Source organism: Mus musculus, chromosome 4 (assembly GCF_000001635.26).
Source record: "Mus musculus strain C57BL/6J chromosome 4, GRCm38.p6 C57BL/6J".
Classification (NCBI taxonomy): domain Eukaryota; kingdom Metazoa; phylum Chordata; class Mammalia; order Rodentia; family Muridae; genus Mus; species Mus musculus.
In genome coordinates, this window is record NC_000070.6 from 51,202,434 (window position 1) to 51,274,522 (window position 72,089).

Below are 72,089 nucleotides of genomic sequence, written 5' to 3' on the forward strand. Positions count from 1 at the left end.
ACAAATCTGAACATCTATGCTGCAAGTGCAAGGGAATCCATATTCATAAAAGAAACTTTAATAAAGCCCAAAGCACATATTGCATCACATGCAATAATAGTGGGAGATTTAACACCCCACTCTCATCAATGGCCAGATCATGGAAAGAGAAAATAAACAGAGACACAGTGAAACTAACAAAAGTTATGAAACAAATGGGTTTAACAGATATCTACAGAATAGTTTATCCTAAAACAAAAGAATATACCTTCTTCTTAGTACCTCATGATACCTTCTCCAAAATTGACAATATAATCAGTTTCAATACAGGCCAAAACGGATACAAAATTATTGAAATAATCCTATGCATCCTATCAGGTCACCACAGACTAAGCCTGCTCTTTAATAACAACATAAATAATAGAAAATCCACACACATGTGGAAGCTGAACAACACTGTACTCAATGATAACTTGGTCAAAGAGGAAATAAAGAAAGAGATTAAGGACTTTTTAGAGTTTAATGAAAATGAAGCCACAACATACCCAATGTTATGGGACACAATGAAAGCATTCCTAAGAGGAAATCTCATAGCTCTGAGAAAAAAGAAACTACAGAGAGCATACACTATCAGCTTGACAGCACACCTAAAAGCTCTAGAACAAAAGGAAGCAAATTCACCCAACAGGAGTATGCAGCAGGAAATAATCAAACTCAGAGCTGAAGTCAACCAAGTAGAAACAAAAAGAACTATACAAAGAATCAACCAAACTGGAAGCTGGTTCTTTGAGAAAAATCAACAAAATAGATAAACCCTAGGACAGACTATCTAGAGAGCACAGGGACAGTGTCCTAATTAACAAAATCAGAAATGAAAAGGGAGACATAACAACAGAATCAGAGGAGATCCAAAAATTCATCAGTTTCTGCTATTAAAGTCTATGCTCAACAAAACTGGAAAACCTGGATGAAATGGACAATTTTCTAGATAGATACCAGGTGCCAAAGTTAAATCAGGATCAGGTTAATGATCTAAACAGTCCCATATTCCATAAAGAAATAGAAACAATAAACTATAGTCTCCAAACCAAAATAAACTGAGGACCAGATAGGTTTATTCTATCAGACCTTCAAAGAAGACCTAATTCCAATACTCTTCAAACTATTCCACAACATAGAAACAGAAGGTACTCTACCCAATTCATTTTAAGAAGCAACAATTACTCTGATATGTAAACTACACAAAGACCCAACAGAGAAACAGAACTTCTGACCATTTCACTTATAAATATCAATGCAAAAAATCAATAAAATTATCGCAAACCTAATTCATGAACACATCAAAATGATCATCCATCATAATAAAGTTGGCTTCATCCCAGGGATGGTTTAATATACAGAAATCCATCAACAAAATCCACTATATAAACAAACTCAAAGACAAAAACCATATGATCATCTCAATAGATGCTGAGAAAACATTTGACAAAATCCAACACCAGTTAATGATAAAAGTTTTGGAAAGATCAGGAATTCAAGGTCCATACCTAATTATAGTAAAAGCAATATACATCAAACCAGTAGCCAACATCAACCTAAATGGAGAGAAACTTGAAACACTCACTAAAATAAGGGAACAAACAAGGCACCCGCTTTCTCCCTACCTATTCAATATAGTACTTGAAGTCATAGCCAAAGCAATTTGACAACAAATGGAGATCAAAGGGATACAAATTGGAAAGGAAGAAGTCAAAATATCACTATTTGCAGATGATATGACAGTATATATAGTGACCCCAAAATTCCATCAGAGAACTCTTAAACATGATAAACAACTTCATTGAAGTAGCTGGATATAAAATTAACTCAAACAAATCAGTGGCCGTTCTCTACTCAAAGGAATAACAGGCTGAGAAAGAAATAAGGGAAACAACACCCTTCGCAATTGTCACAAGTAATATAAAATCCCCTGTTGTAACTCTAACTCAGCAAGTGAAAGATCTTGTATGATAAGATCTTCAAGTCTCTGAAGAAAGAAATAAAAAATCTCAGAAGATGGAAAGACCTCTCATGCTCATGGATTGGCAGAATAAATACTGTAAAAATGGCCATCTTATGGAAAGCAATCTACTGATTCAATGCAATCCCCATCAAAATTCCAAACCAATTCTTCAGATTTAGAAAGAACAATTTGCAAATTTATCTGGAATAACAAAAAACTTAGGAGAGCAAAATCTATTCTCAACAATAAAAGAACCTCTTGTGGAATCATTACCCCTGACCTCAAGCTTTATTACAGAGCAATTGTGATGGAAATTGCATGGTACTGGTATAGTAACATTCAGGTAGATCAATGGAGTAGAATTGAAGACCCAGAAATGAACCCACACATCTATGGTCACTTGATCTTTGACAAAGGAGCTAAAACCAACCAGTGGAAAAAAGAAAGCATTTTCCATAAATGGTCCTGGTTCAACTGGCAGTTATCATGTAGAATGGGAATTGATCCAAACTTATCTCCTTGTACAAAGCTCAAGACTAAGGGGATCAAGGACCTCCACATTATAAACAGAGACACTGAAATTTAAAGAGGAAAATGTGGGTAGAGCCTCAAACACATGGGCACATGGGAAAAATTCCTGGACAGAACACCAATAGCTTGTGCTGTAAGATTAAGAACTAACAAATGGGGCCTCATAAAATTGCAAAGCTTCTGTAAGGCAAAGGACACTGTCAATAAGATAAAAAGGCAGCCAACAGATTGGGAAAAGATCCTTACCAATCCTAAATCTGATAGGGGGCTAATATCCAATATATTCAAAGAAGTCAAGAAGTTAGAATCCAGAAAACCAAATAACCCTATTAAAAATGGGGTACAGTGGTAAACAAAGAATACACTACTGAGGTATACCGAATGGCTGAGAAGCACATAAAATAATCTTCAACATCCTTAGTCATCAGGGAAATGCAAATCAAAATAACCCTGAGATTCCACCTCACTCCAGTCAGAATGGCTAAGATAAAAAACCTCAGGTGACAGTATATGCGGGCAAGGATGTCGAGAAAGAGGAACACTCCTCCATTGCTGTTGAGATTGCAAGCTGTTACAACCACTCTATAAATCAGTTTGGCAGTTCCTTATAAAATTGGACATAGTAATGCTGGAAGATTCAGCAATATCACCCCTGGGCATATACCCAGAAGATCTTCCAACATGTAATAAGGACACATGTTCCACTATGTTCATAGCAGCCTTATTTATAATAGCCAGAATCTGGAAAGAACCAAGACGTCCCTCAACGGAGGAATGAATACAGAAAATGTAGTACATTTAAACAATTGAGTACTACTCAGCTATTAAAAACAATAACTTTATGATATTCTTAGGCAAATGGATGGAACTAGAAAATATCATCCTGAGTGAGGTAACCCAATTACAAAAGAGCACACATGATATGCACTCACTGATAAGTGGATATTACAGAATCCCCAAGATACAATTTGCAAAACATATGAAACTTAAGAAATAGGAAGACCAAAGTGTGGATACTTAGATCCTTATTAGAAGGCGGAATAAAATACCAATGGGAGGAGTCACAGAGATAATGTTCGGTGCAGAAACTGAAGGAATGGCCATCCAGAGAGTGGCCCATCTGGGGATCTATTCCATAAACAACAACCAAAACCAGACACTATTGTGGATGCCAACAATAGTTTGATAATTAAGAACCTGATATAGCTGTCTCCTGAGAGGCTCTGCCAGTGCCTGACAAATACAGAAGTACATGCTCACAGGCATCCATTGGACAGAGCACAGGGTCCCCAGTGAAGGAGCTCGAGAAAGTACCCAGGGAGCTGAAGGGGTTTGCAGCCCCATAGGAGAAACAACATTATGAACTAGCCAGTATCCCAGAGTTCCTAGGGACTGAACCACCAATCAAAGAAAACACATGGTGGGACTCATGGCTCTAGCTGCATATATAGCAGAGAATGGCCTAGTTGGTCATCAATGGGAGGAGAGGCCCTTGGACCTGTGAATGTTCTATGCCCCAGTATAGGGGAATGCCAGGGCCAGGAAGCAGGAGTGGGAGGGTTGGTGAGCAGGAGGAGGTGGGAGGGGATAGGGGATTTTCAGAGGGAAAACTAGGAAAGGGGATAACATTTGAAATGTAAATAAAGAAAATATCTAATAAAAAAAGTAAAACATCTTGAACATCTAAAAAGTATGATACAATTTAGTGGTTCTTAATACACAGAGCTTTGTAGAATAAGAACAACATCTAATCTTTAAAAATCACTATTTAGTACAAATTATCAAACAGCAAGTGCCCTGGTCCTCTGAGTACAGGGATATGCCCCCTTCAGACTACCCAATACTAACTATTCATTCCTAAACACACATACATATGAACACTGAACGGATTTGGCAAATTTTGTGTTTGTGTGGTGTGTAAAACAAAAGACAATAAGAGTAAAAGAATTTGGGAGAACATAAAAGAGTCTAGATGGAGCAGGTACATGGAAATGATGCATATAAAGTAGTCATGCAATAATTCTCAAAAAATAGTTATAATCTTTCATCCTCTTTTCTTCCAATTGCTGAGTTTGCATTCTATCACTTCAATTTTTTTCTACTCTACACACTGCCTATGTTTAGAATCGTCCATCTTTGTGAATTTTTTTCTATTTATCATGCTAATTTCAAGACTGATTGACATGACTTGCACTGTGTTTCAAATTAAATTTGAATAATTTGATAAACTATCATCCCTGTTATCAAAACATGCATTTTGAAAATAACATATCTTTCCATCTATTTCTATACCTGGGGTTAAGAGAAGAAGGAACAAGTGAGGGAAGAAAATTAATTTTCTATCATAGTGTTGAAAGGATGACCTGATCTAGAGCTGCATATTATAAAATATTGCACAAACATTATGCCAGATTGTTATATGGTGTGCCGAATGAAGAAAATATCACTCAATCAGAGAAGGCTAACTGTTTTCCTGAATATTTGTCACATACTTTTCCAACTGAAGAGTATCATGAATAACACAATTAGTTAAACCATTCACATGAGAAACTTATAACTTCCTCTAAACAAATAATAGAAAGCTGGAAAAGTGCAAGGAAACCATATGTGGGCACAACCATTGCTCATGGCTGGCAGGTCATAATTCCTCACCCATCTAAGATCTCTAAAACTGCTTTGCTTTTGTCCTGGTAGGTAGCTTACCTGAGATCACAGAACCTCACTGATCAGGACCAGTGCCTAATAAATCTGCATTTGCTTACGTTTAATCGGGTATAGCTTTATCACCAAGAGAGAAAATACTTAATATCAACCACCTTGGGCTTTTTGTTACTTTTTTAAGGATACACTTATACTTAAAACAATATAAGCATATGAAAAGAAACAGAAATATACACTTATCTTATACTTGGAACTAACGGTGTCTTTGTAGTACATTTTTTTAAAAGTAAGATTCCTTTGCAAAATAAAATATAGTCAAAATTCTTCCCTTCAGAAATAAAACTTTACTATTTTATATAGCTGTCACTATCCTACTGTAAAAAAAAGTTTATTTTAATACTTTTTACTTCAGATGAATATACATATATACAATAATCACAGGCAAATACATGTAAATGTTATGTTTACCCCATGATGTTGTTACATGGCACTTAGCTTCCTAACAACAAGACAATTTAGATTGTCTTATCTCTTCAGTGTTGAAATCAATTGCACAAATTATTTTTTAATATTTGTCTTAAAGTTATATTTTCAAAATCTGACCACACTGAACTATGTCAAAAATTAAATAAGTATTCAAAGTAGAAATTATTGGCAGGCATCAATATTTAACAGTGTAACCTTTAACTATGGATGGTAAATAGCAACAGCATATTTTATAATTTACAATGGATAAACAGGTAGGGACCTGTTCTGAATCAGGAGTAACATTATGATCCTCTTTCTCTGAAATTAGAGTGGAGTCAAGGAGAATGTGAAGTGTTTATTTGTTGTTGTTTTGTTTTCTGTTTTTTGGTTTTTTTGTTTGTTTGTTTTTTGTTTGTTTTTTTGTTTTTTGTTTTTTGGTTTTTTTGCTTCTTTTCCTTGTTGCTATGAAACGTTTATGTTCAAGAAGATGTTGTCTAACTCATTGGTATGATACAATACTACAACCTATGGTGTCAATGCAATCCACGCTAACCTCACTTATAACAGAGAGATATACCCTGTGTCTGGAAGTGTGAAAGGCAGCCATGGACTGGGTGAGCTAATGAGCACATAATGTTAGACAAGACCTGTGGACAGGTACCTAATGGTCCATTTGATTCTGGGGAAACTGACAGTGATTTTGTCACTGGGAAACACTGTGGATTTCTCCAGCTTTATTTATTGTGCCATTTAAGTTCAGGGCTCTAAGGCCTATCATTGTTTCTATACATTGAGTTTGAAGTTTCATTAAATTTTGCACGGTGCTATTCTATTAATCACGCCTATCTGAAGCATAAAAGCAGCATATGTATATTTTTTCATATTTTAGCACTTATTTTGTGATTTTGACCTTTGCAGATGTGACCAGTGTAGATTGTTACTTCATTTTATATATAATATCTTTACATAATTGTAGCGATACTTGATTCTTCCCCAACCCTCCTATAGTTTGTCTACCGAGTGTTTTATAACACTGATAATATGTAATCTTAACTATTATCCCATGGACTCTTATTGAATTTGAAGAAGTCTTTAAATATTCTGTAGTTGTTTTATCAAAACAAACCAAGCACAAATTTGGAGTGCAAAACCACATGTATAAAAATATATAAAAACTTTTTTTTATAATTTTTTATATTTTATACAATAGAATTAAACTTACAAGCTTCCCTTACACACACACAATTGTACAAAGTATTTATAATATAAACAAATCACTCAGATTTTCAGCATCTTCTCATTACACCTCATTCAGCACCTTTCTAATCAAAGCGATGATCACTTCCCTGCCTTCTTCCTGTCAAATAGAAAGAGAAGAGGAAGAAGGGAGTCAGCAGTCAATACAGGAAGCCTTCTAAGATACCAGTTCTTCTCATCCAACCCTGAGACTCTTTCTTGAGTCAGCCAACAGAACTGGATGATATGAAGTAACATGGACTTTCTCTTTCCATAGTTCTTATTGCTAAGGCAGTACTGCAGATAAATACTCTGGCATGTGGAAGTGCTTAAGTTTACTGCCTATAAGCCTTCACTCTTACCTTTGTTCATGCATTCTAGTGTCCCTCTTTCCAAGAGGATTTCCTATAACTGCCTAATTACATGCCATGGGTTGGTATTTTGCATTATTCTTTTTCTCATAGTGAATAATGGAGAATGTTTCTGACCATTACAATCCAGTGTAACCAGATGATACTGAGACAAAATACTGATAGATTTATATTTTTAACTTGAGTAAAATTATTAGATCTGTTTAAATCTACACAGGCAAGTTACCATTCAATGATCATTTGGCACTGTGGTTAAGGAATAGGACTGATCAATAACATTAGTCAGAGTAGAATTTTTTTCTTTTAATAACTGCTAAGGAAAAATGAAAAATAAAGGATTTCTAGACATATAAAATCATTTTTTCTATGTTCTTGTTTTTCTAGCATATTAAAGTGTGTATCATATCTTCTACATTTTTTATATTTGGAATTTAGTATAATAGCTCATTTCATTTTAAGTTCTTCAATAGTTTTGTGTCTCATATAATCTAAACAATGATTCTCTGTCCTCCCAGGGAATAGAAATCACTGCACATTTTATATTTAGGTAATAAATTGGTTTTGCCAGTGTATATCTAAATCAGCAAAATTTTCTCTACCTTGTCTGCAGGAAGCATGTTATAGTGGCTTCACAAAGCTGGTTCACAGCAAGACTAAACAACTTCCATTGTTTTGAGGAAGACCCACAGTGACTCTGATAATATTATTCATTCATTGAACAACCTCTCACACAATCAGACATCTTCTATTGATTACAGCTATTTACATTGAACTTTTCATTGCTGTGCATCTTTACATGAGAGATAATATATCAAAATAACTGGCTTGGGGTATCTGCAATGTCTACAGGCAAAAGAGATGGATCCTCACCTTGTATTCTGACAAATATAGATTATCATATAAACCCGAGATATCCCAAAGCCTGGGAAAGGACATTTGTAATAGGTTTTTGTTGTTGTTTGTTGTTGTTGTTAAGTTAACACTTAGTGGTAAAATCCCATATGTAAATAAGGAAACAAAATATTTTTGCATGCACAAATCATTCATAAGGTGTAAGATCTGTATATCTCTGTTCCTTCTCTATTCTCTTTGGAATTAATGAGAACAGCACTGGGCCTTAGTCTGCAAAGTATATTGCAATACCATATTCTCTCCTGAATGTTCAGATATTGATTTGTTACATCAACCTATGTCCAGAATGCTGTCTTTTTCCCCCTTATATATTGTTACAAAATGTTATGTGAAACTTCATAATTTGATTCTTGGGTAATTTTTATCATTTTATTCTATGTGTAAATTGATTCCAGGTTCTTCTTACTTTTTTTCATCTTTCCACTAATTTTGTCTGTTCTGGAAATCATGGAAGTGTAATTTTATCTTTACAGACTAATATTTTACTTCAAAGTGCTAGAAAAGTACAATGAAATAAATAAATAGTTCTGGAACATTTGTTGCAAACCAAGTATTACTAACTAGGTATCTTTTTATATAAATTTTATTGATTCACAACGTCCATATGTAATGGAGATAACTATAGTTTTTCAAGTGTTCTGCTATTTATCAGTCATATGCAAAAGAAAGATTTATGATTGTCATAAATAGCATGTAGGTAAATTCTCAGTTATGAGCCAATTTCAAACACAATTTTTGCTTAAAATACTTTCACACATCTATAAACAGAGATAAAGGTTCTACTGTAGGCATAAGTATTTAGGTTTTAATTATGAATTTTATTCCCCCAGGAATTAACTACTACTCAAAATACCAGCTATGGGGATTTTCTTTGGTATGTACACGACCATAAATCTGGATTTAATTAATAAATGAAGTTAATTATTTCACATTTTAAAAACTCTACACAAAAAGAAAAAAATCATTTTCTTAGCCAAGTGGTAGGTAAATTTATTTAAAAAAAAGTGATTATGACTGTTAATGTGGAAGAAATAATTCAACACTAGCGAATTATGTATTTTGTATATTTGGGAAACGTTAAATAGCTTATTTCTGTCTTTCAGAAACTGTGTGGGTGTTATTAAAAGTGCTAGGCTCTGCTATGAGTTTTGCATATTTCCAAAGTTTATTTGACTTATAGTTTTACTAACTGCAAGGTCCAAACAGTATGGCATCAATGTCCTGTGGAGGGAATTTATTGTTGTGTTACAATATGGCAAAGAAACATGCATAAAAACAGCCACCTACAGAAAGGACCAAACAGTATTTCTCTCAAGAGAACTAATTTTTTTATCATAAAACACAACACACACTATGATTCAAGCTTTAATTGATTTACAATGTTGGAGCCCCAGGTCCTAATTACTTTCCACAGGGCATATCTCTTTAAGGCTTCATCAAAACAAACCCACTGGGATCAACATGTCTGTATGTGAAACTTTGAGAGATAAATTACACCCAAACCACAGAAAATGCTAAAAATCTATTCTGCATATACTTCGGGCTTTCTGACTTTCATGGGAAAAAATAGTTTTATATAATTACAAGTCCCTTTACACACATCTTTGCAAATGGAAAAATATAAGCCACTTACATCGTGGGTAAGAGAGGCAATTTTGGATTCAAAGTGTCTGGGTAAAACTACTTGATCTGAATTTAGTCAATGATCTTCCTTCACAACTTAGGTTGAAAACAGAGAATAAAGGAGTAACTATATCATGTTGTGAATTATATAAATTATCTTATTTTTTATCATTTGACTGAATTTGACTCTGTATTCCTGTAGATTAATATATTCAATAACAATTTAATTAAAATTTTGCATATAACGCATCATAAAACAAAAATGAAAATTTCTTGTATAGGTGAAAATATTAACTGAACATCTGAATTCTAAAAACTAATGATCTAGTTTAAAGGGGGCTCCTGCAAAATCCTAGATTCAAAAATGCAATATTTTGTTATTCTCATTACAACTTTATTTTTAATTTGACACTTATATGCACTCCTAGAATATTCTTCAAACATATAAAGCACGTGCATATTAATGTCAGATTTAAAAAGATTAGTTGGAAATTATTTCTGGGCACTTGTTAAATAAATTCCCCTAAAAGCAAAGTATTTTATTCTTGCATTGTCATTTCTAGCATAGCTTCCCTCTACATGGCACAGTGGGTACTGTGCATGTGCCATCCTCTCATATTCACTCTTGCAGTTACTTCAAGGGAAAAATTTATGTAATTTAAGAAAAAAAATGTTGTAAGAGAAAGGGAACATTGGAATGAAATAAATCTGCTGCTAAGTGCAATGCATAGCAAACAACAGTTCATGTACATGATTGAGATTATCAACTTAACTAAATCATGCAATATAGTATGTAATATATAAACATGTGCAATTAATAATTAATCATCTACTTAATAACATTTACAACTTGTAGTCTGTAATAGAAGTGTAACAAAATTTTTAAGTGAATTAAGAAAGATTTTTTAAAACTTTATGCTTTATTCTACTAGACTGTCTTAGAATATGTAACTTTTATTGTGGTACAGAATAAGAAAGATTTATTCATGGTTTTCTAATATTAAAGTCTGTATTTAATATATTTTTTTTCTTCTATGGTTTGTGTAAATGTTTCTTGAAAACTAAATTTGGTTTACTAAGCCCCAGAGTGGTGTTATTGGTAGATGCTGTATTTTAGGAAGCTGTTATTCAATTAAGATTTGTGACTGAAGTAACTTTATGACTTCCTTCTCTTCTCTTCTCTTCTCTTCTCTTCTCTTCTCTTCTCTTCTCTTCTCTTCTCTTCTCTTCTCTTCTCTTCTCTTTTCTCTTCTCTTTTCTCTCTTCCCCTTTCTTTCCCTTCCTTCCCCTCCCCTTACCTCCACCATTACCAAAAGTAACTTATGAAACTGTATTTGGCTTATGGTTCCAGAGATAGAATATGAATACATCTTCAATTGCACTGGTCACATTTCAGTGAACACAAGAAGCAGAGGGTGTGAGCTGCAAGTGGGAAAGGGCCACAGTCTCTCAACTATCCCCTCCCTGGGGACATATATCCTCCAACAAGGCTCAAACTCCTGAAGGTTTTATACACTTCCCAAACGGCACCATCAACTGGGACATAATGTTCAAATACCTGAGCTATCTGGGGCCAGTCATCACATGCCACTCCTTAGCCTCGAGAGTTATAGCCATATCATAATGCGAAATTCGTTCATCTCAATTTCAAAGGTACTCAGAACCTTTAACAGAATTAACACTGTTTGAAAGTCTGAAGACAGTTTTAAGAATCAGGGCGATCTTTTAGTTTTAAATCCCATTAAAGTGTAAAAGCAAACTCCATGCATGATACACACAATAAGACATAGCATATATTCAATTGCTCTGCTGTTGGTCCCCTATCTGGGTGAGTACATGTTTGTTTGTGCATCAATTGTTATACTGTTACATAACAAATGCATTTCTGTGCACATAAAGGAAGCAGATCAAATGAACTAGAAGAGGCATAAGACTAAACACTGTTACCCCCACCCCCACCCACCTGAGACACACACACAGGAGTCATATATTGTCTCCAGCTAGGTTCCATTTCCTAAACTTTATGTAACTTCTTCAAACAATCTAGGGACCAAGTAGTCAAATACCCAAGTCCTTGGCAAAGACTTCTTACTCAAAATACTAACACTACCATGAGAATGATTATGGTTAGATGAGATGGCATGCAATAGAAAGACAGATAAAGGTTTAAATCTTAAAACAAATCAAGATTGGGTCACAGGATGATTGACATCAAGAAAGCAAGAGGTGGTAAATGCTGTAAAGGTTGTGAGTACTGCAGAATGCTTATTCCATGCTGGTAGAAAGGTAAACTGTTTCACCAACTACTGAAACCAAGGCAGAAGCTTCACACAAAGCTCTGCAGAATGTATATCAAAGGGATTAGAAGTTCTTCTCCATGAATGTTTATTAATGCTTAGATATGAAACCAACCTATGTGCTTCTTCAAATGATTAACAGATAAAGAAAATGGGGTACACATAAAGAATTAGGATTTATTCAGTCATGAAGGAAAATCTAATTATGACTTGAAGAAAAGAGTTAAGATTAAAAAGCCAGTCTCAGAAATACAAAGATCACATGATTTCTATCATTTCCCATGCCCATAGATGTTTTATTATGTTTCTTATTTTTCTTCTATTGTGTTATTTTAATATTTGTTTTTAGAATATGGGTAAATGTGGGTATGCACACTCATTTTTTTTGATGTTCTGGGAAGCAAGCAGAAGGTGTAATATTTCCCAAAGCTGGAGTTCCAGGACTTTATGACAAAGGCAACTTGAGTGTTAGGAACAGAACAAATTTCTGTGCCAGAAAAGCAAGCACTCTTAAGTATGGAATCACATCTTTAGCTCCTCTCTGTCTGAAGCATTTGGACATGTCTTACCTGTAGCATTTATATCATATTAAGAGGGCAAAAAGAAATGTAAAGCTAGGCAAAATATTTAACAAAAGGTATATGAATATAAAAGATTTGGGGTTATGATAGATTGTCAGAGCTATATATTGAACTGTCTCTTCTCTTAAAACTTCTAATAAGGCCCAGTGTGGTAGCAAATGCCTTTAATGCCAGCACTTGTAAGGCAGAAGTGGGAGGACCTCTGTGAGTTTGAGGCAAACTTGGTCTGCATAGGAAGTTCATAAACTACCAGGACTACACTGAGAACCAAACCAAACCGAGCAGAACAGAGCAGAGCAGAGCAGAGCAGAGCAAAACAAAGCAAAAAAAGCAAAGCAAAGCAAAAAAAAAGAAAAGAAAAGGAGAGAAAAGAAAAGAAAAGAAAAGAAAAGAAATGGAAAGGAAAGGAAAGGAAAGGAAAGGAAAGGAAAGGAAAGGAAAGGAAAGAAAGGAAAGGAAAAGAAAAGAAAAGAAAAAAAAGCACATAAACAAACAATTAACCCCAAACTAATTTAGCCAGGCAAGTCTTTCAGTTGAAGGAATGGGCCACTAACCCATTCAAACATCAAACCCTCTATCTACAATTTATCCTAATTGCAAGATATGCTGGTGTTAAAAGTGGCACAGAACTTAGGAGAGTGGCCAACCAATGACTGGTCCAACTTGAGACTCAAGTCATAACAGAGAACACATGCCTGATACTTCCTAGAGGGCCAGAGGCCTTAGAGATAATATAACTTAGAGACCTAGGATAGAGCCAAGCATGTCTGGAAAAAAAAATCAATGAACTGATCCCTAAAGATATTCTGCTGTATTTGTAGAGCAGAGCCTGAAGATTGGTCATCAGAGATATTTAATCCAGCAACTAATGGGAAAAGATACAGAGACCTAAGTAGAGATCAGGGAATCCATCTAAAGAAAGGAATGATTATAGGAGCCCAAGGGCTCAAGGACATTAGAAGAAATGACCTGGAGAATCAATTACGCTGACCTGATAGTGTCTCATAGAGACTGAACCTACTACAGTCAGGGACATTGTACGGGTCTGACCTAGGTCCTCTGCATATATGCTATAGTTGTATCGTGTCTGTCTCTGACCTTTTTTTTTTTTTTTGCCTGCTTTCTGAACCCATTTCTTTCCTTAAAGTTACTTTGTTCAGCCTTAATATGAGGAGATATGCCTAGTCGTATTGCAGTTTGATATCAGCTATGTTTGGTTGATATCCTTGGGAGCCAAGCCTTTTTATAAATGGAAATGAAGAAGTGTGGATTTGAGGGGTGAGGGAGGTGAGGGGGTAGAAGAAGATGGAGGGGAATAGTGGTTAGGATGTAATATGAAAGAATGAAAAAACAAAAAACAAACAAAAAACCCAAACATGTTTCTATCTAAAACTCTTAGAAAACAAGTATTTATTAAAATATAACTAATTTTTAGGCTTACTCAGTAATCATGACTGATACTAAAGTTTATTCTTAGAATTTTAGATGACAGAAAATCCAAGCATAAGTGGCTATCAGAATTCCCCTTATGTCACAGGGTTCTTGTTCTCTTTATGACATCATTTTTCCACATCACCAAACTTAGGCCCTGGCACGTCACAGGTGGGAGAAATGTCTATACCAAGATTGTAAGTCTTTTTGTTTAGTTTTCTTTTTTAAAATAATGGAAATCCTCAGTTAATTGAGAAGTTACTGTCTTTACTATGAAGTGATGTTCATTATGTTGTTTTTAGGCCAACCATAAGCATGGAAGAGAGCTTCATTCTTAGGAAATAACATTAGCTACATTGATATAAGATTTATTTGCTCTACTTTAGCAAAATATGGAGATTTGGGTGTTTTTCTAAAAGTCTTGATTTCATATTATAACAAATTTAGAAATGACCATATAGCATAGTGAATTATTGTTAACTAAGGGATAATCATCCCTCGCTGGGCCACGTACAAATTTATGAGAACAAGTTTTATGTTTGTCACAAAAATAATGAGCGAACCTTAAAGGCCATGAGTCAAGTTTTTAAGGCTGAAGTCCAATGGTGAAATTCCTACACAAAGAAAACTAGTAGATTGTGAACTGTACTCTTCCTTGATGAATTCTGAGTTGTAAAGTGTCCTGACATATGAAGCAGGTTATCTACACAGAAAAAGTAATTTGAAAATAGTGGTTTTCTTACACTTAAGTTATTTCTGTCCAAATAAGTTATGAAAATCAGTGAGATGAATTAATTAATAATAAATAAATAAAACACCTTTCAATCGTGTAAAACTTTGCATAGAAAGCCTGAAGGCAAGATGAAAGAATGGAATTCAGAAATATAAAGAGAAAGCTGCCTCTTTTAAACCTTTAACAATTTCTTATTAATTGTAGATGATCTAATCTGTACAAATTTGAACATCAATGAAACTTTCCTGTGGCACCCAGAGTCCACTTCTCTAGATCATATCATCACTTAAAAAAATAGTCTTAAAGATTCTCTGAATGCATTTCCCATGAATATGTTTAGGACTTGAGGAACCTGTCTGTTCAAAACCAAACAGTGTTCTGAAATATATGTTGTCCTGGAACTCACTATGTACACAGGGCTGACCTCAAATTCGGAGACTTACCTGCCTCTCTCTCCCTAGTCTGAATATTTTATCACACCAATAGCAAAAGTATTTAAGACACACTCTACAGTATATAACGACCATCATTCTAATCCTAATCCTATGTCTATGATACCAACCTTTTCTATGACATACTCTGAAGATAATCTATCACCTGTATCTCTATGCTACCTTATTTCACAGACACAATACTCTTGAGCTTTCTTTCTTTTTTTTTTTTTTTTTTTTTTTTTTTTTTTTTTGTTCAGTTAAAGTAGAATAAATGTATTTGTTGGAGATATTTCCAAATATTTGTTGTAGGAATTAATTTTGTAAATAATCCATTTAGTATAGCATTTTTGGTATTCTGCACTTCCATAGTCATTCATTTAAAGAAATTTAAGCTTTGCTTCTCTACTTCTCTTAACGCGCTGCTGTTTAAACAGATATTTGCTCATTCATTGATAATGGCAAGGATATGGAATTAGTCTAGACATGTTTCAAACGATTAATGGATTATGAAATTATAGTATTCACAGTGGAACTTTTACTTAGCTGTAAAGAAACGTGAAATTATAATGTTTGCAGAAATATAGATGAAATTGAAATTTTATTAAATGAGTTAATTTGGTTTTCCTGGAGGAGGGAGCTACAGGGAGAAAGAATATATGTGTGTGTGTCTATGTGTCTATGTGTCTATGTCTCTCTCTCTCTCTCTGTGTGTGTGTGTGTGTGTGTGTGTGTGTGTGTGTGTGTTTGAATTGTGGGATAGTATCTATTAAACCTAAATGTGTATGAAAACAGCACAAGGAAATTTGCTATTTGGTATGCTAATTTAATAAGTAAAAATAAGTCATAAATTGTAGAAAACCATTTAATAATATCCAAGATACAATTTGCAAAACACATGAAAATCAAGAAGAAGGAAGACCAAAGTGTGGATACTTTGTTCCTTCTTAGAATGGGGAACAAAATACCCGTGGAAGGAATTACAGAGACAAAGTTTGGAGCTAAGACAGAAGATAAGACCATCCAGAGACTGCACCAACCGGGGATCCATCCCATATACAACCACCAAACCCAGACACTATTGTATATTCCAGAAAGATTTTGCTGACAGGACCCTGACATAGCTCTCTTTTTGTGAGTCTATGCCAATGACTGGAAATACAGAAGTGGGTGCTCACAGTCATCTATTGGATGGAACACAGGGCCCCTAACAAAGGAGCTAGAGAAAGAACCCAAGGAGCTAAAGGGGTCTGCAACCCTATAGAAGAAACAACAATATGAAATAACCAATACCTTCCATAGCTGTGTCTATAGTTGCATATGTAGCAGAGGATGGTCTAGTTAGCCATCAATCAATGGGAGGAGAGGCCCTTGGTCTTTTTTTTTTTTAATGGTTTTAGAGCTTTATTGTAGAAAGGCAGGGGAAGGAGAGAAGGTGAAGAGAGGCCAGCCATAGCCACCTGGAGAGGGAGTGGGAGGGAGAGAGAGAAGGAGGGCTAGAGAATACAAAAGGTGAGAGCTTAAAGAGCAAGGCCCTTGGTCTTGAAAAGATCATATGCCCTAGTACAGGGGAATGCCAGGGCCAGGAAATGAGAGTGGGTGGGTTGGGGAGCAGGGCTGGGGAAGGGTATAGGGGGTTTTGGGGATAGCATTTGAAATGTAAATGAAGAAAATATCTAATAAAAAAACTAAAAAAAATCTTTAATAGCCTTGGATTTGAATTGTCTTAATGTTGCAAAATATTTTCTCATTGGCTTCAGGTTTTATTTCATTATAATAAGAAAAATGAACTCTATAAGATTCCTAGGCTGTCTTAATATGTTTAAAACTTTTATTTTTCTATTCTATTTTATCCTAGAGAATACTTCCCTGAGATGAATGGATAATATCTTTGTTATGTGGAGTGCTCTGTAGACATCTAAGACCAATTGCTCTATATGCTACTTATATTAATTAACTTTAACTCTTAACTTTTTCTTTCTTTGTTCATGTAATGTCATGAAATTAAATCTTACAAAAAGATTTACTACCAGGATAAGAACTACTTGACAAAAGCAATTCAAGAAAGAAAGTGTTTATTCATCTTCTAGTTCCTGGTTACAATCTACCATGTCAGAAAATTACAGTGACAAGAGCTTGAGGGAGCTCACTGTATCTCCCCCATGGTTTACAGCAGAGTACAGTGAACTCATGCATGCACGCTATTGGTTAGCTCATTTTCTCTTGCCAAAGAAGGTTCTGTCACTGTGGGTGGATCTTCCCACATCAATCAATATAATGAAGATGATCTCTTCACAGACATCCTCCACCTGATCCCACATGGTTTCTCTATATAGTCCTGGCTCTCCTATAGCTTGCTCTGTAGACCAGGCTGGCTTTGAACTCAGAAATACATCTTTCTCTGCCTCTCCAGGACTGAGATTAAAGGTATGATTCACCACCATCTAACCCTTACAGACATTCTTAAAGACACTTTTTCCCCAGTGATCCTATATTGAATCAAATCAATAATTAGAACTTAGCATCACACAGTTAAACAGTTATGATCTATAATCTTAGCATACTCACTCAACAAATAATTTTTTATGAATTTTATTATGTACTTTATTTACCCATTCAACTCCTCTGTGAATATACATAGATTGACCCTGTTAAATCCAGTGTCCATGCTTCTATTGCCATAAGACATTGAATGAATAGTAGACACAATGATCATAGAAGATGATTTTGCTTTAAAAATAGGAGAAAGACAATCTTAAATTATTGATTCTGATGTTAACAGTTCATAGTTTCTAGATATATCTCATGAAAAATTGAAAGAGATTTTCTATTCTCTTTTTCAATAAATGAAATATGAATGAATATTATTTTTATAATATGCCCTACATATAATGAGTTACTCATATTGTTTATTTATTATGATATATGTGCTATTGATTACATTTTTATTGAATTTTATGGTGGGGTATATATTTCAGTTATTATTTATCCATCATTTCATATCTTTGGAAGAATATGTTGAAATTCAAAGTATTATGGGTGTGGTAATGAGAGTTTTTCTGTAATACCAATTTTTAATAATAATCTTGACAGTTTGTAATATAATAGTATTGACCTAAAAGATGATTTGAAATTCCTTTTCTCCCCTCCCTTTAGCTTTATACAGTTTTATCATTTTTACACAGCAATTCAAAACATTGAATTTAAGCAATTATTTGGCATAATGAGATATGAAATCTACAGATTCTGTTTTATGACCCCTTATAGTATTGAGTCATATTGATACTTTTCATTGTATATTTAATTCTTAATTTAAAAAAATGTTGTTGCTAATAAAAGATGAGAACCATCAAAATGGCTCAGCTATGTATACTGAACCACTAGAAAGTTGTTCTACAATTGAGACTAGGAGGGAGGACTCACTTTTAACTTTATATATTATTAAATAAGTAAAATATGGAGGTAAACAGATGGCTCATTGCATTCATTACTTGTTGTATAAGCCTAAGAACAGGAGTTCAGATCCCCAGAATTCATGTAAGGGTTATTAATGTATAGATGCCTGTCTATACTTCCAGTGCATGGAGACAGGATTGTCATAGCAAACTAGTTAGACTAGCTGAATCAGTGTGCTCAGCCATCAAGTTAAATCCCATGCTTCAGCACATACTAAAGGGAATCATTGAGTTTAGCATTCTTATGCACATATATACACATGCACATACACTAACATACATATGCACCAGCACATAAGATAGTTATGCACACAAATACAAACACCAAATACCCATACATATACAGAAATAAATGGAAAAATGAGAAATTAATTTTACTTGAGTTTTATTTGAGTATATAGAGTTCATGCTCTGCATCAGTTAGCATCAGAAATTGTTACCCCTTTGTGACATAGTAGAACTATATAGGACAATAGCACCAGTGCATATTGCTATTGGTCATTGTTCAAAACAAATAAAAATCAGTTAAAAATATTCATTCTTAATAACAAATGTTTTTCCTAAGGAAAGAAACAAAGCAAGTAAGAAGGTATTAATGAAAAACTTTTTACAACATAATTGGATAATTTGATAGATTTTCTTAAAATATCTACACAATGAAACTCTATGTCAATACTTAGCTAGCTCACTAACACTCCAGACAAGTACACATGCATGCTCATACATATCTCATTTAATGACCCAGATTTATCTAAATTTTGAGAAGATATATGTGCTTCAGTTAAACATAAATTAGAAATTGATATGTCAGCTAAAAGTTCAGAAAATCTGTGATAAGGCATTGAAAATATACCTTGATCAGTGTTTATAATTTAAATCTGAAAATCTGTAAAATTCAAATTTGACAAGAAAATAGTCTTTAAATCTCTCTCTCCCTCTCTCTCCCTCCTCTCCCATTCTCCCTCTCTCACATACACACACAGATAGATGATAGATAGATAGATGATAGATAGATAGATAGATAGATAGATAGATAGATAGATAGATAGATAGATATAGATAAAACAATCAATATACGGACAGATAGAGTGTAGTTTCTCTATCACAGCTTAACTTTGGTGAAGTTGGAATAATGTTCACTCATTCCTACTGCCCTGTAGATGAGATTGGCTTAAAATTACTGAGAAATCAATAATTACTTAGTTGGTGGTGATTGCTTATATATAATAATGATCTTTGTACAAATTTATTAACATTTTTCTCTTTTATTTCAATAGCCTAAAAGTAACATATGGAGCATACGATAATTACATTCCAGGTAAGGTAAAGTTTAATATTTATTTATTTATTTATTTATTTATTTATTTATTTATTTATAAATTGGGTATTTATTTCATTTACATTTCCAATGCTATCCCAAAAGTCCCCCACATGCTTCCCCACCCACTCCCCCACCCACCCACTCCCACTTCTTGGCCCTGGCATTCACCTGTACTGAGGCATATAAAGTTTGCATGACCAATGGGCCTCTCTTTCCACTGATGGCCGACTAGGCCATCTTCTGATTCATATGCAGCTAGAGACATGAGCTCTAGGGGAGTACTTGTTAGTTCATATTGTTGTTCCACCTATAGGATTGCAGATCTCTTTAGCTCCTTAGGTACTTTCTCTAGCTCCTCCATTCGGGGCCCTGTGATCCATCCAATAGCTGACTGTGAGCATCCACTTCTGTGTTTGCTAGGCCCTGGCATAGTCTCACAAGAGAATATTTATTTTTAAAAAATTTTTTCTAATTTTTCCCAATGTTGAAAATACTCTTTTATCTTATGATATATCCTGACTACAATTTCCTCTCCCTCTCCTCCTTCCAATTGCTTCCCACATCTTCTCCCACCCAATTGCATTCCTGTTCTGTCTCACTAGAATAGAACAGGCTACATAGAGATAAATACAAAACATAATAAAATATGATAACAAAATAAAAGACATCACATCAAAGTTGGATAAGGCAAACCAACACAAGAAAAAGCTCAAGAAAAGGCACAAGAATCAGAGATCCACTAATACATTCAGAAGTCCCATAAAAACTCGAAACTGAAAGTCTTCATATGTAGCAGAGGCCCTGGTGCAGACCCAGTCATACCCTTTCCTTGCTGCTTCGGTCTCTGTGAGCACCTATGAATTTAGTGAAGCTGATTTAGAGGGGCTTGTTCTCCTGGTATCCATCTCTTCTGACTCTTGCATATTTTCCACCTCCTTTTCCATGGCGTTTCCTGAGTTCTGAGGATAGAGATTTGCTAGAGAAATCTCATTTAGAGATCAGCGTTCCAAGATGGCCCCTGTCTGACTCTCTCTCATTCTCTCTCTCTCTCTCTCTCTCTCTCTCTCTCTCTCTCTCTGCCTGTCCCTATCATCTGTCTCCTCTCTTGTTGTATCTCTGTCTCTGTCTGTTTCTCTCTGTCTGTCTCTCTGTCTCTTTCTCTCTCTCTCTCTCTCTCTCTCTCTCTCTCTCTCTCTCTCTGTGTGTGTGTGTGTGTGTGTGTGTGTGTGTGTGTGTGTGTGTGTGTGTAATGCCTGGCTGTGGCAATTTGTATTTATTCCAGTCTGCTGCAGGAGAAAGCTTATCTGATGATGGCCAAAGAAGAAACTGATCTTTGAGTATAACAGAATATAATAAGGAGTCAATATAATAAGGAATCATTTATCAGCATTCTTTTAAAGACCAGTAGTTTTACCCTAGGCTTCTGGGCTATCTAGACTTCCGTTCTTGGTAACTAAGCAGTGTTGAGTCTAGGTCACATCTCATGCAGAAGGTCTTATGTCGAATCAGGCTCAATTGGTTGGTTGTTCCCAAAAGCCTTACAACATTTATTTTAGACATGAGTTATCTTCAATTGAGTCAGAAAGATGCAATGGGATATAATTAATATGCCATGGTTATTTGCCAGAGAACCTGTCTTGTGTGCAAAGTGAATACATAGGTGCGAATATAGGTATATATTATATAAACATGGTTTTAAGTTTACTGAAATAATTTTATAAATAATATAATACAGGGGTCTTGTATTTGAAAAGCAGTGAAGAAACTAAATACCTTCAACCTAGAACCTCTTACTATATTCCTAATGGTTTATGTTTAGGGTATATAATTACTAGAAAAGACAAATAAGTTTAATATTGAAAAGCTTTAAGTATCAGCTTGTTTTCTCTCTTCAATGAAACTTCAATATTACTTTCTTTATGCACATTTAATTGCTAATGCTGATTCTGTCCTTTGGAGGATATTAGGAAATCATTTCTCTAAAATTTGCTATATTTCATATATTCAAAGAGAGTGATGGTATCCCCTTGGCTTCAGTTGTAATTGAAATGTCCGTATTCATTTTTACTGTTATTTCTGTGAACTTCATCATCTTAGTCCCATTTTCTATTTGTTTACCGTTTGTACTTAGCAAGTTTTCAGTAACAACAGCATGTTTCTAAATATATTACATGTCATCTTATTGTTGAGAAACTGGATATTAACTGATAGGATTTTAAGTCTTCATACTTAAATTCACACACACACTTTCTGCATGCTTTATGTCAGGCAGTGTGCTAAGAGTTCTTTGGTAACTACAGAAGTGCTTGCTATACTATCTTTGTCATCTCAGCAAGATTATATTCAAGTCAAAGAACACATGCAATCTAAGCTGGAAGAGAGCAATATCTAAATGGAAGTAGTAATACTCTTTTTTCTTCTTTTATATTATAGATCACATTGGTCTCATTATGACAATTGATTAACTGGTTATCTATTTCTGTTTAGTGTAGAAATCAAATTTTCATTTGGTTACAGAAAATTTCAAACTAATAAATAAATTAAGCTGTTATTTGCCTTATTTATTCATTCATTGTGTTGAATATAACACATACATGTCCATTTCAGTTCCGACAAAATTTTACTCATAGCAAGGCATATGTTTTCTTTCTTATTTTAGTCAGTGAGTTAAGCAAAAAATCATGGAATCAGCAATACTTTTCCCTGGCATTTCCCAAACCACCAAGGCCAGGAAAAAAACGGAGATCACTACCTTCCCAGTTACAGAACAATACAGCTCCTGTAAGTATATTAAAATACCATGTATGTTCTAACAATAAGTAACTACTTAATAACAATAGTCTTGTAAAGTCATAAAATGTAAATTGTGCTTTGTGGGCAAGGGCTAACATGAGTCCTGTCATGATAGGCATATTTTATTCAAATGCCACCCAGTTTTTACTAATGATTACTAGGATATGCTACCATTTCATTCAGTATTATTTCCTGAAATATATTTAGTGTTTATAGAGCAAGAAGTCAAGATATTTCAATTCACATTTAATATGAATATCAAGAAAAAATTTACTGAATGTAAATTGTCAGAGTAGGGACATAGAATGACATTACACCCTTATTGCTTCCTTAGTTCAAAATAAAATTCAGAATTCAAAAATAAATGAGAGCTGGAACATAAGTATTTTCAAAATCATTGGAGTAGTTCTTGGTTAAAGAAATTTTGCCTAAAAAATGAATAATCATCTTTTTATTTTAGAGTGAATCCCTTCAATTATGATCAACGTTTATTTTTCTTTTTTATTTTGCTCTATCATTTATTGTTCATCTTTCCTTTAAAAATAGCAATTTGTCATTTAATTATTACAAATACTTGGATAGAAGTTGAAAATATTTATAATATATGTAACTATAGTAGGCTATGCTTTAACTGATGATAGTCTATATCAAGTCTAGGACTTACAGGGTTGTGCCTATAACTGTAGTTAGCATTATAAAGTGCAGAAAATAACATTATAGGTTGAGATATGCTGAAATAAAACATTTTATCTCAGAGAATAACTAGTTGTTAAATTTCATCAAGAAACAGCATGTACCCACTTCTCAAAAAAACAAAACAAAACAAAACAAAAACACAACACACACACACACACACACACACACACACACACACACACACACACACACACAAAGCTACTAAAAATTTAAAAATTAGCCTCTCCTAATAATGTGAAGAGGTTTCAATGTGTCATAGGCCTGTGGACAATTCTACTAAATTTTAACATAAAATCTTAAAGAAAGATTTTGGCCCTTTTAAATTTAAAATAAATCACAAGCAAGGGATGCAATTGTCCTTTACTCTAAATTATAACGAAATTCAAAGTTGAAATAAACCTTAAAATTCACAATTTATCCACTTTTTACAATATATATATTGGATTTCTTTTTTTTTAATTAGGTATTTTCCTCATTTACATTTTCAATGCTATCCCAAAGGTCCCCCATATCCAGCCCCCCAATCCCCTACCCACCCACTCCCCCTTTTTGGCCCTGGCGTTCCCCTGTACTGGGGCATCTAAAGTTGGCAAGTCCAATGGGCCTCTCTTTGCAGTGATGGCCGACTAGGCCATCTTTTGATGCATATGCAGCTAGAGACAAGAGCTCCGGGGTACTGGTTAGTTCATATTGTTGTTCCACTTATAGGGTTGCAGTTCCCTTTAGCTCCTTGGGTAATATCTCTAGCTCCTGCATTGGGGGCCGTGTGACCCATCCAATAGCTGACTGTGATCATCCACTTCTGTATTTGCTAGGCCCCGGCATAGTCTCACAAGAGAGAGCTATATCTGGGTACTTTCAGCAAAATTTTGCTAGTGTTTGCAATGGTGTCAGTGTTTAGAAGCTGACTATGGGATGGATCCCTGCATATGGCAATCACTAGATGGTCCATCTTTTTGTCACAGCTCCAAATTTTGTCTCTGTAACTCCTTCCATGGGTGTTTTGTTCCCATTTCCAGGAAGGGGTAAAGTGTCCACACTTTGGTCTTCCTTCTTCTTGAATTTCATGCGTTTAGGAAGTTGTATCTTATATCTTGTGTATAGTAAGTTTCTCGGCTAATATCCACTTATCAGTGAGTGCATATTGTGTGAGTTCCTTTGTGTTTGGGTTACCTCACTCAGGATGATGCCCTCCAGGTCTATCCATTTGCCTAGGAATTTCATAAATTCATTTTTTTAATAGCTGAGTAGTATTCCATTGTGTAAATGTACCACATTTTCTGTATCCATTCCTCTGTTGAGGGGCATCTGGGTTCTTTCCAGCTTCTGGCTATTATAAATAAGGCTACTATGAACATAGTGGAGCATGTGTCCTTCTTACCGGTTGGGGCATCTTCTGGATATATGCCCAGGAGAGGTACTATGTCCAATTTTCTGAGGAACTGCCAGACTGATTTCCAGAGTGGTTGTACAAGCTTGCAATCCCACCAACAATGGAGGAGTGTTTCCCTTTTTCCACATCCTCGCCAGCATCTGTTGTCACCTGAGTTTTTGATCTTAGCCATTCTGACTGGAGTGAAGTGGAATCTCAGGGTTGTTTTGATTTGCATTTCCCTGATGATTAAGGACGTTGAACATTTTTTCAGATGCTTCTCAGCCATTCGGTATTCCTCAGGTGAGAATTCTTTGTTCAGCTCTGAGCCCCATTTTTTTAATGGGGTTATTTGATTTTCCGGAGTCCACCTTCTTGAGTTCTTTATATATATTGGATATTAGTCCCCTATCTGATTTGGGATAGGTAAAGATCCTTTCCCAATCTGTTGGTGGTCTTTTTGTCTTATTGATGGTATCTTTTGCTTTGCAGAAGCTTTGCAATTTTATGAGATCCCATTTATCGATTCTCAATCTTACAGCACAAGCCATTGCTGTTCTATTCAGGAATTTTTCCCCTGTACCCATGACTTCAAGGCTTTTCCCTACTTTCTCCTCTATAAGTTTCAGTGTCTCTGGTTTTATGTGGAGTTCCTTATTTAAGATCATTAAAAATATATATTCAAAAGGTATTTACAGTTGAAATTATAATATGTATGTGGTATCTTATTATTAAAGGCTATATAAATCCTGTTTTTCCCCTTATTATTCTTACCAATATTGAGGTAATTGATGAAGAAAAATTAGGAGTTCACAGACCACCATTATGGATGCACCGTTCCCTGATGAGAATATCCGAGAGACCATCCGTTTATTTAGCTGCCAGGAAGGGCCTTATACCAAAACCACTTCATTTTGGCAAGGGAGAGTCGAAAAGCGTGGGCACACACAAGTCTTTGGCTTCAGAAAAAACAAAGAAAGAAGTAAAAATGAAAAAAGATGGATTTGAAGCAAAAGAGAAGACAGCGTTAAAGACAGACAAGGAGGGAAGTCCCAAACCAGCTAAAAAGAACATTCCAAGGGATTCACAAAAGGACAAGGGAAGAGTATCTTCAGATTCTGAAGGCGAAAAGGCTGGTGTGAAGAAGGGATCCAAGAAAGTTAAAAATACACCTAAGGGTAAAGATTCAGCCTCAGAATCTGAGGGTGAAAAGGCTGGATCCAAGAAGGAAGCCAAGGTCACTAAAAAAGGGTCAACGGGTAAAGACTCAACCTCTGAATCTGGAGGGGAAAAGGCTGGATCCAAGAAGGAAGCCAAGGTCACTAAAAAAGGGTCAACGGGCAAAGACTCAGCCTCTGAATCTGGAGGGGAAAAGGCTGGATCCAAGAAGGAAGCCAAGGTCACTAAAAAAGGCTCAACGGGTAAAGACTCAGCCTCTGAATCTGGAGGTGAAAAGGCTGGATCCAAGAAGGAAGCCAAGGTCACTAAAAAAGGGTCAACGGGCAAAGACTCAGCCTCTGAATCTGGAGGTGAAAAGGCTGGATCCAAGAAGGAAGCCAAGGTCACTAAAAAAGGCTCAAAGAGTAAAGACTCAGCCTCTGAATCTGGAGGGGAAAAGGCTGGATCCAAGAAGGAAGCAAAGGTCACTAAAAAAGGGTCAACGGGTAAAGACTCAGCCTCTGAATCTGGAGGGGAAAAGGCTGGATCCAAGAAGGAAGCCAAGGCCACTAAAAAAGGCTCAAAGAGTAAAGACTCAGCCTCTGAATCTGGAGGGGAAAAGGCTGGATCCAAGAAGGAAGCCAAGGCCACTAAAAAAGGCTCAAAGAGTAAAGACTCAGCCTCTGAATCTGGAGGTGAAAAGGCTGGATCCAAGAAGGAAGCCAAGGCCACTAAAAAAGGCTCCAAGGATAAAACTTCAATCTCAGAATCTGGAAGTGAAAAGGCTGGATCCAAGAAGGAAGCCAAGACCACTAAAAAAGGATCCAAGGATAAAGTGTCAGCCACAGAATCTGGAGGTGAAAAGGCTGGTTCGAAGAAGGAAGCCAAGGCCACTAAAAAAGGATCCAAGGATAAAGTGTCAGGCACAGAATCTGGAGGTGAAAAGGCTGGTTCGAAGAAGGAAGCCAAGACCACTAAAAAAGAATCCAAGGATAAAGTGTCAGCCACAGAATCTGGAGGTGAAAAGGCTGGTTCGAAGAAGGAAGCCAAGGATGATAAAAAAGATGCAACGAGCTCACAAGAAACACTTTTAAGTACAGCAGCTGACAAAGATGGCAAAAAGAAGGAAGAAAAACCAGTTAAACAGAGTTCAAAAAGCAAAGATACGGTTAAAGATTCTGCAAGTGAAAAGGGAGATGAAAAGAAAGAGGACAAGAAGGAAGGGAAAAAGGAGAAGAAAAAGAAAGATGGAGAAGGAAAAGAGGGTGGTAAGAAAGAGAAGAAAGACAAGAAGGACAAGAAAGACAAAAAGGACAAGAAGGACAAGAAAGACAAGAAAGACAAGAAAGAAAAAGACAAGAAAGACAAGAAAGATAAGAAAGATAAGAAAGATAAGAAAGATAAGAAAGACAAGAAAGACAAGAAAGACAAGAAAGCAAAGTAGGAGAAGTAGGTCTTGGTTCAAAAAGCAAACTGAAGGTAAGAACTCCAAAGCATATACAGTGAACCCATTCAGTAGTCTTAACATTGATCTGTGAGATAAAAGAAGTGTGCAAAGATTAATCAAATCATTTATTAAACAGAAGAAAAATTACAGGGTGAAATGAAAATATAGAATTAAAACAAAGGACTAAGGAGACTCCATAGGATTCATTGGACAATGTGGAAGGTACCTATTTTAAATTTGTAGCTATGGAGGTCTAAAAGTAAAATCACTAGAGAGATTCAAAGAATATGCAAGTAAGAATTCAGAAAATAACGATTGGAAAACAGACAACAAAAAACACAATATTGCACAGGACTTTGTTAAAAAAAAAAAGCTTACAAGAAGGCTTGGTGCTGTCTCTAGATTTAATGATGTGCAGCTGAGCTTGTACACTTAAGAAGCACAATAGCCAAGAAAAGAAAAACAATGCTTAGAAAATAGAGTTTGAACTGAATAAATAACAAAAATGACTTCACAAGTAGAACACATAGAAGAGAGAAAAGGAATGAGTGAAAAGGAATGAGTGTAGAAGGGATGAAGGCAAAGATGGAAGGAAAGATAAGAGAGAAAAGACCACCATCCATAGGAAAAAGAGAGAGGACACCTTGAGTTTGTTTATAGGACCATCTGAGTTTCAAGTGACCACAAGACTGACCCACCTGTAATCCCAGATGAACATTTTTGGTAAGTTAGCTTTGTCTTATTTTAACTCAAATTGAATTATAATAATTTAACCAATTGCTAAAAAGAACAGTGATGTCAAAGTTCTTATACTCAACTTTTTTACTTTAAAGTTACTTGTTACCATCACACAAAGCAATTGTTTAAATTGTCAATAAAAAGGTTAAGAAAAATGAAAATATTTTTGCTGTGGGATAAATTATGACTTTTTTAAAGGTACAATTAATTACACGTTCGAAAAGAAAAAGAGTATCATCTCTCCATTTAAAGAAAAAGAAGGTTCAAAACTCAATAAATAAAGACAAAATGAGTTATGAAAGATTTTGATAGTTTCTTAAAACTTATATAATAATAAATTTAAACATACTGCAACATATCATAACAGAATAAATTATTGCAATGCAATATTTAGATATAAAGACAATAAGCATCCTGACTTTGTAAATAAAATAACTATTGTTGTGACCCCAATTTCCTCCTAATATTGAAGGGGAAAAGCAATGTAAAACAAGATCTTTCTGCTTATTTGAGCTTTCTAATTACTACAGAATCACTCATTTGTGACTTATCACATTCTCTGTCAATTACACATTTGTGCAATTTGTTCGGCAATTTCTCTCTCTCCATTCTGTTTCCTGATGCAAACTCAAGATGTAGGATGAAGCTACTCTTTGACATCTTAGTATGTCCCAATGGTAAGTAATTATTATCTAACTTGCACAGGAAGCATGGCTCTCTATCACTTATGAAACAACAAGGATTCATTGCTACCTCGGCAGGTCATTGTTCAGCAGAGAATGACATTGTTCAACTAGCATAATCTCAGTGAACTATGACAGTGGCAGCAAATGATGCAGATGTTTGTCTTTTCTGTCTCAGAAGACATGGGATAGCTTCAATGGATCTATAAGTAGTTCCCTCTTAAGAATACAAAAATACAGCTTTAGATTCAATTAAATATACAAATTACAGAAGAATAACCTTTTGCTTTACTAGTGTGAATCTGCAAAAAGGACAGGAAAATTCTGCATGTGGTCAAATTCAACATCTGAGTGTCTTTGTCTGGGAGACTTTACTGTTTCACTAATATCATTTCTCTGTTATTCTACTTAGTCTTGTGATGCTATAAGCCAGTTGACCCTATATTTTAAGCCAACTAACTTCATTCATTTCCAAGTCATAAAAGAAAATATTTAGGCCAGCTTATTTAATTGTCATCAGGCATCTTCAAATCAAAATGCCACAATAGAAGAGTTGATATTACCACCAGAGACCATTGTTTCCCAAATCTCTATTCTGTAATCTAAGCCACAGTCTCATCTAAAGCTGGTAAGTAACCCTTACTATGTTTTCTCCATTCTAAATCCTACCCTGTGTCTGACTTTGCTAATTTCTGAAGTTTACACACTCACAGTTATGGCAACTTTTATATTTCATTAAAAGACTCGAAAGCCCTAACTACAGGTAATGTCCTCTGGTTTGTGTAAAGATGCTGGCTCCCATTCCATCCACCAAGTAGACACCTACTGTGCTTGTTCAGTTTCTTGCCACTGTGAGAAAAATATTTTATGAAAACAACTGGAAATACAAAGTGTTTATTTTGTCTCTTGGTTTAAAGGAAATGTCCATCATCATTGGCAGAGATGTGAAGTTGCTGTTTTTACCAAGTCTGCAGTGAGAAAGCAGAGAAGAAGAAGAAGAAGTTGTACTGGGCTATCAAACATCAAGGTCTGTCTCAATGGCTCAATTTTTTCACTGATACTTCAACTCTTGAAGGTTACCTACATAGTCTTCAAAATAGTACTGAAGCATATAACCCTATGAGAGACATTTAACATTCAAACAACAATAATACCATGTCTTTACATTGGTTCAATACTTGTAATGTGTTGATGTTACTTCGGCTAAACCTTTGATATGATTTTTTTTAATTAGGTATTTTCCTCATTTACATTTTCAATGCTATCCCAAAGGTCCCCCATACCCACCCCCCCAATCCCCTACCCACCCACTCCCCCTTTTTGGCCCTGGCGTTCCCCTGTACTGGGCATATAAAGTTTGCAAGTCCAATGGGCCTCTCTTTGCAGTGATGGCCAACTAGGCCATCTTTTGATACATATGCAGCTAAAGACAAGAGCTCCCGGGTACTGGTTAGTTCATATTGTTGTTCCACCTATAGGGTTGCAGTTCCCTTTAGCTCCTTGGGTAATTTCTCTAGCTCCTCCATTAGGGGCTGTGTGACCCATCCAATAGCTGACAGTGATCATCCACTTCTGTGTTTGCTAGGCCCCGGCATAGTCTCACAAGAGAGAGCTATAACTGGGTCCTTTCAGCGAAATCTTGCTAGTGTATGCAATGGTGTCAGCATTTGGAAGCTAATTATGGGATGGATCCCTGCATATGGCAGTCACTAGATGGTCCATCCTTTCATCACAGCTCCAAATTTTGTCTCTGTAACTCCTTCTATGGGTGTTTTGTTCCCATTTCTAAGAAAGGGTAAAGTGTCCACACTTTGGTCTTCGTTCTTCTTGAATTTCATGCGTTTGGCAAGTTGTATCTTATATCTTGGGTATCCTAAGTTTCTGGGCTATTATCCACTTATCAGTGAGTACATATTGTGCGAGTAGCTTTGTGATTGGGTTACTTCCTTTAATTTGATCTGCTTGGGACCAACTTCTATGTCTTCGGGTGGCACCACTGCTGCTTTTTTTTTTTTTTCTGTCATTCCTCTATCACATTGCTTTAGCTCTACATTTAGCAATACCCTGTCTTAGATTATAGCTTACACACACATTTTCTGGATGGCAGTTCACTTTACCTCTGCATTGTCAATTCCATTCAAATTGTCCTTCTCAGTTAAAGTTGTATATTTCCATATTAATGAATCAATTTTGTTTGCTTTAGGCTGTCCGGTAAGTTGAGCAGAAAGAGTGTTACCTTGAGCCTTCCAAACAGTACGACAGGCAGTGATTCTCCTATTTTCAGCATCTCCCTTCATAATGTTATTTTTGTGATAATTCACAGCTCTGCACAAACAAATCATTGATAACATCAGTCTGTAATTTTCATTTGGATTGTCTGTATTATGTACATTCTATTTTGACAAGCTTGTAATGGCAGTTTCTTTGAGGTCAGAAATAGTTGTATAAACACTGGATTCTACCTAGTTATCGTTCGTTACAGAGATGAATCCTTGTCCTTTGATCCTGTCCGTTGGCAATCGTGTGTGTGTGTGTGTGTGTGTGTGTGTGTGTGTGTGATCTTCATAAATTTGACTTTTAAGAATGCTATAGAGTTGGCAGCAGGCATATCAATAGCCTTTACAGACTGGTAAAGGTTTTCACTTAGTGACATATTTATTAAGTTTCTTTCATGTCTTTTCTTCATGAGTTGAATAGTAAGTTTCATTTTATACTGAAAATTAGTATGTCTGAACAAACAACATATTATCTAATAACCCTGAATATTTCTGTGATTTGGTAGTTCCTAATAGAGCAACCATATCTCTATGAGAACTTTTTTCCCAGCGAGTTTATTTACTCAGGCAAACACATAGCTCTATATTCATACTTGTATATACAAAAGCACTTACATTAGAAACTGCCAAACTTCCAGTGTCTATTCTGTCTTGTGTTCATAGTATTCTGAATCACAATACTGCTTTTATGCACTGTTGTCACGATGCTGCATTTTGCACATTCAAATCAGTATGTAGTGCTATATCCTTTTTCTGGTTTATATTTTTCTCATTGGATATGCTACGAAAGATGTAACATATGCTCTTTTGTGTTCAAAACTATGTTAACTCAGCAAGAATATTCTCTGGTTCTATGTCTACTCAGATCTTTCTCTGTCACTTTCTGATCACATTATTCATTTCCTTTTAGGGAGTTTGAAGGTTTTTTGTTTTAATGTATTTTGTATAACAGTCTTCTTTTTATTTACCTTTTTGTACTCGTTTCCCTGTCTATGATTTATTTTTCTATCATGCATAGCACTAACTTTTACAAAGCAAAATAGCTTAACTTTAACGTACTTCTCTTTCTGAATTCTTTTTTCTTAAATAGGACCTTTGTTTTTGCATGTGGACAGTTATCAAATCAAAGTCAAGCATTTTCCCATTCTCTGTGGATTTTATAATTTTGTTAGAGAAAATAACTGATGCCTATTAATTAATAAGTAAGCATTAGGTACATATCAAACAGCAAGACATTTTGTTATATTTATAGATACATGAGGAAGTGCATTAATCTATCTAAATATATGTTACCTCACATAGTTATTAGTTTTGTATGATCAGATATCTTTTAAAACTCTCAGTAATTCTAAAGCAAATAACAATACATCATTTTAAAGCCGTTCTATTCGAATTAATAGTTCTTGGTATGTGCAATTTAGTATCATTTTACATCAAAGGTGATTCTCCTGGCCTTTGGACACTGTGAGAATGCTCCCTGTTCCAGTGCTTTTTTTTATCCTTTGTTTTGTTTGGTTTGGTTTGGTATGGTTTGGTTTGGTTTGGTTTTTTGCTCCAACACTTTTAAATTAGTATATCAGAACTAAAAAGATGAGCTTGAATTTGGTTCTTAGCAACCAGTTGAAGTTCACAGCTCCCTGTAACTCTTGACCAATGAGCTCTAAGAGGTCCCCTTTTAGACTCTATAGCTAGTTGCACTCCTGTGTACACATCTACACACACATACACACAATCACAACATTACAAAACGAATCTATTTTATCTCACTTCTCTAAGAAGGATCTAAATACTCAGAGAAACAGAGAATGCAAAAAAAAAAAAAAAAACAGAGGAATAGAAAGTTTAGTCAAAACATTAGAAATCAGTTTAGACCTACTTATCAGCATAAGTATATATACAAGAAATCAAATGCATTAGTAACTTTGGCATTATTGTAACTTTTGTGGATATTTGTTAAAAATTCATCCCTCACAAATACCCTGTGTAAAGATTCTTAATTTGAAAAGTATTTTCATGTACATTATGTATATTAGTCATTGTTTTATGTTTATATATCCAGTGACATTCAAATATCATGTTTGTATGGATTATATTAGATTTATGAAGTAGAATACTGTTGATATATTGTGTATCTTAAATGCTTTGAAATTAAAATCTTAGAAATAATTTATTTCCTAAATTAAAATGTTTATTTTTCATTAAGATTAGGTAAAATTAATGTGATCATGAAGCATTAGAAAGTGGAGATAATGACTAGAAATGTTAAACAACACTTAGAAAAGTAAAATTGCATCTATAAGCTTAGCTTATGTTTTTAGAATTTAACAGAACCTTTGATAGCTGATCCATTATTTTTCCAAAGGGAAACACTTGGAGCAGTGGATCTGGAAGAGAAGAGAGGTATAGAAGGAGGAAAGGGAGGGAGGGGAAACTGCAGTCAGGATGTATGAAATATTTTAAAAATATTCTGCTTAACTTTTTCTTTCATTAACTGAGTCTGATCTTAGAGATTATTCCTAGCCATAACATTAAACTTTTACCAATGATACTTTATCATTCAAAGAATGTGATAAGGAAAGAAGATGATGAAATCAAAGAGATAACTCCAGCTCTGGAAATGAGAAGCAGAAAAAACCAAAAATGATAAAGAATAAGAGAAAAACAACAGAACTCTATGAAGGTCATTTAAGAAGTACAGCAGAACTCTGGCAATGAAGACATTGTATAGTTTTATTCAAAATCTATGGTATGTGATAAATTTTAGACTTTTTTGAGTTCTGATGGTGATGTGAATCTTCAAATTTAGCTTATTATAATTATATATTCCTGATTGTTGTTCACTGGTAGGCAAGTCTCACTAAAACATCCTACCAGTCTTTGTAAACTATGTATTGATTGTTGAGGTGGGTCAAATTATCTTCAGTAACTGTCAATTCAGTTGTATTGAATTGAAATGTGAATTATCATTAATGCTATGGAAATGATTTTTTTTTTTTTTTTGAGACAGGTTTCTCTGTATAGCCCTGGTTGTCCTGAAACTCACTTTGTAGGCCAGACTGGACTCAAACTCAGAAATCTGCCTGCTTCTGCCTCCCAAGTGCTGGGATTAAAGGCATGTGCCACCACCTCCCCACTTAGAAATGTATTTAATATGATGGACTTCTTTGCATTAGAGTCTTGTTATGATTACCATTAATTTAGAAGACTTTTGACAATGGGAAATAGTTTTTTTTTATAAATATCTGCCCAAATATACTAGTAGGACTAAAGTAGCAGACATATACTTGAATCTAAATTTTTAGTGCTAGCTTCCAGAATTTATACCCCATTTGTGAAATAGGGCTGAGTTGTTTAAGTGTTGACATTTTGAATGGTTAATATAATAATTATATTTCATAAAAAAATAAGTGTTGAACTTTCTCTTTCACTCAAGCATTCTTTAAAGTTTATTTGTGCATTTTACTGGGAAATATATTACACAAAGAAAAAAAGAGAAGTTACTTTATAATTATTCTATATTTTAATATTTCTATTGATCATGTTTTGTGCTATGTACCAAATATTTAATTTACAAAGGACTTCAGTTAACAATAAACTATTTCTACACATCTACATTGTAAAACTAAATGTGTATTAAAGTTCTGTACAATTCACTTTGAAAAATTAAAAATATCATCATTAAAAGTAAGAAAATAGTCACATTTAAAATTTGTATTTAAAATACATTAGATATTTAAGTAAAATTACTTATTTAAGTATACAAATATATGATATTAACATTTATTTATTATTGTTTCCATGGGAAATTGAGTAATGATAATTGAAATACAGACATCACTGAAAAGACACAGAAAACATGACATGTAATATTCAATCAGTGCATGTGAGAAGCACTGAAAATGTAAAGCAATCAAAACAGAGCATATTATAAGTTGTCAGCTGCCCCTAAAACGTCCTTTTATGGAAAAACATATGCTTTTATAGTACTTCAGAGGAATGGTATTACACATTTCCATATTTGGTAAACTTTAAATGCCTGTGTACTGTCTATCTCTTTTGTTATACAGTATTTGAGCCCAGGAACATCAACTCAAATTTGATAATGGAATACAGCTTATCTTAAAGCATAACATTAAAATCATTAAAATTATCACTGAATTAGGAAAGTCTAACAATCATCCAACTCAAAATGAATACATGTAAATATTTTCTATTAATATTTTCATTTTCAAGCATATTTTATTTTAATTTTTAAGACATTGATGTGCCCTTCATTTACAAGTTGTACATTTGGGGCATAGGGAAAGAAACTCTAACACCTTGGATCCTTTAGGCTAAATGAATGAATAGTTCAATAATAGTTATAAAAGTATAGAGGGAAAATTTCTAAACCTGAGAAACAGTTTTAGCTTCATGATCATACTAGGAAATTTGGATTCTTCAAATTATTAATTCATTTGGTTACAAATCCAAAGCCCATTAATTGAAATGACTCTATGTCACATGCAGTTAGTGATGCTGTACAGCTTCCTTTCATGTCCTCCTAAAGGAATTGGTGCCATTGAAACATTCTCATCTGTCTTGTTGCTTTATTGTGTGTCTTACTGAAAGAACCAGATTTTGAAGACTTGGGTACAGTTCTGGACGTGACAAATAGACTGTAATGTATGGTCCACTCCAGAATGTCATTCACTACTGGTTTGTTTTGTTTTGTTTTGTTTTTCATAGAAACAACGTGTAATAACCAAAAGAAGAAGGGAAAGTGACAGCCTATACTCATAGTCCCAATAACTCACTAACAAGTTTCCTTCATTTCAAAAATTGGACTTCAGTGAGCATAACATCAATTTTCAAAATTTTGCTTAAAAGAATAATAAGCTATTCCACTGTGTTAACATTTGTAATGATGGTTGGTAACCATTTCTGGCACTTGGGCATCAGTAAGAGTAATATGAAAAAAACTGTGCTGGTAGCTAAGGTTCTGGATTCCTCTGAGCACTCAGAGCAGGGATGGCAGAACCCAGCCAAGTCCACTTGATGTATCTATAAATCTTCAATGTCATTAACTTTTGAGCCATATATACATGTCTCTTACCATTCTGTGTGAAGAAATGGAAAATAGGATTCATACTGAATTTTGTCTATGAAATAATGTGGTGACCTGGGAAAACCACTCACAACTAAGCTGTGAGCTCACTAGCTATTATTTTCCATGGAAAAATGATCTTGACTTTTGAAAAGATAACTAGCAAGCTGGCTATTGATTCTGAGATGTGGAAAGTATTTTCTAGAAAGTACTCACAGTTAACCAGGTACTTCTAGAAAAACAACTCCAAGCGAATGTGAATGTATGAGTCTGAGTAATCTAAAGAAACAAAATCAATAAACTGAATATATATGAGAGTTGCACAAACAACAGCTACATAGCTCCACAATGGCTGGCAGCCATAGAACCAGCAGCTGCCCAGACCAAGAAGCTGCAACCCACAAAACAATAAGCAGATGATCCAGCCCCATCCCAAATCTGAAAGCCTTGAAGCTCCCTAGAGTTTTGCTTTGGTGACTCATATTCAAGGCCAAGACTAAGAGACAGAAGTGGCAAAGACAGAAGCAGAAATCCCGTTATACAATAAGAGTCTATTTGCAAGCACATGCAAGATACCAGGTTTTGCCTTCCAGCTGCCACTATGTTGATGATGCCATTCATATCCAGGCTGATTTTTTTACCCAGCCTAGTTCACTGGCGCACACACCAAAGTCTCAAAAAATATCCTATATGCATGCAGAAGTATACTTTAAAGATATCTTAGAAGTTTCTCAATCCAGTCATCTTGACAACCAATTACAGTAATACATGATAATAGCCAAGCATTGGGGAGAATTTCAAGGTTTTTGAAATACTTGGAGTCACCACTGTGGGCTAGAGAGCTTTACAAAACTGTCTCCTGGAGGCTATCTAGCAATATGCAATATGTCATAGAAAATGTGACCTCCTGATATGTAATGCAATAGATTGATCTTCAGAGTATCTGGGAGGATAGATGAAAGAAAGAAAGAAAGAAAGAAAGAAAGAAAGAAAGAAAGAAAGAAAGAAAGAAAGAGAAAGAAAGAAAGAAAAAAGAAAGAAAGAAAGAAAGAAAAGAAAGAAAGAAAGAAAGAAAGAGGAAAGGAAAGAAAAAGAAAAAAGGAAAAGGGGAAAGGAAAAGGAACAAAGGAAAAAGAAAAGGAATGGAAAAGAGAAAGGAAAGGAGAAAGGAAAGGAGAAAAGGAAAGGAGAAAAGGAAAGGAGAAAAGGAAAGGGAAGGAAAGGAAAAAAGAAAGTAAAAAGGAAAGGAGGAAAGGGAAAGGAAAGGGAAAGGAAAAGGGAAAGGGAAAGGGAGAAAGGGAAAGGGAGAAAGGGAGAAAGGGAGAAAGGGGGAAAGGGAGAAAGGGAGAAAGGGAAAAAAGGGAGAAAGGGAGAAAGGGAGAAAGGGAGAAAGGGAGAAAGGGGAAGGGAGAAAAGGAAAAAAGGGGAAGGGAAAAGGGAAAATGAAAAGGAAGGGAGAAAGGGAAAGGGAAAAGGAAAGGAGAAACAGAAAGGGAAAAGGAAAGGAGAAAGGGAAAGGGAAAAGGAAAGGAGAAAGAGAAAAGGAAAGGAGAAAGGGAAAAGGGAAAAGGAAAAGGGAAAAGGAAAAAGAAAGGGAAAAGGAAAAGGGAAAAAGGGAAAAGGAGAAAAGAGAAAGGAGAAAGGAGAAAGGAGAAAAGAGAAAAGAGAAAGGAGAAAGGAGAAAGGAGAAAGGAGAAAAAGGAAAAAGGAGAAAAAGGAAAAAGGAGAAAGGAGAAAAAGGAAAAAGAAAAAAGAAAAAAGGAAAAAGAAAAAAGGAAAAAGGAAAGGAAAAAGGAAAGGAAAAAGGAAAGGAAAAAGGAAAAGGGAAAGGAAAAAGGAAAGGAAAAAGGAGAAAGGAAAGGAAGAAGGAGAAAGGAAAGGAAGAAGGAGAAAGGAAAGGAAAAAGGAGAAAGGAAAGGAAAGGAAAGGAGAAAGGAAAGGTAAGGAAGGGAAGAGAAAAGGGTTAAAGAAAGGGGAAAAGTAGAAGGGGAAAAGAAGAAGGGGAGAAGAAGGAGGGGGAGAAGAAGAAGGGGGAAGAAGAAGGGAGGAGAGGAGGGGGAAGAGGAGGGAGGGAAAAAGGGTGGGAAGGGAAAAAGGAAGGAAGGAAGGAAGGAAGGAAGGAAGGAAGGAAGGAAGGAAGGAAGGAAGGAAGGAAGAAAGGAAGGAAGGAAGAGAGAAAGATATTGCATGTAACTTTAAAATGCAAGCTTGTTCCTTCTAGAGCGCTCCACCAGAGCTCTTTCAACCTCTCGCAGCTAGTTCCACCAAGCTGCCAATGACCACCCCATCTCTCTCAGCTCCCATGTCTAACTCTCCCAGTTTTTGCTCACCCAGCTCCCATGGTTGGCTGGCTAAACCACCCGCCAAGAACCATCCCACTGTTATGCCCTCTCTCTTGCCCACCTTAATTATTGAAAACGAAAAACAACAGACAATCTTAATATTTTAAAATCAGCCAGATGACACAACTGCTAGGCCTGGAATCTATTGTCCTGAATTCATCAGATTGCAGAGGCTACCACCAGATCTAATACCCTCCCCCGCCAGGGGCTACACGATGTCTGTCCTCTCCATTCCACAGCCTGGCTGAAAAAGCCCTTTCTTTATATCGTTGTCTCCTCTTCCTCTAGGGATCCAGAAAACCAATTGGCTTCTGCAATCTTTATTTATCCAGTAAAACAATTAGTAAGGTCTGGAGAGATGGCTCAGCAGTGAAGAGCACTTACTGCTCTTAAAGAGGTCCTGAGTTCAATTCCAACAATCACATAGTGGATCACAAACTTCTGTAATGGGATCAGATGCCCTATTCTGGTGTGTCTAATGACAACTACAGTGTAGTTACATATATAAAATTAATAAATACTTTTAAAAAATTAGGAAATCTCCCCCTACAGAAAAGAAAGAAGAAAGGAAGATAATGTATACAAACATACATACATGGATAGATAGATGATAGAACATCTGAATCAGAGACTGTCATATAATAAAATGGATCAAAATTCTCACTGACTAACACATGCTCCAAAACTCATTAAAAATCCATAAAAAAAAACACAAAAAATATGCAATGGACTTTAATGTAACAGAATACAAAAGGTTCATTATCATGGTGCCAGTTCCACATTACAAAACAGTAACCACTTTTCACATTTTAGTATGGATCACAAAAGATCCCATAACTATACAAAAAGACTTAAAACACTCTTTGCCAATTGCATGACTGTGAGGGTGAATGTTCTACACATACTTCACTCCCTGAAAGCACCCAGCAGTAGACAATCTGCATGGAGAAAGCCAGAGGGTATTCTCTTAAGTCAGACATTAAAGGCACTTGGAATAATGGAAAATAATACACCCACCTCCTCCAGAGCAGTGTTTTCCCTAATGTTCTGTATTTTAACATGTAAATTAGCTTACTCTTATTGTGAAGAAATATTGTCAAAATCATTATTGGATTAATTTCTTATGTGATAATGTCTTACCTCTCTTTCTCTCTCTCAGTTTTCTTGAAAAATATGCTATGAATAACACTAACGAGAGTAAAGATTTATAATAAAATTCTCACAATTTATAATTGAAATATTTTACACAGTTTTCAATGTCATATTCATTTTCTAAAATCATTTAATAGTTATAGCTTTGTCAAAAACTAACACTCCCATAAGAAAAATAATTAAAGATGCACCCTTGTAATCACATGTGTTACTGTTGTATCAATTCACAATCCTCTAGTGGCACACAGCAAAGAGCATCTTCTTAAATGTTTATTTGCCGTCAGTGTATCTTCTTCAGTGAGGTATCTGTTCTTGTCTTTCACCCAAAGTTAAAATTGACTTGCCTTGAAAGCTTTAATAAGTATGTCTTTTCTTCATCTGCACTCTACAAATAAGCATACCATGTTACCAGGTCCTACTTAATCTTTACAGCCAGAGCATTGCATTCATCTTTCTTCACCACCAATTCTTCTGCCCACTTATTAAGTTACTTATTTTTACATTCCCTCCATTGTATTCCTTCTAAGAACTCATAATCAGCCAACTGAGTGCCAAGGTGAATGTTTCCCTTCCCTGTAGATGAGCGCAATCTTCCAAAACAGGGGTTAACTTACCTATGTGTATTGAGCCAGTGTTTATCTCAGTCACATCCAGATTACTATAGTAGTTACTGGTCTTCACTATGGCCTTACAACATACAGACCGATTTCTCACATTTAAGCTGAAGTATTGTAAAGTTGTTCTCATAGCATCCTTGGTGTGTAAGATAGATGATAAGGCCTGTGAATGTCACTCCATCACAGTGGTGTGACATGTTCTGTCAGTATCATGCCATTACAGTACTGTACTCAGATGGATGGACATAAATTCATTGTTTCAAACCACAGTCATTTTAGTTACATACATTTAGCTATAAAATAATACATAATTGTGTTCAATACCTGATCTTATTTCTGGAGTACCTCACTCCCTCCAACATTTTATTCTTTTTGTTAATTGCTTATTGCTAGTGTGCTTTGTAGGCAAGGAAAAGAAAATTCATGGTTTTTCATTATTTTTCGAAAGCAAACAATCTTATGTATTTAATATAGAATTTTTTTTGTATTTATATGACAGGTCTTAAAAATGTAATTTTGAATCCTATACTTTTCCAAGTACTGATGTTATTTCCAAATAACAACATCTTGAGAGAAAGAAATACTATTAAGCAGAAATATGCAAGATGTTACCCAAATTCAAAAGCTACCAGATGATTAGCTAAAAATAAAAACTCTATGCACTTACAGATCTTTTGTAAAAACACAGTAAAGAAATCAGTACAGGGGCCAATTTTAACTAAAGAGAACCCTATTTTTCTTTACAAACTCATACAATTTTTTTTTCTGAGTCACACCCTATAAATTGTGTATTTAAGAAGAAACAAGCAGAAAGTGAGGCTGGAGACAAACCATAAAGCACTGCATTAAGAGCTATCTTCTTTGATCAGAAAGAAATTAATTAAAGCTGACATGTTTTTGACATATTAACATCGCCTTCCACCACTGACATCCTCTAAGAATCTCATTCTCCCAACTTTGTCTCTTTTGTTTGTTTGTTTTGTTTTGTTTTGTTTTGTTTTGTTTTGTTATAATCTATTGAGTGCAATTGGTTGTATGTATTTGTCATAGCTCTAGGGCCACCAACAACTTCTTGTTGACTTCTCATTACAAATACAAGTTCCAGGAGAAATAAAGTCACAGACAGTTAGCTAATAATTTCACATTTATCTTATGAAAACAACATTATAATTGGAAGTTAATGAAAATAAGGAAAATCACTTCTCCTGTGTTCTCAATGTGTATATAAATTGCAATACTTGAATCAAGAAGATTAAAAACAGTCTAGTCTAAAATACTGACTACATATATTGGCCAAATATATTTTAATCGTATAATTTTCTTTCTTCTTAAATAAAATATTTTCATTCACTTTGGTTATCTTGCTCTGTAGTACAGCTTGAGGTCAGGGATGGTGATTCCCCCAGAAGTAATTTTATTGTTGAAAATAGTTTTCGCTATCCTGGGTTTTTTGTTATTCCATGTGAATGTGCAAATGGAACATTCCTCCATAGCCACTGGGATTGCAAGCATGTAAAAACACTCTGGAAATCAGTTTGGCGGTTCCTCAGAAAATTGGACATAGTACTACCTGAGGATCGAGCAAAATGACTTCTGGGCATATACCCAGAATATGCTCCAACATGTAATAAGGACATATGCTCTACTATGTTCATATCACCCATATTTATAGTTGGCAGAAGAGGAAAGAACCCAGATGTCCCTCAACAGAAGAATGGATGCAGAAAATGTGGTACATTTACACAATGGAGTATTACTTACCTATTAAAAACAAAGACTCCATGAAATTCATAGGCAAATGGATGAAACTAGAAGATATCATCCTGAGTGAGATAACCCAATCACAAAATAACACACATGATATGCACTCACTGATGATAAGTGGATATTAGCTCAGAAGCATGGAATACCCAAGATACAATTTACAGATCACATGAAGCTCAACAAGAAGGAAGAACCAAGTGTGGATGCTTTGGTTTTTCTTAGAAGGGGGAACAAAATATCCATGGAAGAAGTTAGAGACAAAGTGTGGAGCAGTGAATGAAGGAAAGGCCATCTAGAGACTGTCCCATCTGGGGATCCATCCCATATACAATCATCCAAGCCAGACACTATTGTGGATGCCAATAAGTAAGTGCTTGCTGATATGAGCCTGATATAGTGCCCGACAAATACAGAGGTTGATGCTCTCAGCCATCCATTGTACTGAATACAGGTTCCCCAATGAAGGAGCTAGAGAAAGGATCCAGGAGCTGAAGGGGCTTGCAGCCCCTTTGGAGGAACAACAATATGAACCAAACAGAACCGCCAGAGCTCCCAGGGACTAAACCATCAAATAAAGAGTATGTATGGAAGGACTCATGACTCCAGCTGCATATGTAGCAGAGGAAGTCCTTGTCAGTCATCAATGGGAGGAGAGGCCCTAGGTCCTGTGAGGGCTCTATGCCCCAGTATAGGGGAATGTTAGGGCCAGGAAGCAGGAGTGGATGGATAGTTGAGCAGTGGGGGAGAAGATAGGGGATTTTCAGAAAGGGGAAACCAGGAAAGGAGATAACATTTGAAATGTAAATAAAGAAAATATCTAATAAAAATTTTTGTCACAAATGGAAACAGTTGAATTGTATCCAATAATCATATTTTTGTTCCAGGCAACTTTTTAACACAAATATAAATTCAAAATACCTTAAATTAATACAGGAAATCTTAGAATACTCTCTAAGAATGTGATGGAGAAAAAGAAAATCAGAGCTGAACACCACAAGATTCTGGAGCCAGAAAGTCAAGTAGTAGGACCTCAGGACAGATTCATTGGGAGCTATAGAAACCTTCACTTTCATGCTCTCTGAAAAACATACTTTTTTCACTTGCTTCTTTGAAGTTGATGAGTTTGATATAGTTCTGTTTCTTTTGTTGTTGTTGTTGTTGTTGTTATTGTTTTTTTCAACAGAGTTTCTCTGTGTAGCCCTGGCTATCATGAAACTCACTCTGTAGACCAGGCTGGCCTTAAAATCAGAAATCTGCCTGCCTCTGCCTCCCAAGTGCTGGAATTAAAGGCTTGCGCCACACTGCCCAGATATAGTTCTGTTTCAAAGGAGTTGAGGCTTGGCACCATGAAGAGACTCTATGAGAGGCTATTGGTAAAGTCTAGTTGCAGCATAAGACAGTGCTTTGGAGATGTCAGTACCATGAGATGAACATCAAGAACAGAAACACCAGTGGAGCCTGAACAGGCAACTGAAGCCTAGAAGACAAGTTGTGTGTTACAAAGGGCAGAGCTGAAGAAGTGACCCAAGCACTTAGAGGAGCCTTGAACAGCGAGTGGATCCCAGCGATTCGACAGAGTTTAATTTTGTTTTTGATTGTGGCTGTGCCCTAATATGTTTTCCTTCTTGAAGGAAGTAAATATTGTAGTAGAGCCCAGAGTTAAGAGACTTTGAACTGTAAAAAATGAATTTCAAAATTTATTGCATAATTAAACAGGATTGTAATTTTAGTAGGTAAGAACTTATAAAGACTGTGGAACTTTTAAAGTTATTTAGATCTTAGGGATGAATAAGAAAGTAATGGTTGAGGCTTAATAGTGATGTTTCTGTATGCCAAGCTGACAAGGGGTCAATTTCACTGGCTGGTTTTATGTGTCAACTTGACACAAGCAGGAGCTATCACAGAGAAAGGAGTCTCCCTTGAGAAAATACCTCCATGAGATTCAGCTCTAAGGCATTTTCTCAATAAATTATCAAGGATGAGGGCCTAGCCCATTGTGGTTGATGCCATCCCTTGGCTAGTAGTCTTGGGTTGTATAAGAAAGCAAGCTGGACAAGCCAGGGGAAGCAAGCCAGTAAGCAGCATTCCTCCATTGTGTTGGCATCCACTTCTGCATTCAAGTTCCTGCCCTGTGTGAGTTCCTATCATAACTTCCTTTGGTAATTAACCACAATGTAGAAGTGTAAGGTGAATAAACCCTTTCTTCCTCAACTTGCTTATTGGTACTGGTGTATTGTGCAGGAATAGAAACCCTGACTAAGCCAGAATGGTAACGTGACATTGCTTCCTTAATTGTGGCCTGAAATGGTCTCTCTGTAGAAATCTTCATCCCCGTCCTTCATGAGTCCATCCTAAATTTGAAGGGGTAAAACCTGGTTTCTCTGAGTAAACAGACTGTGTGTGTGTGTGTGTGTGTGTGTGTGTGTGTGTGTGTGTGTCTGTCTGTCTGTCTGTCTGTCTGTCTGTCTGTATGTATGTGTGTCTTTGTGTGTGCATGCACACACATGTATGTAAGAGATAAAAGGAGAGATCATGAAGCTTAAGATATTATAATTTTGCTCTTATTTCAGTGATTAATGACAATGTAACCTATGTTGAGATTTCTGATACATTGGGTAGAATATAGTACAGCAATGAATTTAAAATGATTGGCAGAAAAATGTATTATTAATTTTAGTTCAGTGCTTTATGCTTAATATACAGACACTAATTGATGTCACCTCTTATATTTAAGGTTTTAAAATTTATGTTTAACATTAAAATTATTGTGGACTCATTTGGATGAAAGAAATTTGATAAAATATGAAAAGTTTAATGGCTAACATTCAGAAGTTGCATGGCAAAATGAATAAAAGACATGAATAATAAAAAGAACAATGACAGTAACATACATGTTCTGTTGCAAAGCTAGCTATTATTTTTAATATAGTTTAGTTTTATGATAATCACTGGATAAATTATATTTATTAATGTATCCAATTTTATATATGACAACACTTAAAACTCATCTAAAGTTTGCTGTTTAAGCAATTCATACTTGTTCATCTTGGTAAAATAGATGCATTGCAATACTTGTATGCATTTTTATGTTTATGTATGTAGCCTATAATTTTCATCATATTTCTATTTTAAAAATCATTAGAAACTATTTCAGTTGATAATGAAAAACAATTTAGATGCTCATTTTTTCATTAAATACTGAATTATGAAGAATATTTATACAAGAAATCAATAAGATGAATAACTTAAAGTTACTTAGTAAAGTCATAAGTATCTGGAAGAAATTAAGATTCCAAGTAACCATTATCTTTCTAAAATCAAAGAAATCTTTTAAAAAGTGTTCTTTATCATATGTTTTAGATAATACTCCTTAGTGAAGACATTTTCTTCTAAAACGTTATATTTAGTTTTAGCCTAATGGCAATAAATAATGTATTCTTCAGGGATATGGACAAAAACAGAGGCATGTAGAAGCATTCATAAAGTTTAATTGCAATTAAATGATAGCATACATTAATTCCAATTTCTGGAGTGATTGAACTAACTTATGTAATTAAGAAACCAGAAAAAAAAACAAAAAAAATTAATGTTTGTTTGCCATCTTCCTATACAGAACATATTCTTATTTTTCTAAGTATTTACTGTCATAGATACTGGAACTTGTGAATATCATTCAGAAATGCATGATGATTTACAGTAAATTAGAAAGTAATAAGCAAAGTATTGTTGTATTCAAAATAAAAGTGTAGCTGTGAAGATGTCTCCTTCCAATCAGTAGTGTCTTCTACTTGGTGGCAATATATTTAGACTTGCAAGTAGCACCAACACTACCACTACTACTTGGTCATGTTATCAGTAAATTTTGTTTTGCACTGTGACGACACCATGTAATTCATTGTTTATCCGTCTATTTGTGCAATTGGTTCTCATTTTATCTGATTTAGCATTGTTTTGGTACAGATTCACCTAATATAAGGGTACATAAGATAATTACATAGCAAACACATTTCATTCCTAGGGCAGAGGGTTCATGGCTAAGTAACTTATTACTGAGCTTTGTTGCTTCTATTCGGGGAATTTAAGCGGTTTCACAAAAGAGGCAACAGTCATTCTGTACGGGTACTTCAAACTCCATGACAGTCCAAGAATAACAAAAATACAGAGTCCAAGAGAAGCTGACCAAGTTTGAAAAATGGGTCAGAGAGAGATGTCTAAGCAGCTCAAGACCACTAGATATAGATATACATAAGATATAGAAAAGAATTCTATAGCATTACTCTGGGTTTATATAGTGAAGTTTTATGAAGTTTATGAGCTACATGAGAAAGTTTGCCTCCAGAGATTTACAAACCTAAGGTTCATAAATGTCCCAAATTTATGTTCCAGTCTTCCAACTATTTGTAGTAGAGTAATTTTGTGTAGTGTTAATTCTTTATATACCAAGTTGAGGAAGATTACTCAATTTTTTTGCAACATATACAAAGTATTAACTCTTGGATCTTGAAGAATATCCATTTAAAACATCGATAGAATAATTACTGATATAGAGGGAAATGGATATAATCACTGAACCTGTCCAGATACCTTATTTATTTTATGTCATGCATTTGTAGGTCTATTTTAATAGTTGTTGTATGATAACTCATTACTAAATGTACAACAAGGAAGGGGGATATCATTTGAAATGTAAATGAGTTGATACTTTTTTCTCTGGATAAATACATGATACTGCAGCATGTGCGCATGTTTGTGTGTATATAGTTTCAAAGCTAGTAATTTTTATATTATTGTCATAATAAGTGTTCTCAGCTTCTCTTTTCAAAAACAATGCAAATAGAAATTGTGCATTTAGTCTGGAGCCTAGCTCACAATATAATAAAACTCTCTGTGTATAAGTCTAACATGCAGTGCTAAATGCACTGAAGTTTGATGTAGACTTTGGAGATGAAGCAAATTTTCTTTGGGCTAAGAATATAACCAAAGTTCAGGTGATTAATCTCTTCATGAATTAATGTTATAAATTTCAAACTGCTAATTTTTATGTGTATTTGGTTACTGAGTATAAAAAGAAATAATTCTCACCATTATCGCATTGTAATTTTATGGTGAGTCAAAGGAAACAGTTTCACTGTTTATAAAGAAAGGATTGGGGTAGCAACTAAGGACATCGTGCAGTTTACTCTTAAGCTAAATGAAGCTAAATTAGCAACAAAGGAACACTATAAAGTGTTAATGTTTATTAGATAGGGAAGTAAAGTCATAACTATTTATTATAAGATCCAGGCTCACAAAAAAGCACATTTGAAAGTTAAATGATGTTTGTAGGATCACAGAATTATTGATCTATGTTTAACCTTTAGAATCTTGAACATATTTCCCCTTGAGTGTTCTTTGGGCTTTAAATAAACATGCTTGATCTTACAGGATGCTTCAGCTTTCTGAATAGCTCATGTTGGATTTAAATACTATTCACTGTTAGAACATATTTCCCTTATATCTCATTATTAACTGGCTGATTTTCCTAAATTTCTTTTTCAATGTTGTTTTTTTTACCATGAATTGTATCAATATACATTTATTTCAAATCAATGTGAAGCCAGGCAGAGGGAATAGAGAGACTACCCTCTAGTTGCTGGTCCAAGCTCTGATCAAGAAATTACAGGGTGTACAGATGAATTTCTTGACAGATCTTTGTCTAAGTAGATTATTTGTTTACTAATAAATATAGTTATCAATGCAATCTATTATATATTTGAGATAATTGAGTTACCAAGAATGTACATATTGATACTCATTTTGTTTTGATACAGTATAACATCCTACATCTAAACTTATCTTTGACATTTTATGTTGTTCTTGTATGATTATATTCCAGGTATACTATGAAGAACTGTTCAAAATTCCCATTATGGAAGAGTGCAACATTTAATTCTCTTGATTATCTTCATGTCTGTGAAGTTGTCAGGCAGCTCTAATTTTGAAATGAATGAATTTTAACATCAGATGAGAACATCCATTAAAACATCTCTCCATTGATAAGTCTCCTATGTTTCTACAGGTTATGGTTACAATTTAATTTAAAACCATCCATATCGTTGTAGAGGTCACGGCATTTGATTTTCCTCCCGTTATATATCCATGGACTTTTCTTCATTCCCCCCTCCACTCAACATTAGAATGAGAGAGAGAGAGAGAGAGAGAGAGAGAGAGAGAGAGAGAGAGAGAAATCTGATCTCCTTTATCACTAAACCTCCTTTTCAAATACAATGGGTTAACTATTGTATAGCTAGGCCAGGAGAGGTACATACTATGCTCATAATGTCTTCCAGATTTGCAGATGAATATATATATATATATATATATATATATATATATATATATAATCATTATTTCCTAGGAAATAATCCAAATTCTTTCATTTATTTACTTTTGTTTTGGAAGGTAAGTTTGATTTCTATCTTGATTTATACTTAAGATAGTGTGTAAGAACTCCCTTGATTTGTGTTATTTCCCTACCCAGATTCTATGAAGATCACACACTTATTTCTTTAGAAGTTTATATATTGGGTTCATTATCACATTTTTTTAATTCACAGTTTACTTGAATGATATTTGAGTTTTGCAAATACTTATATGTTCCAGCAATTAAACTCTTTTTTAAAAGAAAATTAAATTTATAATTGTCAATAAAATGATACAATAATTTACTCTTTGATCACTTTTGAGTTTTGAATAGACTATATCAAATAATTTAAGCTGTTATAATTTAGTCTAATTTGCATTTTGGGTTTTGCATAATATTGTATATTTCTCTTCTATTCAATAAAATATTTCAACATTCTCATTTTAAAATAGTAGTGAACTGTGATTGGAATTTGGAAAATTTGTTAATTAATGAATGAATATTGATGAGAGCAGGTACTTGAAATTACTATAAGGAAGGAAATACCTACAGACATCATATTCAAATTTTTGCCTCTTTATTTTGTTTTATGCTAAGTACATATTGCAAGAAGTATCTTCTCATGACAAAGCTTTTCATTGACAATTGGATTCTGAAAAAGATTTGTAGACAAAATGCCTTCTACCCTTGATACAACTTTTGCCTGGTACTTGCTTTTAGTGCCAAATGCTTGCATTCCTTTTCTGCATACATGGATGCTAAGAAGCCATTCTCAATTGTATTCTTCTATTGTTTTTATATTTTTGGGCTTATGATTGTAACACTTTAAGTTTATTTTCTAGTGTAGTATAAGATAAAATTCTAATTTTCCTTTTTCTTTACAAAAATATTTCTTAAAATTTTCCTTGCATATCTTATCAACTATTTACTTGAATTTAAATACCATTTAATTTCAATAAATTTGTCAATCACTTTCTATGCTGTGCTGCTTCTATTTCTACAGATAATTTCACAGGAAGTGTCTAAGCCCACTTTTGAATCTGTACCTCTGTGCTCAAAAGAGCACAATGTTTTAATTGCTGCTTTTTGATGATTTAGTTCTTGTGTTTTCCTGGTTTGGTTATGTGGTAAACTTCCTTAGACAGGAGTTTTCCTCAAATCAGCACTCTCTATACTGCTATATTTTTTGATAGATATTGTTTAAATTTAATTTTATCATGGAATATCTTATTTTCTCCATGTATTGTGATCAAAGGTTTTGCTGGATATAGTAGTTTGGGTTGATATCTGTAGTCTCCTGGAGTTGGTAGAACATCTCTCTATGTGGTGCTTCAGGGGTTTAGAGTCTCTATTCAAAAGTCAAGTGTTTATTTGCTCTTTTTCCCTTGGAGCTTTCAATATTCTTTTCTTTTTCTGTAGGATTAGTGCTCTGATCATTATGTGCCATGATGAATTTCTTTTTTTTTTTTTTTTTTTTTTTTGGAAGAAAAACTTTAATTGCCATTGCATAAAACACCTGTATGAAGTAGAAATTGGTTTTGAGTAACATTAGTAGAGAATATGCCCTAGAAAGTAGAGGTAACTGGATGTAAAAACTCTGGCATCAATTTAATAGAACAGTCACAGATGTCAGCTGAGGCCGCATCTAATGGGGACGAAAGCCTTGTCTGTGGGGAATTTTGGATGATGCCTGCAGAAATATTACACTGTGCATAAACCAAATTGTATCATTTTCACAAGTGTCGTAAAGATTCATACAGTCAAAGGTCTTTTCTACATGCACTTCAGTTCCACAGCAAGAGTGGCATAGAACACCTAAACACAGAAGAGAGCATTCATGCAAGATACCTAACTCCTTGATATAATAATGCATACACTTCAAAATGATTACACTATCATTACACCTAGGGCTTTCTGCAACTACGAGGTGGTGGTCATGGTTAGCATGGCCCTCAGGATCAGCATCTAGAAAGCAGCCACCACCTCCTGTGTGTCTTCTTTTTTTGCGTTTTTTCTTCTTCATTTTTCCTAATCAACTCTGCTGTTGTTGCTGTTTCTTAGCAAAACTGGTAAAAACAAAATTGTAATCGTTGAACTTAGCACTCTGGCAATCAAGACGTTTAAAGCCGTCAATCTTCTGGGGCGAAGAAAGCACTGTGCGACATTTAGAACTCTGATTAACAAACAAGGTGGTCACAAATTTTCCTGGCTTGAAGACTTCCACAACTTTCCTGATCAGGTTGTCATAGGAGGTCTGACTTAGGTTTGTTTCAAAGCTAACATAAGAAAATTCTGGTTCTGGAGTGATGTGAATAGTCCAATATGTTCCATCCGATTTCATTCCATTCATCGAGTAGCCACAAGGATTGAACAGTGTGGCATCAATGACAGAACCTGGTATCAGGTCACGAATTCCACTCTCACGAGTGACATCCTTTGCAGTAACACCATCTTTCATGTAGAACTGGTCCATAACTGCTGGGTCAAGCTCACTCATCAGAATTTCCAGGGTTTGATCTGGCTGACTGATTACTCGGCTCTCTGGGAAATCCAAAGTATACAAGTACCAGCAGTCAGAATTCATGCGTCCCATACAATATGCTGCTCCATTTGGGAAAATTGCATTAAGAAACTCGATTTCTTCCTGGAAATTCCGGTGTGGGTACCCTTGGTGAGAAGGCTTCATGAAATTCTTACGAGAATAAAAGAAGTTGAATTGAGTCAAACCCACTGTAATCCCTAGCAAGCTTCAACAGGGGAACCAGTGCTTTCAGTAAGAGGGTGGTACCACATGTCTTCAAAATGAAACGTCTCTTGGAGACAAACATGCTACTCTCACTGAGTACATAAGCTTCCTGCTTGTCAGTCTTTGTCACACTTATGATTGAGCACTGCACATCCTTCAAAAGGACATCCCATTCAGATCTTGGGATGGTACGAAGATCCCCAGATCCCTGGCTTGCGTCGGACTGCTGTCTGGAAAACCAGACCTCCAGCAGTTTCTCCGTCCCTTCGAAAAAATGTGCAGCTTCCATCACCGTGAGACTAGCGAACAACCAACAACCACAGAAAATCAACTAAATTAAATCTCTTCTCCCGCCGCTCCTGCCGCCGCTGCGGATTGTTCCAGCTGTGTTACTAAAGTTCAGGTTCCTTTTTTTTTTTTTTTTTTTTTTTGCTATAATTTTATATTAACTTTTTTTTAAAAAAAGGACTAATAAAATTTTCCCGGCTATTTTCGTGAGCGAAAGTTGAACGTGAGTCTGTTGGAAATAGAGGCAGATACAGTTCAGTCTCTTGTAGTCCGCTGCTTTCCCGTTAGGAGAGTTGAGCGAGCGCTAGCTAATGTCGCCGGCCATACTGTGTAAGCCTTTTTTTTTTTTTTTATGTTACTCTATTTGGTACTCTGCTAAAATGGCAACCAAGTTCACAAAAGAAACACTTCAACTTCAATCACATATTAGTCCTCACACAGGAATCTTCATACCAAACTTACAACAATATACAGATCATCCACATAAAAAGTTGAGAAATTTTAGGGGTAACCAAATGGACCTAAAGATAATTACAGCACATTTTACCCAAGCACAAAGAATATAACATCTTGTTATTACCTCATTGACCTTTTTTATTTTATTTTTTTAAAACTGATCACCTAAACACATGCAAAACAATTCCCAAAAACCACAGGATAATTGGAATACATTGCATCCTATCTGACCATCATATATTAAATCTGGATTTCAAGGACAACAGGACCAGCAAAAAAATCTTACAAACTCCTGGAAACTGAATAATTTACTATTGAATAAAAACTGTGTCAAAAATAATATAAGAAATTAAAGACATACTAAAATTGAAGGAAAATGAATGTACAAAATGCCCAAATATAATGAATAGAATGAAGGCATTTCCTAAGAGGCAAGTTTTTGCATTAAGAGCCTAGATTTAAAATAATAATAAAAAATGGAGATATCTTAACACTCCTGAAAGATGAAAATAAAAAAAAATCAAGCTTAAATATGGTGGTACACGTGTGAAGAAATCAGTACTGAAATCAATAAAATAATAGTACAAAAATACAAAATAGAATAAAGAGTGAGAGTATTCAATCTTAGGTTGCAGTTTTATTGGGTGTAGAAACAGGAAATGTGACAATCATTACTCATTTAGGGTCCTTTTATTTTGTTTCATCTTCCTGTGTGTGTGTGCATGTGTGTGTGTGTGTGTGTGTGTGTGTGTGTGTGTGTGTGTATGTGTGTGTGTGTGTGTGTGTGCGTGCATAGTCATGTGTGGACTGACATTTGTTTGAGTATGAATACATATATGCATAAGTGCATTTGATATTCTGAAGCTATTGCCAAGAATCTTCGATGATCCTCTTTACATTCTTCACTTAATCAAGACTTGTCCAGAGGTCTTTGAGATGACTAATCTCTCTATCTAACATGCTCTTGGCATCGCATCACTTCTTCTTAGGCTGGCATTACAGATGATTTCCTAGGTCTAACCTCAAATTATGAGGGTTTGGTATATATGAAATCTTGTCCTCACACTTGAACCCTCTCTACACACTGAAACCTATCCCAGCCACTGTAATGTTTTTGTACTTATATTTTGCAGAGGATGTGGACACTTTTAATCCAAACACTTGGGAGGTAGAGGCAGGGGGGACTCTAAGTTCAAAACAAGCCTAGTCTTCAGAGTGACAACCAGAGCTACAGAAAGAAATCCTGGTGGTGAGGGGGTGAACCTTGAAGAATTGAAGAAGATATTAGAAGATATAAAGATCCCACAAACTTATAGATTGGTAGGAATAACATAGTAAAAGTGACCATCCTTCCAAAAGCAATCTATAGATTGAATAAAGTCCTTAGTAAAATTCCAACACAATTAATTACAAATTTTGAAATAACAATACTCAACTTCATTTGAAAAAAAAAACTCAGAATATCTAAAAAAAAATCTGAACAATAAAGGAACTGCTAGAAGTATTACCATCTCTTATTTCATGTTGTACTATAGGGCTGTAGTAATAAAAACTGCATGGTATTGGCATAAAAATGGACAGTGAAAAACAAAATTCAATTGAAGACCCAGACAAAAATATGACCACATATGGATAACTGATTTTGATAAAAAAAGACCAGAAATACACAGTGAAAAAAAGCATCTTCAACAAATGGTGCTACTCTTATTGGATGCTTATATGTGGAGGAATCCAAATAGACTCACAATTATTACACTGCACAAAACTCAAGTCCAAATAGAACAAAGACCTGAACTTAAAACCACAATCAACTTGAGAGCAGAAAAAAACCAAAAAAACCAAAACGGCCTTGATCACATTGGTTCAAGAAAAAATTTTCTGAACAGATTGCTGACAGAACAGTCACTAAGATCAATGATTAATAAATGGGACCTCATGAAACTTAAAAGGTACTCTAAGGCAAAGTGTACTATCAAGTTTACCGAAAGACAGCCTACAGAATAGGAAAACATTTTTACCAAGTCCACATATGTTTGAAGGCTTATATCCAACATTTAAAAAGAACTTGAGAAAATAGATACCAAAAAAACAACAACAAATAATAATCTAGTTTTAAAAATGGGTACAGGGTCTGCACCCAGAGCTAATCCTTTGCTATAGCTCTCCATTCCCATATACCACTGGGAGAGAGCTGGTCTTTCAGGAGTGTTGACAAAACCTGTGATTACAGGTAAGACCACCACATCTGCTCAAATTCCTGGCCTAAGAAGGACATGCACAGAGCCATCAGGACACAGGAACCAAGGAATGGATGGAGTCAGGATCATTCAGGTATTTCTCTCCACCCCAGAGCTGACCCTGTGACACAGCTCTCCAGAACAAATTGCTCCCAGAGAAAACTGGCCTCCAAGGAGTACTGCACACAGGCTTGCAGAAGGGACAAGGCATAGTCAGAGACAGCAAGACAAGCTAACATCAGAGATAACCAGATGGCAAGAGGCAAGGGCAAGAACATAAGCAACAGAAACTAAGGCTACTTGGCATCATCAGAAGCCAGTTATCCTACCACAGTGAGCCCTGGATAACCCAACACACCAGAAAAACAAGACACCGATTTAAAAATCTCATGATGATGGTAGAGGACTTTAAGATGGACATAACTCCCTTTAAAGAAATAGAGGAGAACACAGCCCTTTAAGAGTAATCACAAAAATCCCTTAAAGAATTACAGGGAAATACAACCAAACAGGTCAAAGAATTGAGAACAAACATCCAGGATCTAAAAATGGAAATACAAATGATAAAGAAATCAGAAAGGGAGACAACTCTGGATATAAAAAAGCAAGGAGAGAGATCAGGAGTCATAAATACAAGCATCATCAAGAAAATACAGAATATAGAAGAATCTCAGATGCAGAAGATACCATAGAAAACATTGACACAACACTCAAAAAATGCAAAATGCAAAAAGCTCCTGACCCAAAATATTCAGAAAAATCTAGGACACAATGAGAAGACAAAACTTAAGCATAATAGGTATAGAAGAGAGAAAAGATTTCCAAGTTAAAGGGTCAATAAATATCTCCAACAGAATTATAGAAGAAAATTTCCCTAACTTAAAGAAAGAGATATCCATAAGCACACAAGAAACCTACAGAACTCCAAATAGATTGGACCAGAAAAGAAATTCCTGCCATCACATAATAGTCAAAAATATACAGTAGACAAAACAAAGAATATAAAAAGCAGTAAGGGAAATGGTCAAGTAACATATAAAGGCAAACCTATCAGAATTACACCAGATTTCTCACCTGAGACTATGAAAGCTAGATGATCCTGGGCAGATGTCACACAGACCTTGAGAGAGCACAAATGCCAGCCCAGGCTATTATACCCAGCAAAATTCTCAATTATAGACGGAGAAAACAAGATATTCCATGACAAAAATAAATTTACACAATATCTTTCCACAGTTCCAGACCTATAAAGTATAATAGATGGAAAACTCCAACACAAGGAAAGAAACAATACCCAAGAAAAGGCCAGAAAGCAATGTTCTTTCAACAAACCCAAAAGAAGATAGCCACACAAACATAATTCCACCTCTAACAACAAAAATAACAGGAAGCAACAATCACTATTCAATAATACCTATTAACATGGATGGACTCAATTCCCCAATATAAACACATGGACTAAAAGACTGAACACATAAACAGGACCCAATATTTTGCTGCATACAGGAAATGCACCTCAGTGAAAAAAGACAAGTATTACCTCAGAGTAAAGGGCTGGAAAAATTTTTTCCAAACAAACAATCCCAAGAAGCAATCTAGAGTTATTTGATATTCTAATATCAAATAATATCAAATAATATCAAATAAAATCAACTTTCAACCAAAAGTTATCAAAAATAATAAGGAAGGACACTTCATACTCTTCAAAGGAAAAACTTACCAAGAAAAACTCTCAATTCTGAACATCTGTGCTCCAAATGCAAGGACACCCATATTTATAAAAGAAACTTTACTAAAGGTCAAAAAACACATTACACCTCACACAAAATAGTAGATTTCAACTCCACACTCTCAGCAATGGACAGATCATAGATATGATACTAAACAGAGACACAGGGAAACTAACAGAAGTTATGGACCAAATGGATTTTTCAGATATCTGTAGAACATTTCATCCTAAAACAAAAGAATATATCTTCTTCTCAGGACCTCATGTTATGTTCTCCAAAACTGACCATATAATTGGTCACAAAAGAGGCCTCAACAGATACAAGAAGTTTGAAATAATTCCATGCATCCTATCAGATCACCAAGGAGTAAGGCTGGTCTTCAATAACAACAAAATCAATACAAAGTCCCCATAAACATGAAAATTGAACATCACTCTAATCAATGATAACTTGGTCAAGGAAGAAATAAAGAAAGGAATTAAAGACTTTTTAGAACTTAATGAAAATGAAGCCAGCACATAACCAAACTTATGGGACACAGTGAAAGCATTCCTAAGAGGAAAACTCATAGCTCTAAGTGCCTCCAAAAAGAGACTGGAGACAGCATACACTACCAGCTTAATAGCACATCTGAAAGCTCTAGAACAAAAAGAAGCAAATACACCCAAGAGGACTAAAGAGCAGGGAATCATCAAACTCGAGGCTGAAATCAACCAAGTAAAAATAAAAAGAACTATACAAAGAATCAACCAAACTCAGAGCTGGATCCTTGATAAAATCAGCAAGATAGATTAACCCTTAGCTGGAATAACCAGAGGGCACAGAGACAGTATCCAAATTAACAAAATCAGAAATTAAAAGGGAGACAAAACAAGAGAAACGAAAGGGATCCAAAACAAATCATCAGATCCTACTCTAAAAGTCTATACTCAACAAAACTTGAAAATTTGGATGAAATGAGCAACCTTCTAAACAGATACCAAATACCGAAGTTAAATCAGGAGCAGATAAACCATCTAAACAGTCCCATAACCCCTAATGAAATAGAATCAGTCATTAATAGTCTCCTAACCAAAAAAACAAAACAAAACAAAACAAAACAAACAAACAAACAAAACAAACAAACAAACAAAAAAAAATCCCAAGACCAGCTGAGTTTAGTGCAAATGTCTATCATCTATCAGACCTCCAAAGATAACCTAATCCCAATACTCTTCCAACTATTCCACAAAATAGAAACATAAGGAACACTACCCAATTCGTTCTACTAAGTCACAGTTATGCTGATAAAACCACACAAAGACCCAACAAAGAAACAATACTCCAGACCAATTTCCCTTATGAATATCAAGGTAAAAATACTCAATAAAATTATGGCCAACACAAATCCAAGAATAAATCAAAACAACTATCCATCATGATCAAGTAGGCTTTACTCCAGAGATGCAGGCATGATTCAATGTATGGAAATCCATCAAAGTAATCCACTATATAAACTAACTCAAAGCAAATTAGATGCTGAAAAAGCATTTAAAAATTAATATCCCTTAAAGTCTTGGAAAGATCAGGAATTCAAGGACAATACCTAAACAGTGCAAAAGCTATATAAAGCAAACCAGTAGACAATATCAATATAAATGGAGAGAAACTTGAAGCAATCCTATTAAAATCAGGAACAAGTCACAGCTGTCCATTCTCTACTTATCTTTACAATAAAGTACTTGAAGTTCTAGCTAGAGCAATTAAACAACAAAGGGAGGTCAAAGGGATACAATTGGAAAAGAAGTCAAAATATCACTATTTGCAGATGATATGGTAGTATTCTTAAGTGACCCCAAATATTCCACCAGAGAATTCCTAAATCTGACAAACAACTTCAGCAATGTGGGTGGATATAAAATTATCTCAAACAAATCAGTGGTCTTCCTTTACTCAAAGGATAAATTGGCTGAGAAACAAATTAGGGAAAAGACATCTTTCACAATAGTCACAAACAATATAAAATGTCTTGGTGTTACTGTAACCAAGCAAGATCTGTATGACAATAACTTCAATTCTCTAAAGAAAGAAATCAAAGAAGACATCAGAAGATGGAAAGATCTGGTATGTGCATGGATTGGCAGGGTTAATATAGTAAAAAATTACCATCTTGCAGAAAGCAATCTACAGAGTCAATGGAATCCCATCAAAATTCCAACTCAATTCTCCATACAGTTAACAAAAGCAATTCTCAAATTCATTTTGAATAACAAGAAAAATCAGGATTCTCAACAATAAAAGAACTTCTGGGGATGATCAGGATTCCTGATCTTAATCTGTACTACAGAGCAATAGTGATAAAAAAAATAAGAAAGAAAGAAAGAAAGAAAGAGAGAGAGAGAGAGAGAGAGAGAGAGAGAGAGAGAGAGAGAGAGAGAGAAAGAAAGAAAGAAAGAAAGAAAGAAAGAAAGAAAGAAAGAAAGAAAGAAGAAAGAAAGAAAACCTGCATGGTATTGATACAGTGACAGACAGATAGATCAATGGAATAGAATTGAAGACCCAGAAATGAACCCACATACCTGTAGTCTCTTGATCTTTGACAAAGAAGCTAAAACCATCCAGTGTGTGTGTGTGGGGGGGGGGGCGGTGGAGACAGCATTTTCAACAAATGGTGCTGGTTCAACTAATAGTCAACATGTGGAAGAATGCAAACTTATCCATTCTTATCTCCTTGTACAAGCTCAAGTCCAACTGTATCAAGGATCTCCACATAGAACCAGATAATCTGAATATAACAGAAAAGGAACTTGCCAAAAGCCTTGAACGCATAGGCACAGAGAAAAATTTCCTGAACAAAACACCAATTATTTATGCTCTAAAATTAAGAAGAAACAAATGGGACCTCATAAAATTACAAAGCTTCTGTAAGGCAAAGGACACTGTCAGTAGGACAAAATGGCAACCAAAACATTGGGAACAGATCTTTTACCAATCCTACTTCCGATAGAGGGCTAATATTCAATATATACATAGAACTCAAGAAGTTAGATTCCATAGAAACAAATAACCCATGGAGAACAAAGCTAAAGAGCGAATTCTCAACTGAGGAAACTTGCATGGCCTAGAAGCATTAAAAGAAATGTTCAACATCTGTAGTCATCTGGGAAATGCAAATCAAAACAACCCTGAGATTCCATCTCACTCCAGTCAGAATGACTAAGATTAAAACAGAGACAAAGTTTGGAGCTGAGATGAAAGGATGGACCATGTAGAGACTGCCATATCCAGGGATCCACCCCATAATCAGCATCCAAACGCTGACACCATTGCATACACTAGCAAGATTTTATCGAAAGGACCCAGATGTAGCTATCTCTTGTGAGACTATGCCGGGGCCTAGCAAACACAGAAGTGGATGCTCACAGTCAGCTAATGGATGGATCACAGGGCTCCCAATGGAGGAGCTAGAGAAAGAACCCAAGGAGCTAAAGGGATCTGCAACCCTATAGGTGGAACAACATTATGAACTAACCAGTACCCCGGAGCTCTTGACTCTAGCTACATATGTATCAAAAGATGGCCGACTGGAAAGAGAGGCCCATTGGACACGCAAACTTTATATGCCCCAGTACAGGGGAACGCCAGGGCCAAAAAGGGGGAGTGGGTGGGTAGGGGAGTGGGGGTGGGTGGGTATGGGGGACTTTTGGTATAGCATTGGAAATGTAAATGAGCTAAATACCTAATAAAAAATGGGAAAAAAAACCTGAGGTGACAGCTCATGCTGATGAGGATGTAAACTAGCAAGATTTTGCTGTAAGGACCCAGATATAGCTGTCTCTTGTGAGACTATGCCGGGGCCTAGCAAACACAGAAGTGGATGCTCACAGTCAGCTATTGGATGGGTCACACGGCCCCCAATGGAGGAGCTAGAAAAAGTACCCAAGGAGCTAAAGGGATCTGCAATCCTATATGTGGAACAACAATATGAACTAACCAGTACCCGGGAGCTCTTGTCTCTAGCTGCACATGTATCAAAAGATGGCCTAGTCAGCCATCACTGGAAAGAGAGGCCCTTTGGACTTGCAAACTTTATATGCCCCAGTACAGGGGAACGCCAGGGCCAAAAACGGAGAGTGGGTGGGTAGGTGATTGGGGGGTGGGTATGGGGGACATTTGGGATAGCATTGGAAATGTAAACAAAGAAAATACCTAATTTAAAAAAAAGAAAAAAAGAAAAAGGAAAAAAAGGAAAAGAAAAAAAAGAAGAACCCCCCCCCCAAAAAAAAAACAAACCAAAAAAAAAAAAAAAAAAAAAAAAAAACAGGCTTTGGTTTGGTGAGAGCTAGCAGAGATAATAGCAGTTTCTTTTTTATTTATTAATTTTTTTTTCCTAGCACGAGCTGAGCTGTCTGGAGATCTTTGCAGAGCAAATGCAGCTCTTCAGGATTTTTTTTTCTTAACAGGATTTCTGATTTTGGTCAGAAAATCCGTGGAGAATGAACACACCTCTTTTAGAATTTTTTTCTGGCTTTCTGAATTTGATTGGAAACCCCAAGAATTTTAGACATTTTTCTAACAGGAATTCTGACTTGCTCAGAAAAATCTAAGAATTTATTATTATTATTATTATTATTATTATTATTATTATTATTATTATTTAGCAGAGACAGCTGTCTCAACCAGAGACAGCTATCTTGAGCAGAAATCTAGCTGTCTCAACCAGAGATTTTTAAAATAGATCCCCCCTCCAAAAAAAAAAAAAAACAAAAAAAACAAAAGCAACAACAACAACAACAACAACAACAACAACAACATAAACCTGTCTATAACGGAGCAGAACACAGCAAGGGAGCATGATCGAGGAGGAGAGGAAGATTAGGGACCCTAAGGGGTTTTCCAGTCCCACAACTTCCTTACAGCGACCCTCCTTCCTGGATTCAAGACTAGGCCAAGTTCCATTCTCTACCTGCAGGGACATTCCTAAGTAAAAAAAAAAAATCTCAGAATGGCTGATAGTTACCGGGTCCTCTAAAAAGCCCAGGTAGAGTTTAAATGTATGTCATGATTGCTAGCCAATAGATTTAAAGGCCATTATGCTTAGCTAATAAGTTTGAACTGTATCCTTGCTGATGAAACCTGTGCCCATAAAAAAAGTATAAAAACTCCTTTTAATAGCCATTCTGGGTTTCCTTCTTTTGTAAAAAAAAAAAAAAAAAAAAAAAGAAAAATTAGATATTTTCTTTATTTACATTTCAAATGTTATCCCTTTTCTTGGTTCCCCTCAGAAGACCCCTATTCCATCCTCCCTCCCCCTGCTCACCAACCCACCCACTCCTGCTTCTCTGTCATGACATTTCCCTATCCTGGGGTATAGATCCTTCACAGGACCAAGGACCTCTCCTCTATTTGATGTCCCACAAGACAATCCTTTGCTACATATGCAGCTAGAGCCATGGGTCCCTCCATGTACTCTTTGGTTGGTGGTTTAGTCCCTGGGAGCTCTGGGGGTACTGGTTGGTTCATATTGTTGTTCATCCTGTGGGTCTGCAAATCCCTTCAGCTCCTTGGGTCCTTTGTCTAGCTCCTCCATTGTGGACCCTCTGCTCCATCCAATGGTTGGCTAAGTGCATCCAACTCTTTATTTGTCAGGCAATCGTAGAGCCTCTTGGGAGACAGCTATATCAGTTTTCTATCTTAGCTATTCTGATTCTTGTGAGGTAGAATCTCCGGGTTGTTTTGATTTGCATTTCCCTAAGGATGTTGAACATTTCTTTAGGTGCTTCTCGGCCATTTCTCATTCCTCAGTTAAGAATCCTTTATTTAGCTCTGTACCCCATTTTAATAGCGTTATTTGTTTCTCTGAAGTCTAACTTCTTGAGTTTTTTTGTATATATTGGATATTAGCCCTCTATCAGATGTTGGGTTGTGCCTTCTTAGTAACTCATCTTGAGGGACTAATTGAAAGTCGACCCTGACATGCAGGAAAATAAACCTCTTGCTTTTGCATGGATCTGCTTCTCAGTGTCTCACTGGGGCATCTCCAAGTAACCATCACTGAGTGAGGGCCTGAGTCTACAGGAGACAGCAATCTAAAAAGCTGTCTCAAACAGACTACAGAGCCAAAAAAGAGCTTTTTTTCTTCTTTTTCCTTAAACCCAATCTTATGAAGATGATAATTACCTTTCAAGAGGAAATGAATAAATTTCTGAAGGACATATAGGAAAGTGTAATTATACAGGTGAATAAAACTGTTCAAGATATGAAAGAAGAAAAAAAAACCAAGAATGAAAACACAAACTGAGGCAATTCTGGATATGAAAAAACTAGGGAAGAAAACAGAAACTACAGACATAACCATTACTGCAACCACCACTAACAGCAACGACAACAAAAGGGACGAAAGAGAGAATTTCAGGCTTAGAACATGTGATAAAAAATTGATACATCAGTCAAGAAAATATTAAATATAAAATGTTTCTGACATGAAGCATTCAGGATATCTGGGATACTATATAAAGACCAAATCTAAGAATAATAATAGGAGAAGATTCCCAGCTCAAATGCCCAGAAAATATTCTCAACATAATCATAGAAGAAAAATTTCCTAACCTAAAAAACAAATGCCTATGAATATATAAGAAACTTTAAACAGATTGAATCAAAAAACTTTCCTGGCATATAATAATCAAAAAGTAAACACATAGAGCAAAGAAAGAATATTAAAAGCTGCAAGAGAGATCTTTCCATCTTCTCAGATCTTTGATTTCTTTCTTCAGAGACTTGAAGTTCTTATCATACAGATCTTTCACTTCTGTAGTTAGAGTCACACCGAGGTATTTTATATTATTTGTGAATATTGTGAAGGGTATTGTTTCCCTAATTTCTTTCTCTGCCCGTTCATCCTTTGTGTAGAGAAAGACCACTAATTTGTTTGAGTTAATTTTATATCCAGCTACTACACTGAAGCTGTTTATCAGGTTTAGGAATTCTCTGGTGGAATTTTTAGGTTAATTTAAGTGTACTATCATGTCATCTGCAAATAGTGATATTTTGACTTCTTCCTTTCCAATTTATATCCCCTTGATCTCCTTTGGTTGTCTAATTGCTCAGGCTAGGACTTCAAGTACTATATTGAATAGGTAGGGAGAGGGTAGACAGCTTTGTCTAGTCCATTATTTTAGTGGGATTGCTTCAAGTTTCTCTCCATTTAGTTTGATGTTGGCTATTGGTTTGCAGTATATTGCTTTTATTATGTTTAGTTATGTGCCTTGAAATCTTGACCTTTCCAAGGCTTTTATCATGAAGGGGTGTTAGATTTTGTCAAATGCTTTCTCAACATAACGAGATGGTCGTACGGATTTTGTCTTTGAGTTTGTTTATATAGTAGATTACGTTGATGGATTTCCATATATTAAACCATCCCTCCATCCCTGGGATGTAGCCTACTTGGTCATGATGATCGTTTTGATGTGTTCTTGGATTCGGTTTGCGAGGACACTATTGTCAAGGTTTTGCTGACAGGACCCTGATATAGTTGTCTCTTGTGAGGTTAAGCCAGTGCCTGGCAAATTCAGAAGTGGATGCTCACAATCATCTATTGGATGGAGCATACCCACCCCCACCTCCAATGGAGGAGCTAGAGAAAGTACCTAAGGAACTGAAGGGACCCTATAGGAGGAACAGCAATATTAACTAACCAGTACCACCAGAGCTTGTATCTCGGCCATCATTGGGAAAATAGGCCCCTTGGTCTTGCAAACTTGATATGTTCTAGTACAGGAGAACGCCAGGGCCAGAAAGAGGGAGTGGGTGGGTTGGGGAGCAGGGCGAGGCGAGGGTATAGGTGACTTTTGGGATAGCATTTGAAATGTAAGTGAAGAAAATATACAAAAATTGTTTTAAAAAAAGCTGCAAGAGAAAAAGTTCAAGTAACATATAAAGACAGATCTATCAGAATTACACCTGACTTCTCAACAGGCTCTAAAAGCCAAAGGATCCTGGACAGACATCTTACAAACCCTAAGAGACCATAGATGTCAGCCCAGTCAAACAAAATGTTCAATACACAGCAAAATGTTCAATCATTATTGATGGAGAAAGCATGATATTCCTTGACAAATTCCAATATAACAGTATCTATCCACAAATCCAACCCTACAGTTGTTACTAGAAGAAAAAGCCCAACCCAAAGGGATAAGCGACACTCAACAAAATACAGGAAATAAATAATTTCACTCCAGTAAATCACACAGACACACACACACACACACACACACACACACACACACACACACACTACCACTACCAACATCAAAATAACAGTTATTAACAATTATTTTCATTAATTTCTCTCAACATCAATGAATTAAATCCTCCAAGAAAAAGACAAACAGAATGAATATAAAAACAATATCCATTAATCTTCTTTATTCAGTATATATATGATAATATTAAGACATCAACTTTACTTCAGAGGAAAGGGCTAGAAAACGATTATCTAAGGTAAGAGACACAAGACACAAGCTTGAGTAGCCATTCTAATATTGAATAAAATAAACATTCAACCAAAGTTAATTAATGGAGATGAAAAACATTATACTCATCAAAGAAATAATAGACAAAGATGACATCTCAATTCTGAATATTTATCCCCCCCCAATGAAAGAGCACTCCCATATTTAAAATAAACATTACTTAATCACACACTAAAGCCGACACATTAGTAGTGGAAGAGTTCAATACACCACTCTCAATGAAGAATAGGTATAAAACTAAATAAAAATAATGGAATGAATTACATCATGACTCAAATGAATATAAAAGATATCTACACAGCATTTCATCCAATCCCAAAGAATATTTCTCCTTCTTAGCATATTCCTGAACCTTCTCCAAATCTGATTGTAAACCAAGTAGAAAAGCAAAATTCAACACATACAAGCAAGTTGAAATAACACACTGTGTCTTATCAGACCACCATGCATTAAAGTTGAACAACAACAACACCAAGTCTACAAATTGATTGTAACAGAACAACTTTCTTCTCAGTGAACACCGGGTCAAGGAAGAAATAAAGAAATTAAAGAATTCAATGAAAATGAAAGCATAATATACCCAAACTTGTGGGGCACAATGAAAGCAGTGCTAAAAGGAAAGTTCATACCACTAAGTTCCTTCTTAAAGAAACTAGTGAGAGCTTATAAGAGTGATTTTCCAGCGTACCAGAAAGCTGTAGAACAAAAAGTAGCAAACACACAAGAAGAGTAGAAGGTAGGAAGGAATGAAACTCAGGGATAAAACTAATGAAATAGAAACAAAGAGAATAGTACAAAAAAGCAAAGAAAGTTGGATTGGTTCTTGGAGAAAATCAACAAGGTAGGCAAGCTTTTACCCAAATTAACTAAAAGGCACAGACAGTATCAAAATTAACAAAATGAGAAATAAAAATAGTGATATATAAGACAAACACCGAGGAAACCAAAGGAATCATTAGATCTTACTACAAAAACCTATAGGTCACAAAATTGGAAAATCTAAATGAAATGGTTAATTTTCTTGAGAGATACTACTCTATCAAAGCTACATTTTGTGGCCCTGTGCCAAATTAATTAAATGATTAATTAGTTTGCTTCTTTTTTGTTATTGTTGTTGTAGAAAATAGGGCAGCAAAGGGCTAACAAGAAAAATATACTAGGGATAAAATATTTAAAAAGTATGCATGACACAAAGCTAACTCTTAACTACTGACATTGAGAGAAGGTCCCTGACAGAGTTTGATACATACACTACTATGAAGATGCACAGATATGGGCAGCAGAGTGAGCCTGTTCATTCCTAAACCCTCCAAAGAACATGACCTTAATCCTCCATATCATATTGCCTCTTTACACTGCCTCTTGGTTCTCCAAAATCTGTAAATGTGATTTCAATAATATTTAAAAAAAATAATTATCTATATCTATACCTATACCTATACCTATACCTATACCTATACCTATACCTATACCTATACCTATACCTATGCATCTATCTATCTATCTATCTATCTATCTATCTATCTATCTATCTATCTATCTATATACTGTAGCTGTTTTCAGGCTCACCAGAACAGGGTATTGGATCCTATTACAGATGTTTGTGAGCCACCATGTGGTTTCTGGGAAATGAATTCAAGATTTCATTTTCATAAATTATATATATATATATATGTATATATATATATATATATATTATATATATACAAGCATCGGATCTTATGTTTTTATCTGTATCTCTCAAGCACTTTGTACTGTATAATATAATAGCTATTAATGTAGCTATTGTAACATAGTTTACATTAAAGTTTACTCTCAACATGCTTATAGTAACAGAATTTTTAAATTTTTATTTATTTTTGTCTTTTGAGGTGCTATGAAAGTGTTAGTCTTTACATAGGATTGGTGAATACAATATATATTTTTTTAATTTGTGTAGTTGTTTTAAATTCTGCACCAGCTCAGATATCATACTATTTCCCATGATATTTTATGTAACAAGAGGAAGAGTGTTTATTCAGGATGTAATTAACAATTAGGACTATATTGCTGAGTTTGGTGCTGAGGGCTGGCAGAACAGCTCCCTGCTGTACACTTTTAGGAAAGCGTAGTTTATTGATGGACGGCATTTGACATGGCAGCAAAATACAGAGAACCAAAAATGACAAATTTCCCATAATTTGATTATTTGTTTTGAGATGTGGTCTTGCTAAGTCACCTTGATGATATGACAGACACTAACTTACCTCTCTGACATCCAATGCATGGGAGTGCACCTTACCCTGCCTCCTGAGAGCTGGATTTATGAAAATCTGTTCTACAAGGCCCAGTGAGGATTTTTTTTAATTTCTTACTTTTAAGTTTGATTTAGATTGTGTTAGCAACTGACATAACAAGAGGCTATTGTGTTTGGTGAATGTTTGCTTAGATTTCAGCAGTATATTTACCTTGAAGCAAATGGGCCCCTTTGTCACATAACAGGCCAAGACAAGGTCAAACAATCTTCATAAATTAAAAACATATGTATCTCTGAATTTAAAGAAAACATTTTAATGCACTTTAAAAACAACCAAAATGTATTAAATACCCATTGCATATCAAGAAATGAGTGTTTTATTCTGACTCATCTGCTGAAATTGTCTTTAATGTATTTTCCTTAACTATTCTTAAAATATGGTTCACCAGTTTTATGTTTATTTTCCTTGCTCTCACTTCATTAACATAGCCATCCATTCTTACTTGACATTATATTCTCATTTTAAAAAGCCATTAGTTATTTGCCCTCTTCTACCTACCTCTTAAAGAATATTTGCAAGAGCTTACTCCTTTAGGCATCCAATTTAATAAAAGTTCTCTACGATTCTCTTTGGAGGAGTGTATTAAATCTAAATTTTAAATGATGTATTGCTAGATTATATGCAAATACCTAGAGACTACTTTGGATGCTCTTATGCAATGCAAGATATTGACATTTAGATACAGTCATGTACCTTTGCTTTGTAGTTCAGGAGACTCATAAGAAGCTTGTAATATCCATGCACTTTTGGATGAAACATTTCCTTTCCCTGAAAGTATGTTGATCTGCATAAATACAAAAAACAGTTACATGGACTTCTAGTTTTAAAATGTTAGTGACTATGCATAGGCAGCATTAGAAATGTTGCCAGCAACTGTATTCAGATCCATTGTTGGAAAGGGAACGAGAAATGTTCACTTTTGATAAATTGTCTTGTCTTCAGACTAGAGAATCAGGGTCAACCATGATCTCAAGAGGATTCCAGGTATAAATTATGTCTGAGATTCAAACACAAGTTTGGCCACAAAAAGCTAAATTTTATTAAAGAGCAAATAAAAAGAAATAGCAGCTCTTATTATGTTGGAATTGTGGCAATTTATTAAATCGAGTTAGTGAAAATACCATGAAATTATTGCAAACCCAAAGGACACAAAAGCAATTTAAAGAGCCAGGTTGGAAGAGCAGCCTCTGGAAATTGGGTTTGCAAAGAAATCAAAACAGAACTAGAATGGATTCTGCCTTGCTGTCAGAATCAAACCAAATAAAGAGAACAAATAATTAAGCTGAAAGTGAAGGGGAGGTTTCCGAAGAGAAGTGAAGAGTTATTAATGAACAGATTGGATATGTGTGAAAAAGAAAATGAGATATTGATGGTGAGAATGTATGCATAGAGAATAGAATGGACATGCCCACATTTAACTGTTTGCCAAGAGAACATAAAACAGTGTGTCTTAATTATTGATGTGTTCAGAATTAAAGATAGAGCAGCACCCAGAAAGCTCTTTTGACACATTCACAAAGCTCATGATCTTAGACTTAAGAGTTTATTTACACCAGATTTGCTTATCCAATTTTCAGTAGAAAATTTACATGCCTGGATTCTTCCCTAGAGAATTTCAATGAAGTAGCATAACAGCACAAAGTTGAAGCCCAGTTATTTTTGGTACAAAGGTTAATGATTCTAGAACATGCTATTATTTTAATGATAAACTTTGGGTTGTATTTGTATTCATAGCCTATCACTCTGGTGCCTCTGATCCTTTGATTTGGTATTTAGTTTTCTAGCCCTTGTTAGGAAACTTAAATATCCCCAAGGAATGCATTTTCAGGGGGTGGGTTTTTAATATGTAATATATGACAGTGTGGAGTTATTGTTATAATTGCTTTATTTCATATAATTTAAACAGTTCAACATTATATGTACAATTATATGTACAAGCGACTTAGCACTGAACTTAAAGTATGATTGATGTCATGAATCTACTAACGTACTATAGGGAAACCAAAAGCTTGAAGTATCTTCTTTAACCCTCAGCTTTCCCTGAGTTCTTCTCAAAATTAATTCATATCAGGAAGCACAACTTTTATCTTTTCTTTAGGTTTCACTATACTCCTCATTTAACTACAGCTTACTTCTGAGTCAGGCTGGCATCAAATTTTTTAACAGAAGATGGAGATGATTAACAATCACTGTTGTCTAAACACAATGAAATCTGAGTATTAATTTTACTTAACAGTGGAGAAGTAATATGCTTATACAAATTACCTGTTCAAAACATGTTGGCTTACTAGCTGAACATTTTGCCTTGGTAAGCTAGACTGTGTAAATGTCTTTACTTCTGAGTTTGTATTACATAACAAGAACGGCACATGGAGTTAGCCAGATGAAGAACAGGAGCTGGCTTTGCTCATATATTCCTATAACACTAACTTGTCAGCAATTCTTAGCAAATATTGCCTCTTTGGGAGCTTTATAGTCCAAACTGGATTCTGTAAAGTTCAAACAGATACCAAATGATACCAAATACTTTAAAAACAACCAGTGGGCAGTGTGGACAATCACACCCTTGGTAGTGTCTGAGGAGCAGCCAACCTTTGCAGCATTATCACTGTTGAGTGAGTGGAAAGAGAGGAACTCGAAGTTCCCATGTCTCCTTTATAGGATAGTTTGACTTTGGTTTTATGAGTGGACCCTGGAAATATTGAATTGAATTTTTTGAACAACAAAAAAAATAGAAATATTATAACTAAATGTGGAGAGATTACAACTTTAAAAGCATTGAAATACAAACAAAAGACTATTATGAACAATTATAAATTGAAAATAGAGAGTGACAAAACTACTCAAAAATCCAATAAATAGAAATTGAAACACAAAAGTATAGAAACTCTAATGAAGAAATGAATAGTAAACACCTCTCAACAAATAAACATTTAAGACCAGATGAGTGAATTTTCATATATGTTTAAAACAGTTGCATCAATCTTTAGATAATCTTCCAAATACTGAGTGAAAGGAGCAATTCCAAGCTCTTTAGACCAACATTGCTAATAATACATATATTAAAGTAACACCTGGACAGAAATTATAGAAAATGAAGTTCTGATTCATAAACTCTGAAGAAAAAAAAAACAGCAAATATTAGCAAATAGAATTCACTTGGGCCTTCTTGTTTAACTTCATTGGATCTGTGGGGTGTATCATCTTTCATGGTTAATATTCACTTGTCAGTGAGTACATATTATACATGTTCTTTTGGGTCTGGGTTACCTCACTAAGATGATCTTTTCTAATTCCATCCATTTCCCTGCAAAATTCTGGATGTCATTATTATTATTTTTAAACTAAAATCTTTTGGGGGGGGGGCTTCTTATCTAACCATCACCTCTTTTGTTAATTTTTTTCTCTTATTACGAGTAATCATTCTATTCATTTACATCTCAAATGATATCCCACTTTGCAGTCACCCCCTCTACCAACCCTCCTTCCCATGATATCCCGCTCCCAGTTTACCCCTCTGGCAATCTCCCATCCTACATCTGCCCTCTCCCTCCCTCATCCATGTATGAGATTTACTGTATCTAGTTTTACATTAAGGTTCTTAATCCACTTGGACTTCAGTTTTGTTCAGGGTTTAAAATATGGGTATCTTTGCTTTCTTCCAAATACAGACATCCAGCTAGACCAGCACCATTTGTTGAAGAAGCTTTCTTTTTCCATTGCATTGCTTTGGCTTCATTGTAAAGAATAAAGTGTCCATAGGTGGGTGGACTTGTTTCTGGTACTTCACTTTGATTCCTTTGACCAACCTGTCTGTTTCCTTACCAATACCTTGAAATTTTTATCATTATTGCTCTGCAGTACTACTTGAGTGAGGTCCTTAATCTCTTTTTCTTGCCTTATAGCTCTAGCTAGAACTTCAATTACTGTATGGAATAGCTTAGCAGAGAGTGGACAAACTTGTCATTTCCCTGATTTTAGTGAGATTGTTCCAAGTTTCTCTCCATTTAGTTTGATGTTGGCAATTGTATTGCTGTACATTGTTTTTTATTATGTTTAGGTATGTGACTTGAATCTCTGATTTATCCAAGACATTTTAAGATAAAGAGGTGCTGGAATTTTTCAGAGGCTTTACAGCATCTGATGTGATAATCATATGTTTTTATTTCAATTTCTGTTTGTTTATAAAACATTCTTAAGGAATTTGAACATTTTTGAATATCTTACACTTCAGTTTTCAAGGCATAAGGCAAAAATCCTCAGAATCACGGCAGTGTGTTGCTAATACAAATTAAGGCAGTGATGGAACAATGGAGAGTGCTCAGAAAGAAATCCTACCACATATGGTCAATTTTATGACTTGGAAAAATCACATAAAATGTTGAAAATGTTAGATATACACACTCACAGGAATGAAATTAGACTCCAACTTTGTATTCTACACGAAATTAAGTAAGAGTACACTAAAAATATAAATTCAAGACATAAAACTATTAACCTCACCTAAAAAAGGAGGAAAGTATTATTTATCATTGGTTTTGGAAAAGATGTTTTTTGAAATGACACCAAAATAATACAAAAATAAAAGTAAAAAAAAAAAAAAGCTCAAGTCTAAGTGGATCAAAGACCTCTACATAAAACCAGAGACACTGAAATTTATAGAGGAGAAAGTGGGGAAAAGCCTCAAAGATATGGACACAGGGGAAAATTCCAGGCCAGACAGCAATGGCTTGTGTTGTAAGATCAAGAATCTACAAATGGGACTTCATGAAATTGCAAAGCTTCTGTAAAGCAAAAGACACTGCAATAAGACAAAAAGGCCACCAACAGATTGGGAAAGGATTTTTACCAATTCTAAATCTGATTAGGGACTAATTTCCAAAATATACAAAGAACTCAAGAATCTGGACTCCAGACATTCAAATAACCCCATTAAAAATGGGGTACAGAACTAAACAAATAATTCTCAACTGAGGAATAGTGAAGGGCTTAGAAGCACTTCAAAAGATGTTCAACATGATTAATCATCAGGGAACTGCAAATCAAAACAACCCTGAGATTCCCCCTCACACCAATCAGAATGGCTCAGATCAAAAATTCAGGTTACTGCAGATGCTGGCAAGGATGTAGAGAAAGAGGAACACTCCTCCATTGCTGGTGGGATTGCAAGCTTATACAACCACTCTGGAAATCAGGCTGGCCGTTCCTCAGAATATTGGACATCATACTACTGGAAGATCCAGCAATACCACTCCTGGGAATA

The 72,089-nt window shown here is 35.2% G+C and overlaps 1 protein-coding gene and 1 pseudogene across 6 annotated transcripts; one reads left to right on the top strand and one right to left on the bottom strand.

The window, feature by feature from the left end:
* The first annotated feature begins 14,219 nt into the window (after positions 1 to 14,219).
* Positions 14,220 to 48,192, top strand: Cylc2 (cylicin, basic protein of sperm head cytoskeleton 2). Of its 6 annotated transcripts, XM_011250129.2 has the most exons (9): positions 14,237 to 14,289; positions 19,989 to 20,029; positions 22,692 to 22,813; positions 25,678 to 26,373; positions 26,779 to 28,221; positions 29,440 to 29,547; positions 29,837 to 29,946; positions 33,759 to 33,941; positions 48,032 to 48,192. In XM_011250129.2, exons 1-5 carry the CDS (start codon positions 14,273 to 14,275, stop codon positions 27,493 to 27,495), a joined length of 1,593 nt encoding a protein of 530 aa, XP_011248431.1. In that variant the 5' UTR covers positions 14,237 to 14,272; the 3' UTR covers positions 27,496 to 28,221; positions 29,440 to 29,547; positions 29,837 to 29,946; positions 33,759 to 33,941; positions 48,032 to 48,192. The 6 variants fall into 6 exon arrangements, with proteins under 6 accessions (XP_030109726.1, XP_011248431.1, XP_017175914.1 ...); XM_030253866.1 differs by having other exon boundaries at positions 14,220 to 14,263; positions 25,678 to 28,221; XM_017320425.1 differs by having other exon boundaries at positions 25,678 to 28,221.
* Amd-ps4 (S-adenosylmethionine decarboxylase, pseudogene 4) lies at positions 50,037 to 51,929 on the bottom strand (annotated as a pseudogene).

Coding starts and splice junctions, on each gene's coding strand:
- Cylc2 (XM_017320425.1), top strand. Junction 20,030..22,691: donor ATACGATAATTACATTCCAG/GTAAGGTAAAGT, acceptor TTCTTATTTTAG/TCAGTGAGTTAAGCAAAAAA. Junction 22,814..25,677: donor TACAGAACAATACAGCTCCT/GTAAGTATATTA, acceptor ACCAATATTGAG/GTAATTGATGAAGAAAAATT.